The 72,089-nt window shown below is 48.1% G+C and overlaps 1 long non-coding RNA gene across 1 annotated transcript; it reads right to left on the bottom strand.

The window, feature by feature from the left end:
- Nucleotides 1-30,493: 30,493 nt before the first annotated feature.
- On the bottom strand, nucleotides 30,494-44,576 carry LOC119966838. Its single transcript, XR_005460852.1, has 3 exons — nucleotides 44,552-44,576; nucleotides 43,556-43,664; nucleotides 30,494-30,925 (listed from the first exon to the last, which is right to left on the bottom strand). It is a non-coding gene; the product is annotated as an uncharacterized LOC119966838 (long non-coding RNA).
- Between the last annotated feature and the right edge of the window lie 27,513 nt (nucleotides 44,577-72,089).

The raw sequence follows: 72,089 nt of genomic DNA, 5'->3' as shown, positions 1-72,089 counted from the left end.
GTCATCATTGAAACATAGAGCAGTTCAGGGCTCCCTTCCCTCCCTCTCCTCTCACTGCCTTCTCTCGGCCATTTATAGAGGAATATGTGTGAGAATGATTCAGCTGCTCAATATTCAGATCTTAACATCATGTAGATGATCAGAATGCATGTCATGTGTGTTCCCTGCCAAAAACACTTAATTCTAATCCTCTGCAGAATTTTAAACAGTTTAATAATACTTACTTCAGCCAATGCCTGTCAATCTTGCAGAATTCAAAAACTTCTTCTTGCTTTCAACTGCAGTAAATTGCAGGTGTGCTTGACACTGTCTGGTGAGCCTGCCCCTGGGCTTGACCAAGGTGGCCATTAACTGGCCCAAGCAACGGGTGATCAAGAGGGTCAACCAGCCCAACTGTCTGCCCTCTTTTGTGGATCCGTCTGCAGCCGGGTGTCCCTGGAGAGGGAGTACACGGTGTTCACTGGCACATTTGAGTCCTTCTATGACTAGTGGGCACTGCGGAGGCTGCAGTGGGCATCATCAGCCCTGGGAATTATATTTTAATTTAGATTTGCTAAGTTTTCTTTCAGTGTTTTGTCCTTTTTTAACAGAGTCCCTTTAAGAGGCTATTTACTTGCAGCTAGTTTTTTTTTAATGTATTGTTTTTTTAAAAAGAATTGCACTGTCCTGTGCCAGGTTCCCTTTTAAATTAATGGTGTGGCCTTCTTCTGGGTCACTGCTTTGGCTCTCCGATATTCTGCTCTCCACAATGGATTGCACACGTGGCTCAGAGCTAGCCTGGTCTAGTTAGCTAGAGTTAGTATACTTAGAATAGTAGAGTGTCAACCCACAGCAAGCTGTGTGCCTTGTTACAGAAGTTCAATAAATCTTGTTGAACCAACGTCTAAGTTTGGTTTCTGCTTTACAGTCTAACTGCATCTAGTTGCAGTCCGTGTTACTCCAGGGTTAATAACACGACAAGTGGGTCACTTGTGAGGGCATGGCTTTTGAAGATCTTGCCCACTCAGGCATCAAGGTACTTGGGGCTAAACTGTTGGCATGGAGAGCAATGGTTATCTGCTCCCATTGCCTCTTTACGGGTTGTCTGGAGCATCTTCTGGTCCCTGTGATTAGAGCATCTCTCTCCTCCTTTTCGCCTCTTACAGAGATGCCTTTGGTGCTGTATCTGAAATACTAGACTCTCTACCCCATTGTGTCATTTTCACTCTTAGGTGAGACACTCTTCCAGTATAAGGGTCGCACAGTGGTTAGCACTGCTGCCTCACAGAACCAGGGGCTTGGGTTCAGTTCCAACCTTGGGTGACTGTATGGAGTTTGTATGTTCTCCCCGTGTCTGCGTGGGCTTCCTCCGGGTGCTCCAGTTTCCTCCTACAGTCCAAAGATGTACAGGTGAGGTGGATTAGCCATCATAAATTGTCCCTTAGTGTCCAAAAGGTTAGGTGGGGTTACCAGGTTCAGGAGATAATGTTGGGTGATGGCCCAGGTAGGTGCTCTTTCAGAGGGTCGGTGCAGACTTGATGGGCTGAATGCCCTCCTTCTGCACTATAAGGAGTCTATGATTCTATCTGCTACAGCCAGAATGTACCTCCTTTTAAGAGGTGCACTTAGGTTTTAAGCAGTGCACACTGGCTTTAAGTGATGCTAACCCGACATGAACCAGGACCGCCTGGTGAGGCATTCAATTATTCAGTGGCTCGCTTCGTGCTGAACTGCAAACAATAATATTGAAGTTATCAGGCGACTCAAGGTTTGCACATCTGCAGAGCATGATCCCTGGGCACGATTGTCTGGTTTTATCCAATTTCTCCCCAAGTGCACTCTGACCAATGTACATACTGTGGCTCATTCTGAAAATAACTCCTGTAGAAATTAAAAGCATTTAATTGGGGTTAAAATAAGCAAATCCTTCAATGATTTCCCTAAGATGTAGTTCAAACGACCGGAACATTTTGAAACTTTAAAAAGTGTCATAATAAGGCAACAACAAACGATTGTGTGTTCTGAAAATCTGAATCAAACACAGGAATGTTGGAAGCATTCAGAAACTCAGGAGCACCTGTGGAGAAAAACAACAGAATTAACATTTTAAAATGACCTTCCTTCAGACTGTGTTCCGATTGATAGGTTATTTCAATTTGACAGTTTCAGAAAACAAGGGATCATGCACCTAAATGTACACAAGATTGGGCTAGATTAGAAATAAGCCTGTTTTTAATTTCCCTCAGAACCAAGTTACCAGTAAAATGTGTCCCAACTATTTTCATGCCATCAAAAGAGAGCTGCACCAGTTCACTGGCCTGTGCAAATATAATGGCTGAAATCTCTGAATGACCATAAACGGGCTGTAGGCTGGGAGTTGCATGTGAAAATGAAAATGAAAATCGCTTATTGTTACGAGTAGGCTTCAATGAAGTTACTGTGAAAAGCCCCTAGTCGCCACATTCCGGCGCCTGTCCGGGGAGGCTGGTACGGGCCATGTCAGGGCCTGATGCAGAGACATACATGGAAATTGCATGGGAAGTTTAAATTTCCAATGGGCTCATTCTTATTGTTTGTGAACTCTCCCCCCCCCCCCCCCCCACCTCCCCCCCAAAACCTATCTGACCCTGAGTTCAGAGCAGAGACTTGGGTGAGAAAAGTGGGACTTAACTGCAAACTTACTTACATTGGAAATGTTGAACAGTTTATACCCTGTCCAACTCTGAAATGAACCTGTGTAACTCAACTGAGTACCACAACTAAAGCCTCCTCATCCCCCCACCTGACCCATTCCTACCTGACCATCGCTTAACCTCCCGGCAAGCTCTCCCACCACCCAACTACTATCGACTCGACCCAACTACCCTCCTGACCACCTGACTATCCCCAACCAACCGTCTACTCCCCAACCTGACTACCGACTCGCCCACCTCCCCACACGTCTGTCCACCTCACAAACCTATCCAGCTACCCACCTTGTCCACTCACCCACTTCTCCCACCTACCAATTCACCCACACACCCATTCACACATTCACTAATCCACTCTCCTTCATTAAATGACTTGAGACCTTTAAAAACTGAACTGCATATGGCAGCTACAGATGTAAAAAGGTGGTGAGGCCTCTCCTTGCCCCTTACTCTCCTACCCGTGATTACCCTGAAGGGAGTGTGCTGCCCGTTTCTGCTTCAGCTATGGTCGGAAGGTATGGCTGAAAATGGGTAGGATTGGTGGGTCGGAGCCAAATCTGTGGGCAGCAGCATTGGGCCTGGCACTGCTGGTGACTTGGAAGATCGATGCCAATATCAAATAAAAGGTGGGTGAAATATCAGATAATATACACATATTCAATGGGATTTCCTGTGCAGGTTTTGATCGGCTAAGACAATCGGAAAAGAATTGTCCTTATTTTCTTTCCCCAATTGGTTGTGGGTTTGACTCCCCTTTTTTGCCTCTCCAGACGGAGAGTGGGTAGGGAATGTTTAATCATAGTGCTCCATGCATTATAACTTATGGGCAAGGTGGTATTTTCCTGGCTGTTATTGTTACTCATCTGTTTGGTTGTGAGCACATCCATTTTCTTGTACATTATCTGCTAACTTTCCTGGGCTAGGCACACAGCAATCTGATGAAACGGTATGGATACCTCACTTCTTATACCAGCTATAATCTGAACGCATGCATTATAGAGGGGTGCAGAAGAACAGCAAACTGCCTCCATTCCCTGATTATGGATTGAAAGGTATATCATGGGCTCAGAGGTATCAATGTACAACAATGCTTCAGAGAGACTTCACAGTCAGGATCAGAGTTTTAGGTTTGGCTTCATAAACACTCTCATTGTGTCTCCAATCTTTATTATTCCATTAGCATCAAATGAGGACATGATAAAAGCAAACACAATGCAGTCGACAATGCAAATCACTAATACTTAGGGATCTGTGCCAAAAATTAAGGGAGGTATTCCATAAACTAGTTAAGCAACAGCTTGACATAGTCATGCTCACTGAATTGCAGCCATCAGCTTTAAACTCCTCCTTCACCATCCCTGGGTATGTTCTGCCCCACCACTCCTTACAACACAGATCTCTTATTCTAACAGTCATCACCATAAATCTTTTCTGCACAATCGCCACCTCTTGAGTGTTTCCCTTAGCACATCACTTGTGCATGAAGCCACAGTAATGAAAACTATCGACTTACTACACCATCTTTTCAAATTAAAACTTGGGCCGGATTCTCCGTCGACGGGATCCTCTGCTTCACCAGCAGCGCACTCAGCCTGTGGATTTCCCGACAGCGTGGGGGTGGTCACAATGGGAAACCCCATTAGCTGGCTGCTGGGATGGAGGATCCCACGGCCGGTGGGGGTGCGCCCAGAAAACGGGTCTGGCAGGACAGAGAATTCCGCCCAAGGTTTTATAAACAATTTCTCATCAGGACAACACCCCTTTAATGATTTTCCTAATCGTCAAGTGATTACGTTCCTCAAATTAAAACCTCAATATAATGACCACTGATGGCATGAACAGGATTTAATCAAACACTTCATAACTAGAAATATTCTCCATGGTTTGCTCCCATGACCTAATAGTTTATATTGCAATCCGCCCGTGTTCACATGCAGAGAGAGAAGCTTGTTTAGAATCCCAACATTTCTCTTTATTATTTGGTACCTCGTAAAGGATGCCTTGTAAATAAGGGTCAAATCACACTTTTGAAATTGTGACAGGACTTCAGTCATTGAAATAAAGCAAAATAAATTCTGCATTGTCTGCCAGTAAAAAAAAGCTGATTTGCAAATAAGCTTTTATGAATGGCAGCTCCTCATTCCGAACCATTAGCATTTATTATCATAGCCACAGCAAGGTAAAGATTAATGTAAGAAGAGACATCTTTCTAAGTCTCCAAAGAGCTGTTGTGTATCTCTCCTTAATGATTTTTAGTTCAGTTATAAAATGCATTCATTTTTCTACTGACAGTGAAGATTTGCAAAGGCAGCCAATCTTTTCATTCAAGTCTGCAAAGAGGATTCTCTGTGTGCTAAAAATACTTTCAGCATTTAGCTGCCTCTGTTTTATTTTTAATTCTCCACAAATCCTGTATCAAGTCCCACAAATCAATGCATTTACTGGCAGAAGTGCTCTCTCTCTCCGGTGATGTAGTTGTTATTTAAGCCCTGCTGTCTCCACTAACAAAATGGAAAAAAAAGGAATTATAGAGTGCATGAGTCATTTGTGAAACAGCAAGGACTATTTACGTTCCCTGGGGTTGTGCTTGAATATCATTCTCAAACAGGATGCCACAGAATTTTTCTTATCTAATACAGAATACAGAACTAAAAACAAATTGGAGATTCACAGAGGTTATAGGTCGACTGCTGGTTCACCAAAAATAAGCTAACAGAAGTGGTGCAGCTGCACAGCTCATGAACAAATGTGTTGCGAGAAAATTCTTCCCCTTTTCTCTGCCCGAAGGCAGGTACTTGGGCAATTTATTCACTGAATCATGGAAAAGCGCTGTGACTTTTTTTAACGACGTTAGGGCAAGCCCAAATCTGCCTCAACCAAAATGGGGGATTGAATCCAGTGCTGGTGCCGTTAATCTGATCCACATGTTAGCTATCCAGCCAACTGAGCTAACCAGCGAGGGACGAGAAAGATTATAGGCTGAGATATGAAAATGCTCCCAAAAGTGGGTATGTGGGGCCATAGATTGCCCACGCAGTTGCTATCAATGAAGGCAGCACCTCCTAAAGGCGGCCAGGCTCCTTAAAAGAAAGCTGCTTTCTGGCTGAACCATCAAGAAATAGCTGAAGGATGGAGCATGTGACCACCAAGGTGCCATCTCTATCAATTCCTCCATTGTTGCGAAATTATCAGATAGTTTATCTAACACCCAATACTAACTGCAGCGCCGAGAAGCACCCAGCTATTTAAAGGCACATTGCCATTTTCTTTGGCCTCGGGGAGTTTCTCTCTGCCCAGACCGCACTTAGAGTCATTAAGGCTCCTCACAGATTGGGGCACCATTTTGTCTGGCTTTCTTGCTCTTTCCCTCCCTTTCAACTTCCCTCATTTTCATCTCCCCCCCCCCCAACTCAGGAACACCCCCACACCCCCTTCACCTGGAAAGTCTCCTTGGGTCCGATCCCTGGCAGTGCAAACCTGCAAAATTGGGCATCAGTGTGCCCGAGTGGCACTGCCAGGGTGCTAGACTGGCAGTGGCCAGGTACCCAGGTGCCAGAGGGAGTGCCAGGGCAGCAGCCTCCCCTCTCCCTTACGACCCGAGGTTTTCTAATAGCTTGAGAAACCCCCCAAGGTGCCATTACGACTGGGGCACGCTTGTGGAAACCAGTACTAAATGGCACCCTAGCGAGGTATCCCAGGCACGGTCGTTGGATCCCCGCCACCGGGAGAATCCTGTAAATGCATATTTAAATTAGCCTAATTGCTCATTTAAATATGCTGATATGGATCATGCCCAGTGAGGGCGAGATCCAGATCACACCGTCTCGTGAGACCCCTTTAATCTGGCGAGGCATTGCGAGCGTTGCAAACCTCATGAGAGGACCTCTTGCAAGATTCAACAGCCTTGTCCCGACACCAGGTTGGGTGCGATGGAGCCATTAAATCGCGCCCGACAGTTATGTAATCTAAGGAATTCTCCAATGTAGGGCTTTTCATCTGAATTAGCAATGACATGTGCCAACACAAAATTCCAGTTTCAAGTGAAAGTGCATGACGTGGATTATAATAACTAATATTTGGATTTTATTTTCAAATTCTTTCAGTATTAAGGCAGAAAATCCATGTTGTTGGCAGTGTTGTAACATTTTATGCTTCAAAGTTTAATCTCAATTTTAAATTACACTTGCTCAAGGGTGAATTTTCCATTAATTTTACAACTTTGCCTGTGATAATGTAAATACTACAATCAATCGCATCGACGTTGGTCTTATCCTCCTTTCATCTAAGTTCACGCCTGCAATTAAAACAAAATGCAATCGGCTGGATCGCTGGTAAAAGGGACAATGGCATGGAGGTGAGCGTGAAACTGACAGGAGCCTGAAACAGGACCGACCAATCAACCTTAATGACAGCGATGAATGGGGGCAAATATTTCAGTTGTAATGGATTGCTTTCCAAATCACATCACAGGTCTGCTGCATTGACGTCACTTTTGGTGACATCAGCACATTCTTCTGTGCTGTGTGAATGAAGGGGCAAATTGATCCCAGCGGGGCTGCACGCTCAGATGAGGAGTGTGAACCGAGGCTGGCTGCTCAGCCAGGCTGACAGCTTTGAAACAGTGCGGAGATGCCTGTCGACATGGAGCAGCTGCAACTTTCAGATTCTCGCCCCCTCTTGAACCTTTTCTTTGTGACTTGATGCGATTCAAACCCTCCATTTATATCACTGCAGCAACTCACAGGCAATGGAATTACATGACTTAAGGATCATAACCAGTCCATTAGTCTAGCATTAAAACAAGGAAGGCAGGAGTGCGGAGGTGATTCTTTATTACTGGTGGCTTCAGTGTGATCATAAATTGGATACATTTTTAGACTCTCTGGTGTATAATTTGCCTTTATATGATGTGCTTGGCCCAGAATCAGTGTGATAATGTGTTACAAGCCACAAAGAACTTAGTGATATGCCATAGAAAGAATTGATGTAGCACCCTGATCCCAAAGTGCTGCTTCACTGTTAACAGCATTATTGGTTGGAATACACTGCTATGCTGTGCTATTGAACACTCTGGCTCCACACAATCAAATGTGGATGTTAAAAAGGAATCTATTATGCAATAAGAGGACTGATATTTCTCAGGATTTGGATTGCAGAAATATTGTACTTTGTCGCTTTTTCTGTAATGTGATATCTGTGCGAATGAAATACTGCACCAGGCATAACAAACACCAGCGTTGGCTGCTGAACTGTCACACGGCAGATTCATTCATAAATCACCATGACTTCCACTTCTTTTTTTTACAAATTTAGAGTACCCAATTCAGTTTTCCAATTAAGGGGCAATTTAATGAGGCCATTCCACCTACCCAGCACATCTTTTGGATTGTGGGGGTGAAACCCACACAAACACGGGGAGAATGTGCAAACTCTACGCGGACAGTGACCCAGAGCCGGGATCGAAGTTGGGACCTCGGTGCCGTGAGGCAGCAGTGCTAGCTATTGTGCTGCCCCGTGACTTCCAGAAGGAGATGCAGATTTCCTTTATACAACCCCATTAACCGTAACCCAATTACTGGACGCGTGTGGAAAAATTACACCGTTCCTTCCCACATCAGACTCCCACCAGTTTTTTGCTAAAGTTAAACAGCAGGCCACCATGTACGGCCTGGATAAGAGAGAGCAGGTAAAGCTCATGGTTTTAAGCCACGACCTTTCAGTCGTAGCAGCCCTTCCCGACCCACAGAATGTAGGAGGAGGCACAGTCCAAGAGATGCAAACAGCGATCCTTGATGCGATCGGCTATGACAGAGGAGACCCGGTAGTAGGCCTAAACAAGTGTAGGCAAAAGAAGACAGAGCACCCCACAGCGTTTGCTGGACGCTTGGATTCACTTCACCGCAGTCTTTGGAGAGTTAGCCTGCGCCCATTTGTCCGCAGATAATATGGCCAAATGGACTTGAATCCTGGTCTCTCATGCAACAGAGGCAGGACAGAGAGCTTGCGCAAATTATGACCCTTCAGACGAGGCCCACAATGAAAAATGGGTTGTGAAAAGGTTGTCCCACGCCATTGATTGGAGCAATTAGTCCAAGGCATAACTGCATTTATAAAACCTGAGGAAGAGCAGGCAGATATGAATCCAGTTAAAGTGCACCACAATCTCGCATGGGTAAACGAGGGCAGGAACAGCCCACCCCAGCCCAAATCACAGGAGTGTTACAATTGTGGACAGCTAGGACACTTTGCACGAGAGTGCAACGAGCCACAAAAGCAGCAGAGTCCAACAGACAGGCGCCCTAAATAGGAATAGGCAAAGCCGATCCATAGCGTTAGCGCCCGTTTAGACAATGGAGAGTTGAATGGCACCGGCTGACGGTGTTCAGACTCCCCAACCTGGGTCTGCGACACCCTTTGGGACAAGTCCGGTCGACCAGTAGTAGCAGGCAAAGTCCGGGGACAGCTGGTAGAATTTCTTTGGGACACAAGAGGGTCCTGCACCACACTCAATTCCTCCACGATGTTTCAGAGAGACACGTGGCGCACAACAGACACCATCACACTCAGCGGCTTTACAGGTCATTTACAACAGGGACACATTACAGCCCCGATAGCGATACAAATAGGCAACATTACAACCAAGCACCCCGTAGTTTTGGTTGATCTGCCCCAGACAGCTGAACATATCCTAGGGATCAATTTTATGAGCTCCCACAACCTTTCTTTTCATCCGATGAACAAGTGTGTTTGGAAAATGGCAAAGGCAGCACGAGCCCCCGCCACGCTCACAGTTGGAGAGTATGAGAACAGGATTAGCTCAGTAGGAGACTTCTGGTTTGACCCTCGAGCCATTAGTCCAGACAAACAGGTTCGGGCAGTCCTGCAGGAACACAAAGCAGCATTTGCACAGCACAAGCACGACTGTGGCAAACTGGCTGGCTCTGTGCATATCACAGGTCCCGACCCCAGACCCCAGAAGCAGTACGGAATTCCCCAGGAGGCAGAGAGAGAAATCTCGAAAGTAATAGAGAGTTTACTTGACCAAGGCATACTGAGATCAGTAGCCTCCACAAACAATGCCCCAATTTGGCCCATCAGGAAACCGGATGGATCATGCCGACTGACCATTGATTACCGGGAACTGAACAAAGTAACCCCAGCATCAGTCCCCACCATAGCCACGAGTCCCGAGATCATGCTCAGACAGGGACTCCAGTCAAAATTCTTTTCGGTTTTGGACATATTCAACGGCTTTCGGTCCATTCCATTGGATAAAGCGTGCCAGTACAAATTTGCCTTCACATTCAAAGGACAGCAATCACACAAGGCTTCCACAACTCCCCCTCCATTTTCCACCGACAGCTGGCAAATGGATTAGCAAAATTTTCCGGCCCTCATTGTCTGGTCCAGTATGTAGATGCTACTACAGACATACACAAAGGAAGAGCACATTTTGCTTCTCGCCGAACTCTTAGGACTCCTGAAAGAAATTGGTTGTAAAGTCAACCCCAAGAAGGCCCAGATTTTGAAAGAAAAAGTGATTTACTTGGGTACAGTAATCACTCATGGTAAACGCGAGATCGAGCAAAAGAGAATTGACTTGATCATCAAATTGCCCCATTCCCCACAATGTCTCAGCCCTCCGGTCATTTCTAGGACTGGTTGGATACTGCCGAAATCACGTTGACAGTTTCGCCCCTAAAGCAGCGCCACTATCCGAACTTCTCAAGAAGCAGGCACCTTGAGAATGTCTTCCACAGCATACGGATGTCGTGGATGCTTTAAAAAGAGCACTCAGCACAGCCCCCGCACTACAGGTCCCAGATCCACTTTCCCCGTTCGTTATCGAAGTAGCAAGCACCGACCAAAACTTTCGGCCGTGCTCCTCCAGGAACGCCATGACCAATTACGACCCATAGCATACGCCTCACACATTTTAGATCCTGTCGAACAAGAATTTTCTGCCTGTGAAAGGCACCTGCTCGCAGTTTTTTGGGCAGTACAGTACTTCGCATACATTACAGGATTCAACCCCATCACCATTCTCACTGAACACACCCCAACACAGCTATTGTTAGACGGCCGACTTAAAGATCGCACAGTCAGTTAAATTCGCGTGGCCCGTTGGACCCTTCTTTTACAGGGACAGGACATTACAGTAAAAAGAACCAAGACCCACACCCTCCTTGCCGATAATTTGCAGTATGCAGGCACCCCTCATGAGTGTGAGATCATCACCACACAACACAACACAGGCCCATTCATACCTAAAACACCTCCCAAGAAAACATGTAGTACACCCCAGAGACCCCAGCCCACAGACACGTGCGCACACCTGAAGATTTATGTGGATGGCTCCTCAACAGTTTTAAATGGAAAGAGAATCACCGGTTGCGGCATTTATGTAGAGGTCGCGCAGAGACGCGCCCAAGATGAGATTTCACTAAAGTTGCCAGGACACTTAGGCTCGCAGGCAGCAGAACTGGCAGCGATCGCATATATTGTAGACCACCCCGACTTGATCCCGACCCCAGAAGACATCTATTCGGACAGCTTGTATGTCTGTAATGTCTTGTATGTCTGTAATAGTTTAACGGAATTCCTACCCCTTTGGGAACTGAGAGGATTTGTTTCCGCAGATGGAAAACCCCTACCCTCCGCCCCATTACTCCGACATATCTTAGAGACAGCCAAGGATAGAAAATATGGAATCATTAAGGTTCGCAGTCATCACCGTTCTTCCCCCCCGGTAACATTAAAGCAGACGCCCTAGCGAAGGCAGGCTCCAGGCATGGTTATTTTGGGAACCACCCCGAAAGCACCCCAGTACACGCAGTTCAGGTCTTACAGACCAATTCAGGATCCAGCTAAAGCACAGAAGGAAGATGAGAAACTCAGGGAAGTTTTAAAGGGAACCTTCCCAGCCCCGTATGATAAGTTTAAAAATGCAATAACCAGACATGACGGTGTGATTTTGAAGGAAGGCATTAATGTAGTTCCCAGGCAGGACAGGAACCAGATCATTTGTCAGTTCCATGACAATCAAAAGCATTGAACCCACCTTAGCCCATCTCAGACCGCTCTGCTGGTGGCCTAATTTAAAAGCCGATATTACCCACTATATAGAGAATTGCTTGATCTGTGCCCAGAACAATCCGGACAGATATGCAAAAAAGGCTCAACTTAGTCATACACGCCCCGTTAATGGCCCCTGGATGAATCTCCAGATAAATTACATAGGACCCCTACCCCCTTGCAGAAATTGATATAAGTATGTGTTGGTGGTCATCGACACCTTCACAAAATGGGTGGAAGCTTTTCCATCAAGAACGAATACGGCAAAAACAACAGCTAAAATCCTAACCCACCACATCTTCACAAGATGGGGACTCCCCCACAGTACAGAGTCCAATCAAGGCTTCTGTTTTACAGGACGCGTAACGAAAAACGTCCTCACAATTTTCAGGATAAGACAAAAGTTTCATATCGTATACCATTCCCAGTCAAGTGGTATTGTAGAGAGGATGAACAGGACATTAAAAGCCACCCTCAGGAAAATGGTACAGCAGAATAACAGCATCTGGGATTCAGTTCTCCCATTTGCTTGAATGTTTTTACGGAACACGGTATCCACGTCCACAGGATACACCACCCACACTCTCATGACCAAATGCCCCATGAATGGGACAGAGTATTTATTAGGACTGGATTTGGCCAGCCCCGCAGTGACAGCCCTCACACATGAAAACGCTGTACAGCAGCTAATTGAGAATATAAAGGGAGCCCAACTCACAGCAGCTGTGAGACTTGGGACACGGAGGAAAAAGAGCAAGGCTTGTTTCGACAAAACAGTACACACCAATGAGTTTGCAGTAGGGCAGCAAATGATGCTTTCCCTATACAACTCCAGTTCATTCCTTTCCCCAAACTTTTCCAGACCGTACTCCATTTCGGACAAAGTCAGCCCCTCGGTATACAAGATTACATATCCCACTGGCAAGTCTGCGTGGTTTCAGATAAACCAGCTCAAGGCTTATGGCTCGCAGAATAACCACATCTTGCTCGCAACAGCAGATGATCACGTCCCGCCCACAGATTACGCATTACTACCCTCCCCCAGACAACCCAGCCCATCCTCAGACACAACTTCAACTCCACGCTCAGAGGCACCACTCCGCCTCTCCCTTCCTTCAACCAGCAGCGACAGCGACAGTGATAGCGACAGCAATGACGACAGCCACAGCACACCACGTTACGACCATCCCCCTCTACCAGGCCCCACTCCCAGCGAATCCGAGCATGATTCCAGTGACCCCTTCGAGATTACGTACATCAAAGCCCCTGACCCAGACCCACCGCCCGACGATTACGGATTAAACCCCTGTAGCTCCAAACCCGACACACGATTCTGGCACCGAGACAATTTGTTCATCCACATTGCTCATCCGCAATGATGAGATGGACCCCAAGTCGGCCCACGCAGCTTTGGCAAAGTTACTCCAGTCGAGAGTATGGCAGCCGGGAGAAGATGATGACATAGAGTCTGACTCCCACCAAAGGAATCCCTTTGCGACTCTGTTCGCTATTGAACAGTGATGTGTCCAGATGATAGTAAAAAGGAACCGATGGAGAGATACGGTGTCCTTTCTGATGGAACCTGCACCATGTTTGTTGTATATCTGTTTGTTTGTGTTACTGTTAAGTGTTGATTGTGAAAATTTGCACGTTTCCACGACCCCACACCCCACTCCTTTAACGCCCCCTGGTGGTTAATGGAACAAGTTTGTCCACAGACAAACGTTGGAACAAGTTAGAGGTAAAAATTTGCCCAGACACCAGTTCGTAATTTCTCTTCTGCTTCGAGAGAGAAGAGGCATAACTGCAACCCCCATGATGACCACATTCTTACCCGTTCTTGCCGGTTGCTCAGGCAGTGGAGAAACAGCACAGGTCCCCACCCTGCCTGAGGACCCCCCCCCTCTGGTCAGCTACGCTCGGGTAGAGCACATACGGCACTGATCTCCCTCCTATCCGGGGATTCCATCCATTTCTTACCCGCCGCGGCCCATACGCACCCCATTGTGGCACTTTTCGTTCGAAATGTTTTTGTTTGTTTCACGGCGACCCTTAGGTTGCTCCCCATATGCTATTTACATCCCCAAATATTGGGATGGTAAATCGCACAGGCTGCGAGACGGCTCGCACTGTGTCAGTATTTTTCTCGAATGTCTTGTCCAAAGATTCCGTTTTTAAAAAAATGAGGGTGTCACAAATGGTGACCAATTATCCCCCTCATCCCTACCACACAAGCCGTCAATGATTCCCACCCCTGCAATACACAGAACCCCGAAGTTAACAATACCCCGATCTGGTGTGATAAGTTTATCACCTGGTATTCACTATCATATGTAGTGGAAACCCTCTTAGTACTGGCGATACTTTGCAGTGTTGTGCAGACAGTTGGAATCATAAAATGGCGAAGAAGAGCCTACCGCTCTCGCACCCCGGTATACACGTTTAGGTCCCCTATCTTCGAATTTCACCAGGCCCCCGAACCCCTTGACATGAATTAAAGTGCATCCGTATTTTTGTGTGTTTGTTCTTTCCAATAAAGAAATGTAAACTCTGTGCTTGACTTTCAAGCCAGAGAAATTTGTGTGCTGCTATTTGCACAGTTAAGATGTTATAGAATATTTTTGAATTGTTTGAGTGAGGATAGTTTATTGAGGATAGATGGGGGTTGCAGTTTTTTAATTTTGTAATGCATGCCTGAATGTCATAGCGCCTCAGAGTTTTATAATAATGTATGTATTTAAAATGATTTTAGGTAAAATTGTATTTCATAGCATAGGGCGGTGTAGAGTCTAGTTATGGGTGCCCCGCTTGGTCAGAGAACGAAGACAACGTGGTAATGTGATCCTTCATGCTTCGCGTTGAGGATCGTAAGGAGGGAGTGTAGCCACCTGGGGTGGCCATGTCCCGATTACAAAATGGACACTTTGCAAAGAATGCAGGGAAAATGAACAATGCTGAGAAAGCAAGCAGGTACAAGGTTTGTCTGTTGATTGGAGCTGTAGCTCCCAGACAAGACCGAAACTGCAAAGCCATTACCATACTAATGAACTATCTCCGGGGACAAAAGAGAAACATTTAGGTAAACGATACTAAAGCAGACACCCCGGCGCCAGAGGAGAATAGAACAAAGCAGGCCAACGGCCACCTAGGGCCTGCCCAGCAATCAGGGCAGCCACCCCTTTATTGGGAGGAAATCGATACCGATGATCAGGATACCGTCCAATTAATTGGGACCAAGTTCAAGGCCCGCCCAAAAGCATGCGAAGCCTCCTTCGGGTATAAAAAGAAGCCCCCAAGAGAGAATTGTTCTTCTTGGCTCTCAGCGACGCGAGGCCTGCCTAGCAGCTGCACCAGAACAAGTAAGTCCAAAGTCAACGCACGCTACGAGATAGACGCTCCTAGCTACCATTCCGTACCAGCTCGACCCCAGCAGCCTCAGAACTGGACAACAGCCATTGTTCCTCTGACTGAGTAGGTGCCCAAAGCTAAGTACAGGCTTTAGTAGTAGTGATAGTTTAGTTGGTAGAGTTTTGTGCATGAGTATATTTGACTATGTGTGTAAATAAATGAGCATTGATTTCAAACTTACTAACTGGTGTATTGGGTCTTTGATCAGTATTCGGTTTTGAACCTTGTGGCGGTATCGAAAGATACCTGGCAACTCATGAGCAAACGTAATTAGAATTAAGGAAGGCCGCCATAAACAGAGCCAATTAAAGAGAGAACACAACGAGCAACAGTAGGGCAAAGAGGTATTGAGGTTGTTAATCAAGCATGATCTGATTGAATGGCAGAGCAGGTTTGATGGGATGAATGGCCTATGTCTGGCCCTACATTCCTGTGTTTCAACATTCTGATGGGAAGTCTTATTAACTCACCCAAAGCGCATATGTGAACTCATTTGAGTCATCACACAATGATTTAAAATATTAGTTGGAAAATAGAGGGCTGCAATTTTTTAAACTTGTAACATGACTTCTCAGTGTGAGAAGCTCCCTGCCAGAAGTGTAAAGTTATGAATTATCCTTGTTGTGGTACCAATACCACAACTTAAGAGCAACATGATGAGGATAAAATCCGACTAAAATATCTTGTTAACCGAAATAATCTTAACTGTAGTATTGAGAATTGGGCTCCTACTAAAAGTGACAATCAATATGATTTTGTGCAATGAAAAATTGACTATTTATTTAATTCAATGCATATACTAAATGTGGAATTCACACAAAGCAATACTCATCCATTTGTCTCAACTACTGTATTATAGATTTGAATAATATATATTACATGGAAGAACTGGTTTGAAAACTTAGCTTGCCATGGGTATTGTTAAATAAGAGGCTTGTTTTCATTTTGATAGCTTTCAGATATTTCTGATGTATCTAAAATATTAATTGACACTTAATTCATATTTAAACATCATTGATGATGGGGTAGCTCTCACTAAGACAATTGGCAGCTAGTCAGTGGCACATATGTCTGCGCTGATAATCTGTGTGTAAAATTCATTTTTAGTTAGTACCATGGCAACAGAGAGGGGGTGGAAGTCACGTGTACAAGGAAGCAAGTGGACAGAATTACTGTTGTGTGGAGAGGGATAGCAATGAGGGATGCAGCCAATAGGATTCAGAGGGGCAAGCCTTGCTACATGCTGAAGCTAGTTAAAAGTTGTTTTAATTTCAATGCTTGCAGCTGACCAGAAAATTCTGGTCAGTTACTATGACTACAATTATTTTCAGGAAATGAATTCATACTTTGTTTTATGTAAGTTGAATGAAATCTGTCAGACACTCCCAGTGGAAGTCAAAAGTATGCTGTAGGCAATGAGCATGTCTCAATGCAAAACAAAGGAATAAAGGTAATTGGAACATTGTGTTAATGTTGACTTGATCGGTTATTAAAGTAATATGGTCATTCCATGCAGCACAATTCTGAACACAAAATACTGAAAAACATATTGCAAAGCCTAGTAATTAGAAATAAAATAATTTGAGTGCTATTTGTAAATGTGTTGAAAATATTTTAAACACTCTATTTGATATGATTCCTCATGTTTTTTTCATTTCTGGATCTTCACTGCCTGGTTATGTTACATGTAAACTCCTCCTCATATTATAAAACATGCATTACTCATTGGTCTAAATGTGTATTCTGCCTAAAATCTAATTATTGCTGCATTTTGCACAAGAAAGATTTTGCAAGCTGTACTAGGATAATATTGTAAGACAACATCAAATATGACTCAGCATCTCTATTTCTGTTTTTACAATTCCAAATGTGTGTTGTACAATTGGACTGTGGGTTTATGGACGGGACTCAGCTTGTGCCCTCCAAATCAAATCTTCTCAAAAAAATCTGGTCCACAAGAGTTTTCCAGAATGATCCATGGACCCCCGGAAATTTTCCTGAAATCAACATCATAATGCTTTGTGTAGCTTGTGGAATTTGCAGGTCCGGGGAATGGAATTTCATCATGTTAATATAAACCACATGGATTATAGAAATATAGGACTATCGTCACGATTATCTCCTGACTGAATCCACATATCCTCACACTGTGGTGTTCGTTCTTCTGTTTATTATCAACAAATGTGTCACACACTCTTCTCCTTCTCAATCATAATAGTTATCCCCTTATTACATAGTGGGTCTGTGGATTGTATCTCCACTATACTAATTATCGGTTTAAAAGTTGGAATCAGTAACTGCTCATAAATATTCTTCAACCCATTTTACCACAGTAGAAATTACAATGCATTTGGGCAAATTTCAATTTCCAATTAATTTAAGGGATGAATTTGCTGTCAATTCTTTCTCTATTATTGAAAAATATTGTGCTGGCTGATTTCCAACAGGCATCTGAATTCTTTCAATGATGCCTGCTTTAAATGCAAATAAAAACATTAATTCATGTGATTTGGATCAGAAATTATGATTTGTAAAATAAAGTTGCCTTCTAGATTTAAAAAGAAACCATTAATTTTACCCATAGATTATCATAGAATTTACAGTGCAGAAGGAGGCCATTCAGCCCATCGAGTCTGCACCGGCTCTTGGAAAGAGCACCCTACCCAAGGTCAACACCTCCACCCTATCCCCATAACCCAATAACCCCACCCAACACTGAGGGCAATTTTGGACACTAGGGGCAATTTATCATGGCCAATCGACCTAACCTGCACATCTTTGGACTGTGGGAGGAAACCGGAGCACCCGGAGGAAACTCACGCACACATGGGGAGGATGTGCAGACTCCACACAGACAGTGATCCAAGCCAGAATCGAACCTGGGACCCTGGAGCTGTGAAGCAATTGTTCGATCCACAATGCTACCGTGCTGTCATGTTTGAACACTTCAGAAATGTTGGCCACAATTTAATGGCCTCATTGTTCCCGATTTGGTGGCACAACAAGGTCTCTAGTGAGATTTATGGCACTCGTAACCTCTTGCGAGATTTAATGGAATTAGGCTTATTTAACTATATTTGCATCGAATTCTCCCAGAGGACAGGAACTAACTCTGCCACACCTGGGAGATGAAAAAATGAAAATAGCTTATTGTCACAAGTAGGCTTCAAATGAAGTTACTGTGAAAAGCCACATTCCGGCACCTTTTCGGGGAGGCTGGGATGGGAATTGAACCCGCGCTGCTGGCCTTGGTCTGCTGTACAAGCCAGCTATTTAGCCCACTATGCTAAACTGCCCTTAAATCTTGCCAGGGTGCCGTTTAGTACTAGTCCACACAAATATGGATCAGGTGGCACCTACGGGGGTCTCTCAAGCCATTAGAGACCTCTAGGTGGTTGGGCTCTGGGCAGGGTGGTTCCTTCGCACTCCTGCTGACACCTCAGAACCTTGGCACTGCCATGGCACCGGAGCATTGCAATTTGGCGTTCACCCGGAGCTCACCATGATTTTGGGCTCACGACTGAGTCTCCGCCCAATTGCCTTTCCCAATTTCGGTGTTAGCCAATGGAGAATCTTGCCCACAATGTTTTGGCCTCAATTACTTCCTGTGGTAATGAATTCCACAGGCTCACTGGGTAAAGACATTTCTCCTTACCTCTGTCCTAAATGGTCTATCCTGTATCCTCAAACTGTGACACCTGGTTCTGGACACACCCATCATCAGGAACATCCTCCCCGCATCTATCCTGCTAAAACAGAGAACAAACAGTGCAGAAGGAGGCCATTTGGCCCATTGAGTCTGCACCGACCCACTTATGCCCTCACTTCCACCCTATTCCCATAACCCTATAACCCCTCCTAACCTTTTTGGTCACTAAGGGTAATTTTATCATGGCCAATCCACCTAACATGCATGTCTTTGGACTGTGGGAGGAAACCGGCGCAAACCCACGCAGGCACGGGGAGAACGTACCTATAAACTTTGATAGTCAGTTTTTATGTCCCCTGCAATCTTCCTCTTGTACTCTATTTTCCCCTTCTTAATGAATCCTTTGGACCTTCTTTGCTGAATTCTAAACGACTCCCAATCTTCAGAACTGTTGTTTTTCTTGGCCAATTTGTATGCATCTTCCTCGGATCGAATAATATCTCTAATTTCCCTTATAAGCCATGGATTGGCCATCTTCCCCAGTTTACTTTTGTGCCAGACAGGAATAAGCAATTGTTGCAGTTCCCCCATGCGCTCCTTGAATGTTTGCACCTGCTATCCACTGTCATACCTTTAAGTAACATTCCCCAATTGATCAAAGCCCACTCACGCCTCATATCCTCATTGGTTCCTTTGTTAAAATTCAGGAGCCTCGACTCAGAATCAACTACTTCACTCTCCATCTTCATAGAATCATAGAATTTACAGTTCAGAAGGAGGCCACTGACCCATCACGTCCGCACCGGCCCTTGGAAAGAGCACTCCACCCCACTTAAGCCCACACCTACACCGTATGCCCGTAACCCAGTAAACTCACCTAATCTTTTTTGGACACTAAGGGCAATTTAGAATGGCCAATCCACCTAACCTGCACATCTTTGGACTGTGGGAGGAAACCGGAGCACCCGGAGGAAACCCACACAGACACAGGGGGGACATGCAGACTCCACACAGACAGTGACCCAAGCCGGGAATCGAACCTGGGATCCTGGAGCTGTGAAGCAACTGTCTAACCACTGTGCTACCGAGCTGCCCCCAAGTTTTCTTGATGAAAACTTCTACCATATTATGGTCCCTCAACCCCAAAGGGTTTTGTACAACTAGATTGACAATAATTCCATTCTCATTAGGCAGTACCTAGTCTAGGATTCTCTAATTAGTTCCTCAATTTATTAATCCAGAAAACTATCCCGTATACATTCCAGGAATTCCTCCTCTATGGTATTGAAGCTAATTTGATTTGCCCTATCTATGTGCAGATTTAAATCACCCATAATTACAAATGTTCCTTCATCACGTGTGTCTCTAATTTCCTGTTTAATGTCATTCCCAGCATCCCCACTGTTGTTTGGGAGTATATATATGACGCCCACTGATGGTTTTTGCCCCTTGGTGTTTCTCAGCTCCACCCAGACAGATTCCACATTGTCAGAGCTAATATCCTTTCTCACTATTGCATTAATTTCCTCTTTAACCAGCAATGCAGCCCCACAGCCTTTTCTTTTTTGTCTGTCCTTCCTAAATACTGAATACCCCTGGATATTCAGTTGCCATCCTTGTCCACTCTGCAGCCATGTCTCTGGAATCCCGATTATATCCTACTCATTTATGTCTATTTGCGCGATTAGTTCATCTGCTTTATGGCAAATGCTTTACATGTTAAGCCACATAAGCCTTTAAGCTTGTCTTTTTAACATTACTTATCTTGTGCCCAATATTTTTCACTGTGGCCCTGTTTGAATCTGGCCCTTGGTTTATCTGCCTATCACTTTGCCTATTCCCCTTTCTGTCTTTTGTTTTTGCCCTTATTTACTCCTCCGCTGACTCTTTGCAAAGGTTCCCATCCCCAATCACGGATGCTCCACAGTGTCCCCAGCTGCCTCTCCAGCTCTGAAACCCAAGCTTCCAGGGGCTCTAGCTGGAGACACTTCCTGCACATGTACTGGTCCCAGGCACTGAAATGCTCCCAACTTCCCACATGGAGTACGAGGAGCAAACCACGGCTTTGAACTCTCCTGCCATGACTTACCCCTTTAAATGAAATCTTTGGAAGACGCTTGATATTAGATTAAATCCAATTATCTATGGCCTTTCTTTCCTTGTCCTCGTTACTACCAATTATAGCCCTTCATTCCTCTTTGATACATAGAAATTGAATCAAATTGCTGTTCAGTTACTAATATAGTCAACTGGATGTTTGATAAGTAACTTAGCTGTTAATCTTCATTTTAAACAATGAGTCAGGAATGTTTTTCCCAGTAGATGGGCAATGATGAGTTCCTGAAATGGACACTATTGGGGCCGTACCTTCTGGTGTGATGCCTTTGAAAGGAATGATGTAACGGATGCACACTAGATGCAAGACTGAACAAATATTATAAAGATAGATGATTCAAAGTTGATAAATGGGAAATAGTTTAAAAGTAAAAGTAAACTATTTTATATTCATTAGTTAAGTTCTTGTGGTCAAGGGCCAACAACCTATTGGTCAATTTAAAAAATGTATAAATACTTATCTCTTTTCATTCCTCCAAATAACTGTGCAAACTGCTGGGTAAATATTCAAACTTATGTTTAATTCTAATAAACGCGTAATATTTGCATACTGGCACATTAACAATGGACCTGTGTGAAGTTGGATGTGCTCCAAACATCGTACTCCAAAGTCTATGGGGGCAACAGTAATAACGCTTCTGCTCAGCTCAGATGGCAGAGATCCGACATGCAATAATTGTGCATTTAGTACATGATTATCCAAATTGTGTCAGAGATGTATTGCTGCAAGAGATTAAAGGTTGGTCAGGTATCGAGTCACTGTTGAGCCCAACGGTGTTCACCTTTTACCCATTTAATAGACTGCCAAATTGTTTTGACAGGAGTTTGTGAATTTTGTGTTGAGTCTCGAGTATTTTTCAATTTTTTTGGCTGTGATTTCTGTAGAGGCTTGTTTGAGCATCTGCCTAAACTTCAGTGGGTTTACAGAAATTACTGCAGAATTGGTGAAAACAGCCATTTCTGCTTTTTCAACAGGGTCCCCGTTGTTCTCCTGCTGAAGTTAAGGTTAACTATTGGAGGAATCACTGTGGAAATTCTACTTGATTTTTATTAATGAAAACAATTCAGCAGCACACTGCTATCATTTCTTGCTTTATCCAGAAATAAAACTTATACTAATCTACAAATCCTGTTGGTGCATTATTCACAGGTATCCTGGCCGACTAAAACTTGCTGTGAGAACTTACCACTGTACATTATTGAAGAATTTCCTGATTTACTCTGCGAGTATTGACTGATTCACTATGTAGGAGATAATGAGAATGATGCATTGAGAAAGCAAAGATGATTAATCATTTATCATATTGGATGGCTAGTATGAGTTCAAACAAGCCTAAAGCTAGAATGGACCTCTTAAAAGGCATTGAAGCGACTTGGCCTGGAAAAACAGTGAAATAATACATCTAGCAGAGAGCACGTTCCAATTTTCTCAAACAGAGCATGAAGGTTTCTGTGCAGGAGGAGAGACGTTCTTCCATTCAGAGAGGGCCAGAGCATCAAACAAACTCTGAGAAGACAAAAATCTGAGGGTAAAAATCCTGGAACTCCTTCCCTAACAGCACTGTGGGTATTCCTACAACACATGGCCGGCAGCGATTCAGGGAAGCCAGCTCAGGACCACCTTCTCAAGGCAATTAGGGATGGGCAATACATGCTGTTTTAACCAGCAACAGCCACATCCCGTGTACGAATAAATAAAATAACGGGAGCAGATAGCTGTGCAGGTCATTGCCATCAGTGCTGCCCTGAGTATGTGGTGCTAGATGGAGTTCAATAATCTTATATGAGTATATGCATCTTCAAGTGCCATATCCCATTAGCCTCACTCACTGCTGAATGCATCATACTCCCATCTCTCACCTACCAACTATCTCCATCAACCACTACTCATTCATAGCTTCACTTTGTTCTCACACACACTACAGCAAGCCTGACACCTGCACCTCACAGCTTGCATAAACAAGCAAGCTATTCATTTACTGCCAACTATGACAGTCATATCATCCAAACACATTGCACCACACTCACTGAAACAGCTCCCACTCTTTTACAGGATAGGATTTTGCAAAACCAAAGGTGGAAGGAGCTAGCTGACCATGGACAAGCACAGCTGCATGCCCTCACTCCATTGGAGAAGACATTGCTTATCACTGATGTGTTGGGTAAGCTGGGTCTACGAGGACTGTGTTTACTGCAGCAGTGAGAGAGACAGGCTTCCAACACTTGAAGAAATGCAACTCGATTTTATTGAACACTTAACTATAATACATGCTTTAACTGTGGGTTGACACTATGCTGACTTGACTGGAGACCTGAGGCTAACCTGACCAGACTATCTTACTACCACATGGTGGATGTTCTAGTTGCTGCTCACGAGCTCTGACTGACTCAGAGGCTGGATCCCGAGAAAGTGGGAAAACTAGTGCCCTCTGGCTTTATAGTGGTCATGACCTGTCTGGTGATTGGCTGCTGTGTTCTGTGTGTTCACTGGTCATCGGGTGTGTCAATCACTGCCTGTCTGCTCACCATCATATACCTGGATGTATATTATGACAACCACCATTGTAGTGGCCATGGAAGTTGTTATCAGCAGTGGAATTGAAATGATTGGAGATGATGGTTCGCTCATAACTATTCCTACTTTTCACCTCCCACTTCTCTCCTCGGCCATAATATCTTCAGATTCTCATGCTGCACACGCCAATCACACTGTACTGGGTTAGCACCAGGTGGGAGCTGTATGCTCGGGAAAGGCACACAGAAGATAGGCACCAAGGCAATACACAAAGGTGACTAGTTGGATCTTGTAATCTGTGTTGCCTCTACTCAACCTCCATGTTATGCTGCAGGCCAGGGTGGATCATAATTACAGTACGCATGACTGAAGACACCCGGTTTGATCCGACTGCTTGAAGTGAGAACCAAGCTCTTCAAAGGGGAAAAAAAGTCACGTTAATGCTTACATCATGTGTGACTTAAATATGTAATGGATCTTTCACACAGACCACATAGCCTGCAGACTTCCAGATCAAAAAACTGTCACAAAGTTAGGAACAAAAAAGAAAAGGGTAAATTAAGTCAAATTCTCATTTTTCCAGTCTCCTTTCAACACCACACGCACCACTCCCTGCAAAGATGTTAGCCAAAGTTTTGGAATTGAAAATGGCACTGCTACAATTAAATCAGCATTGCACACTGAGTGAGATCACAATCTGCTGACTCTGCACATTTCCAGCGCTCCCTCAGCAAAATGGTGTCTGACACAGTCCATACAAGGACGGTAAGCCATGAAGCGGAAACCATTTTGCCAACAAAATGGCATCTGCAACATTGACAGATCAGGGACCATTGCACGCAAAAGGATTCATGTAGAAATGGAAAAACAAGAAGGTTAAAATCAAAAATGATATTTGAATGTTGTGGGAAGGATTTTTCAGCTGACACCGGCATCACGGATGGGATGGGAAAATTTGGAGAGCCACCATAGAGATATAGAGGTTGACAGCACAGAAAAGACCCTTCGATCCATTGCATCTGCGCCAGTCAAAAACAACCACCTAACTATTCTAAACCTATTTTTCAGAACTTGGCCCATAGCCTTGTATACCTTGGCATTGCAAGAGCACATCTAAATACTTCTTAAATGTTATGAGGGTCTCTGTTTCCACCACCCATTCAGGCAGTGAATTCCAGACTCACACCACCACCTGGGTGAAAAGGCTTTTCCTCACATCCCCTATAAACCTCCTTATCCTTATCTTAAATCTATGCCCCCGATCATTGATCCTCCACCAATGAGAAAAGTTTCTTCCTGCCTACACTGTCTATGCCCCTCATAATTTTAGACATCTCAATCATATCCCCCCCATCAGTCTCCTCAGTTCCAAGGAAAACAACCCCAGTCTACCCAATCTCTCTTCATAGCTAAAACTCTCCAGCCCAGGCAAAATTCTAGAAACTATTCTGCACTCTTTCCAGTGCCAACACATCCCTCCAAGAATGTGGATTCCAGAACTGCACACAATACTCTAGCTCGGGCCCAACCAATGTTTTATACATTTCCAGCATAATCTCCCTGTTCTTAAACTCAATGCCTCAGCTAATAAAGGCAAGTATACCATATGCCTTCTTAACCACTTTATCCACCTGCTGTGCTACCTTAAGGGGTGGGTGTACATGCACAGCAATGTCCTTCGGATCCTCAGTGCTTCCCAGTGTCCTGCCATTTGTCATGTATTCTCTTGTCTTGTTTGTCCTGTCCAAGTGCATCACCTCACACTTATCCGGGTTGAATTCCAGTTGCCACTGATCAGCCCATCTGACCGGCCCATCTATATCATTCTGTAACCGAAGGCTATCCTCCTCACTATTTACCACCCCATCAATTTGCCTATCATAGCATTTACAGTGCAGAAGGAGGCCATTCGGCCCATCGAGTCTGCACCGGCTCCTGGAAAGAGCACCTTACCCAAGATTAACACCTCCACCCTAGCCCCATAACTCAGTAACCCCACCAAACACTAAGGGCAATTTTGGACACTAAGGGCAATTTATCATGGCCAATCGACCTAACCTGCACATCTTTGGACTGTGGGAGGAAACCGGAGCACCCAGAGGAAACCCACGCACACACGGGGAGGTTGTGCAGACTCCGCACAGACAGTGACCCAAGTTGGAATCGAACCTGGGACCCTGGAGCTGTTAAGCGATTGTGATATCCACAATGCTACCGTGCTGCCCAAACTATCTGCTAACCTACTGATTAACCCTCCTACATACATATCTAGATCATTTATATAAACCATAAACAGCAAGGGCCCCCAAAACTGATCCCCAAAGGACACCACTGGACACAGGCTTCCAGTTGGAAAAACACCCTTTGACCGTCACCCTCTGCTTCCTGTCACTTAGCCAATTCTGGATCCAATTTGCCAAATTTCCTTGGATCCCGTGGGCTCTTACCTTCCCTATCAGTGTCCCATGTGGGACCTTATCAAATGTTTTGCTGAAGTCCAAGTAGACAACGTCAAATACATTGCCCTCATCTGCACAACTGGCCAACTCTTCGAAAAACTCAATCAAGTTGGTCAGACATGACCTCCCCGTAACAAAACCATACTGACTGTTCTTGATTAATCCCTGCCTTTCCAAATGCAGGTTAATTTTGTCTCTCAGAATTGCTTCCAATAGTTTCCCCACCACTGAGGTTAGACTGACTGGCCTGTAGTTTCCTGATTTATTCCTTCCTCCCTTCTTGAATAATGGTACCACTTTGGCTACCCTCCAGCCCCCAGCTCATCCCCAGTGCAGAGAGGAATTGAAAATTATTGTCAGCGCCCCTGTTATTTCCTCCCTTGCCTCACTTAACATCCTGAGATACATTTCAGCATTGGAGATTGTTTACTTTTAAGTATGTCAGACCACTCAGAACCTCCTCTCTGTCTATATTAATCTCTTTAATTTCATCACAGTCCTTCTCCCTGATTTCCATACACATACTGTCCCTCTCACAAGTGAACACTGACACAAAGCATTCATTTAGAACCTAACCTACATCCTCCGGCTACACACACAAATTACCACTGTAGTCCTTAATGGGCTCTACTTTTTCCCTAGTTGTCCTTTTACCCTTAATGTACTTGTAAAACAACTTAGGATTTTCCTTTATTTTACCTGACAGTATCCTTTCATGTCCTCTATTTGCTCTCCTAATTTCCTTTTTAAGTTCCCGTTTGCACATTCTATGCACCTCTAGGGTTTCTACTGTTTATAACCCTTGAAATCTGCCATAAGCCTTGCTTTTTCTCCTTATCCAATGCTGTATATCCCTCTATATCCAGGGTTCACTAGATTTGTTGATCCCACCCTTTTTCTTGATTGGAGCATGTTGGCCCTGCACTCTCCCTATTTCCTTCTTGAATGTGTCCCCATGTTCAGTCACAGATTAACATACAATTGTCTGCTCACAGTCCACTCTGGCCAAATCATATCTGATCTTATTAAAATTGGTCTTCCCCCAATTTAGAACTTTGATTTCAGGCCCATCCTTGTCCTTTTCTACAACAATCTTGAATATAACGGAGTTATGATCACTGTCTGTAGAATGCTCCCCCACAGATACCTCAACTACCTGCCTGGCTTTGTAACCTAAAATTAAGTCCAGGACCTCCCCTGCTCTTTTATCACTTTCGATATACTGGTTTAAAAAGTTCTCCTGGATGCATTTTAAGAATTCTGCTCCCTCTAGACCAGGGGTGGGCAAACTTTTCCGTGCAAGGGCCACATTCAGAAATTCACAATTTTAAAGGGCCGCATAGTATATTAAGTAAAATAATTACTTCACCCGGTTATGATTCTCGGCGCCTCATATAGAACATAGAACAGTACAGCACAGAACAGGCCCTTCGGCCCTCGACGTTGTGCCGAGCAATGATCACCCTACTCAAGTCAACGTATCCACCCTATGCCAGTAAGTAACCCAACAGCCCCCCCCCCCCCATTAACCTTAAAAAAAATAATTAAAAATTAAAAAAAAAATTTTTTTTTAAAAAATTATTTTTTTATTTTTTTTATGACTTGGTGGGCCGCATAAAGACCTTTGGCGGGCCGCATGCGGCCCGCGGGCCGTAGTTTGCCCACCCCTGCTCTAGACCTTTTACACTATGGCTACCTAAGTTAATGTTGGGCAAGTTGAAATCCCCCACTATCACTACTCTAGTACTTTTACATTTCTCTGAAATATGAAACATATCTGCTCCTCTATTTCTCTTCGACTGTTCGGGGGCCAATAGAACACTCCCAGAAATGCGATTGCTCCTTTTTGTTTTTTAAGTTATTTTATGACTCCCTTGGGGGCCAAGGACTGGGCTCCATTTGATTTCCCCCTTACACAGCTGAGTATAAACTCTCCCGGTAATTGGGGATTGGATTTGTTTATTGTCATGTGTACCGAGGTATAGTGAAAAGTATTTTTCTGCGAGCAGCTCAACAGATCATTAAGTACATGGGAAGAAAAGGGAATAAAAGAAAATAAATAATAGGGCAACACAAGGTATACAATGTAACAGTGTACATAAGCACCGGCATCGGATGAAGTATACAGGGTGTAGTGTTAATGAGGTCAGTCTATAAGAGGGTCATTTAGGAGTCTGGTAACAGCGGGGAAGAGTTAAAGAGTTTCTTCCCTTTATCAAGGGGAAACTACTCTGTATAAAAAAATTGACCTGGCTGCAGGTCAGGGAGAGTGCCCTTTCGGGGAGAGGAGTTGCAGTTTTTGTGATCATAGTAAACCAGTCGTTAATTTCTACTCTATTGTGCCTTCCTGTCGTCTCTCCCATCAGGTTCTACAAGTTCTACCCATATGGCTTCAGTTGAAGAGTCTTTTAAGATGTCGTCCGTCCTTACTGCTGCAGTTGATTCCCTGATCAACATTGTGACACACCCTCCTCTTTTACCTCTTTCCCTATCGGTAATGAATCCTCCAATTGACCCGTCTTAAATTTCATCGAATTCCATCGAATGCCTGCTGTGCAGAAGGAAGCCATTGGGCCCATCGAGTCTGCACCGACCCTCTGAAAGAGTACTTTACCTAGGCCCACTCCCCCACCCTCTCCTCGTAACCCCACCTAAAGAGCACATTTTTGGGCACTAAGGGGCAATTTAGCCTGGCCAATACACTAAAGGCCCACTGACTTGGACGGCACCAATAAATCTCGCTGGCGGGCAGGACCATAAGATCCTGCTGACAGGTTTTTTCAATAAATTTTAAAAATCAAAATTAAAGTTCACACAAGTATGGCATGTTAGAAATAGTTCCTCTCCACTGATATTGTAACAACTGGTGACTGCTTCCTAAAGATCATTCTGGTTACTGAATTGCTTTTTAACCAAATAGTGTTATCAGAAATCCAGAATGCCTGATTGCTTTTCTTCTTCAGTGCTAGGTTCTGGATGTTCTTTTCTGCCACTACCTGTTACAAATAACCACAAAATTTCTCACAGAAAATAAAATTCAAAACCACGTTTAAAAATAAAGACTGCTCCTATGGTAAGAAACAAAATGAATCCCCAAGATATCCCCAAACATCAAGCAGCACCCCAACCCCACACTCATTTCCTGAAACTAAAGTAATTTCTAATAGCTGCAGCATTAGAAGTGGATACAAGCTTTTATTTCTAACTATAGCTGTGACTGGTCTTTCATCTGAGACAGTTAAAACAGTGTGGTACTGTCCTCAAGCCAATGATCGTTTCAAAGAGAACCTTTCTGCTGTTTTAATTAAATGGATATTAAAATAGCCCTTTTATTAGAAGACTAGAATGTACAGACTACATGAGTAGGCTGGTATTCCTCCTACAGGGTAAATTCATGAACAGTAAGAACGTGAGCTGAGAAATTCTTGTCAGTAAAATTGCATAAATTCAGTGGGTATGATGAGTGTGGAACTTTCCCCCTTTCACTTTACTCCAGACTTCGTGATAGTTTCTTGATCTGATTGTCTTCAGACTATGGACGCAGCCGAATGGCCTCGTTGACTCGGTGACGCAACAATGCCGTTGCCTCTTGCGAGATTTGCAACGTTCGGAACGCCCCGCGAGACATCGTGAGCTGGATCTCGCCCTCGCTGGGTGAGATTCAGATTTATATACTGAAGTCAGCAGTTAGGCTCACTTAAATATGCCTGTGCCTGATTCACCTGAAGCCCGGGACCGAACGCCTCTGACTGGCAGACCTCACTATTGCACCGTTTGGCACTGGTCCACACAAATGTGGACCAGGCTTAATGGCATCTGGGGGGTCTCCCAGGCCATCGGTACCATGGCACTCCTGCTGCCAACTTGGCACCTTGCCACTGCCACACTGGCACTGTCAGGGTGCCAGGCTGGCAGTGCCAAGCTGGCTGAGTTCTAGGTTGCCTGTCCCAAGGATTGGACTCGGGAGTGCCTTGCCCTGATGAGGTGGTTGGGGGGGGCAGGTTGAGGACCCCTAACAGGTAAGTTGGGGCATTAAGGGGTTCCGGAGGCTGTGGTGGGTTTGCCAAGGTGTGAGGGGGCGAGAGATCAGGGTGAGACATTTAACATTAACCCTGGCAGCAGGGTAGCATGGTGGTTAGCATAAATGCTTCACAGCTCCAGGGTCCCAGGTTCGATTCCCGGCTGGGTCACTGTCTGTGTGGAGTCTGCACGTCCTCCCCCTGTGTGCGTGGGTTTCCTCCGGGTGCTCCGGTTTCCTCCCACAGTCCAAAGATGTGCGGGTTAGGTGGATTGGCCATGCTAAATTGCCCGTAGTGTCCTAATAAAAAGTAAGGTTAAGGGGGGGGGGGTTGTTGGGTTACGGGTATAGGGTGTATACGTGGGTTTGAGTAGGGTGATCATGGCTCGGCACAACATTGAGGGCCAAAGGGCCTGTTCTGTGCTGTACTGTTCTATGTTAATGGCACCCCGATCTCTTCCTGCACTGACAAGCTCAGCTTGGACTGAGTCAAAAAAAACCCACAAGAGTCCTGTTTGATAGTGGGGTCATTCTCGGTGCTGCTGGCACTGAGAAACACCCTGATAAATATGCCCAAAATGGGACTGGTTTTTAGCCGTTAAATTGTGCTTCATGTGCTCTGAGTGAAAAATCCATTAAATGTTTGAGTCCCTCATGAAGGTGGTGCTAATGTAATTTTTCCCCTCTAAGTTCTTGCACCACAGTACAATGGACTGAATTTGCCCTATTCAGAAAAGGCATTGACACCATTAACTTCCTTGGTGTCTTCACTATTCTTCAGCAGAAGGTCAATGGATGTTCCGAACAAATGATGTAACTGCTATTTGGGAAAATTCAACTCCTGAAGGTCAATCGCAGTGTGATCAGTTGGAAATGGACCCTCCAATGGGGAATTTCTCCTTTTCATTCAGCTGCCTTTCCTTTGCTCACCTTGTAAGAAATGGTACTTTTCAGAGTGTTATCGAATTCTGACAGAATTAGCAGGCCACTTGGAAGAAGGTTGTTTCTCTCCTCCCTCTGCGAAAACACATTAAGGTAAAATAAAGATAGTGGCCAAGGAGTATGGTGCTCTCAAGGAATTTTATGGCACCTCACATATCCTCTAACATATATACGTGTCTGGCAGGAATTAATAAATTATCCTCAGCACGGGATAAGCTAAACAATTACCTCAGCCACAGCGATGGATGGGAGGGAGGTGACGCCTTGCGGACCTGTCCTACACTCACTGGCCTGAGCCACTTAAACAAGTGATTGATACAGTATAGGGTAAACTGTATGTTTACTGTAATGACTGTGTTTCATGGAAGAAAATGAAGAGCAAATACATGGGCTGCCAGGAATATCAGATAACACCCGAGGTGAATAGGCTTCGTTCCACCAACAATAAAAGCCCGTGCACAGCTCTCCAGCCAGAGTGTAAGAAAACTAACTGTCCTCATGGACTCAAGTTGAGTGAAAACCCAGTTACAGAGGTGACTGTCAGACATCCTCCCTCGTTACCGGTGACAATCAGTGTCAGTATCACCTTCAGTTATTATATTTCTGGTTTCTTTCAGGCTACTTTTGGGGGATATCATGTCAGTAACAGTCAATCTTCGGGCACATCAAAGATGAGCCTGCTGCATTTCTCAGTAGAGGCAGCACCTTCCCATGTCGGTAGCATAGGAGGGCAGCACGGTAGCATAGGGGTTAGCACAGTTGCTTCACAGCTCCAGGGTCCCAGGTTCGAATCCCGGCTTGAGTCACTGTCTGTGTAATTTCTCCCCATGTCTGCGTGGGTTCCCTCTGGGTGTTCACCTCCCACAGTCCAAAGATGTGCAGGTTAGGTGGATTGGCCATGATAAATTGCCCTTAGTGTCCAAGAAGATCAGGTGGGGTTACTGGATTATGGGGTTAGGGAGGAGGTGTGGGCTTAAGTAGTTTGCTCTTTCCAAGGGCCGGTGCAGACTCGATGGGCTGAATGGCCTCCTTTTGCACTGTAAATTCTATGCTTCTATGTCCTTTTCTCACTCAGAGGGAGCAGTAGCAGGACGAGGGTGTCCAATCTCACTGCACAACAGCATTCACTGATAACATGCATGCACCATCTAAATTCTTAGCTACGTCATGCCCTACATTAACAGAAAGGGGACCTATTGCATTAATGTGCTGCTGGTCAGCAACATGAAAGTAATAGAAGCCAATGCTTACAAAGGCTGTAGCAATTCTTTCATTTTAACACAATTGTCTGTGCCCTCTATATTTAACGTACGGGCAGAAGAAAATAATGATCCCACAGAGGCTGAGGCTTTCTCCTCAAACCTTGCATACCGTATCCTGATGGCAACCATGGATAGAATCAAAATTCACGAAGGCCAGTGCAGATATTGACTAGATCCTGTCAAAGCCTCCAAGAATCATTACAGCGTTAATGTAAGCCTACTTGTGACACTGATAAAGATTATTATTATTATGTGATATTCGCAAGAATATAAGAACACAAGAAGTAGGAGCAGGAGTAGATTACATGACTTTTGAGCTCGATTCACCGTTCATTACAATCTCTGAAGTCCTTGGCCCTCAACTCTACTTGCTCGTCCAGTCCCCGTATTACTTAATTCCCTGAGAGAATTTAACTCGGTCTATCTCAGCCTTAAATGTAACCAGCAATGGAACATCTACAACCCTCTGGGGTAGCAAATTCTGAAGATTCACAACACTGGGTGAAATAATTTCTCCTTATCTCAGTCCTAACTGTTCCACCCCTTCTCCTAAGACTGTGCTGCCTCGACAGTAATGGTTCTCAAACTGGGTCCGCAGAGGCATTCCAGGGTGTCTGTGATGCAGGGCTGACCCACTGTTAGGGTGGTGTGGCTGACTGCCGAGGGCAGCTGGAGACATGTTCTCGCTCTCCTCCACCCCCCCCCCCCCCCCCCCCCCCCCAGTACTCTGCAATCCCCATGCTGCTGTGCTCCCCCTACTCCTATTGTACACTCTCCCTATTCTTTGTTTCCTGGGCTCCTGGACTTACCTGGCTCTGTTGGCAGGTTTGAAAGCTGGGGTACCGTAAAATTGAGCATGTGCCTTGCCTGCCACCTACCCTGGCCTGTTTCAAATTTTCCAGAGGTGGGGAAGTGCTGAAGGAGGCCGGAAGCTCGCCTGTCCTTAAATGTATTGAGGGGTTTAACTAATGGCCACTTAAGGGCCTCATCCTGCTGCCCTGCCATTATTTTACCTGTGGCAGGGGAGGTCCAGGACAAGTTGAGAGCCCCTTGTGTTAGGCGAGGGGCTGGCACTTATTTTGCCTTGTGCACATTGGAGGCAACCGCCCTTCCCAAATTCCTACTTGCCCTATTACTGTCCTATTGAGTCTCCCTTACGCCCACAGCCCCCCCCCCCCCCCCCCCCCACCCCCCATCCACCTCTGCTCACCCTGGCTTGCCAGCTTGCCCTGGCAACACACCAGTCCTAAGTTGGAGTCCATGTTCCTCTTCATTGGTGCCACCTGCAGTCACAGCAGTGGCCACCACACTTGCCTGGTGCTGTTTGGACCACGGAGTTACCAGCCATCCAATTCACTGGCATGGCTGGCAGCTCCTTGAGGAGGAACGATATCCAGAGATAGGGCCAGAAATCTTGCCTGAATGGAATTAATGCTGCTCCCAGTGTTAAGTTGCTAAATTTAAGCTGGTAGTATCGTGGGTGGCTTCCCCCCTCCCCCATCAACATTTTAGCCAAGGGGGTGGGGACCATAATGTTCCAGAAAATCCAGCCCCAAGCCTTTGGCCTCTCCAGGTTCATGCTCTCCCTGTGCTCCTGCTCCCCAGTGTCCTGCTTTATTTGTGCCAGGCCCTGTCCATGCCCTTGCTCTCTCTGTATTCACACTCCCTCTGAGCTCCCACTCGCTGAGCTCCTTCACTTTCTGCGTTCCTGCTCCCTCCGGGTTCCTGCTCTCCCCGGGTTCCTGCTCTCTCCGGGTCCCTGCTCTCTCCGGGTTCCTGCTCTCCCCGGGTTCCTGCTCTCTCCAGAATCCTGCTCTCCCCGGGTTCCTGCTCTCTCCGGGTCCCTGCTCTCTCCGGGTTCCTGCTCTCTCCGGGTTCCTGCTCTCTCCGGGTTCCTGCTCTCTCCGGGATCCTGCTCTCTCCGGGTTCCTGCTCTCTCCGGGTTCCTGCTCTCTCCGGGTTCCTGCTCCCTCGGTTCCTGCTCTATCCAGGTCCCTGCTAACTCCGGGATCCTGCTCTCTCTGGGTTCCTGCTCTCTCCGGGTCCCTGCTCTCTCCGGGTCCCTGCTCTCTCCGGGATTCTGCTCTGTCCGGGATCCTGCTCTCTCTGGGTTCCTGCTCTCTCCGGGATTCTACTCTCTCCCGGATCCTGCTCTCTCCGGGTTCCTGCTCTCTCCGGGTTCCTGCTCTCTCCGGGTTCCTGCTCCCTCGGTTCCTGCTCTATCCAGGTCCCTGCTAACTCCGGGATCCTGCTCTCTCTGGGTTCCTGCTCTCTCCGGGATCCTGCTCTCTCCGGGTTCCTGCTCTCTCCGGGATTCTACTCTCCCGGATCCTGCTCTCTCCGGGTTCCTGCTCTCTCCGGGTTCCTGCTCTCTCCGGGATCCTGCTCTCTCCGGGTCCCTGCTCTCTCCCGGATCCTGCTCTCTCCGGGTTCCTGCTCTCTCTGGGTTCCTGCTCTCTCCGGGATCCTGCTCCCTCCGGGTTCCTGCTCTCTCCGGGATCCTGCTCTCTCTGGGTTCCTGCTCGCTCCGAGTTCCTGTTACCTGGCTTCCTGCCCTTTTCCCGGTTCCTGATCTTTCCGGGATGCTGCTCTCTCCGGGTCACTGCTCTCTCCGGGATCCTGCTCTCTCCAGGTTCCTGCTCTGTTTGGGTTCCTGATCTCTCTGGGTTCCTGCTCTCTCCGGGTCTCAGCTCTCTCCGGGTCCCTGCTCTCTCCGGGTTCCTGCTCCCTGGGTTCCTGCTCCCCGGGTTCCTGCTCTCTCCGGGTTCCTGCTCCCTGGGTTCCTGCTCCCCGGGTTCCTGCTCTCTCCGGGTTCCTGCTCTCCCCGGGTTCCTGCTCTCTCCGGGTTCCTGCTCTCTCCGGGTTCCTGCTCTCTCCGGGTTCCTGCTCTCTCCGGGTTCCTGCTCCCTCGGTTCCTGCTCTATCCAGGTCCCTGCTAACTCCGGGATCCTGCTCTCTCTGGGTTCCTGCTCTCTCCGGGATCCTGCTCTCTCCGGGTTCCTGCTGTCTCCGGGATTCTACTCTCTCCCGGATCCTGCTCTCTCCGGGTTCCTGCTCTCTCCGGGTTCCTGCTCTCTCCGGGATCCTGCTCTCTCCGGGTCCCTGCTCTCTCCCGGATCCTGCTCTCTCCGGGTTCCTGCTCTCTCCGGGTTCCTGCTCTCTCCGGGATCCTGCTCCCTCCGGGTTCCTGCTCTCTCCGGGATCCTGCTCTCTCTGGGTTCCTGCTCCCTCTGGGTTCCTGCTCGCTCCGAGTTCTTGTTACCTGGCTTCCTGCCCTTTTCCCGGTTCCTGATCTTTCCGGGATGCTGCTCTCTCCGGGTCACTGCTCTCTCCGGGATCCTGCTCTCTCCAGGTTCCTGCTCTGTTTGGGTTCCTGATCTCTCTGGGTTCCTGCTCTCTCCGGGTCTCTGCTCTCTCCGGGTCCCTGCTCTCTCCGGGTTCCTGCTCCCTGGGTTCCTGCTCCCCGGGTTCCTGCTCTCTCCGGGTTCCTGCTCCCTGGGTTCCTGCTCCCCGGGTTCCTGCTCTCTCCGGGTTCCTGCTCTCCCCGGGTTCCTGCTCTCTCCGGGTTCCTGCTCTCTCCGGGTTCATGCAACCTGGGTTCCTGCTCTCTTTGGGTTCCTGCTCTCTCTGGGTTCCTGCTCTCTCCGGGTCCCTGCTCGCTCTGTGATGCTGCTCTCTCCGGGTTCCTGCTCCCGCCGGGTTCCTGCTCCCTCCGGGTTCCTGCTCTCTCCGGGTTCCTGCTCCCTCCGGGTTCCTGCTCTCTCCGGGTTCCTGCTCTCTTTGGGTTCCTGCTCTCTCTGGGTTCCTGCTCTCTCCGGGTTCCTGCTCTCTCCGGGTTCCTGCTCTCTCCGGGATCCTGCTCTCTCCGTGTTCCTGCTCTCTTTGGGTTGCTGCTCTCTCTGGGTTCCTGCTCTCTCCTGGTTCCTGCTCTCTCTGGGTTCCTGCTCTCTCCGGGTTCCTGCTCTCTCCGGGTTCATGCTCTCTCCGGAATCCTGCTCTCTCCGTGTTCCTGCTCTCTTTGGGTTGCTGCTCTCTCTGGGTTCCTGCTCTCTCCGGGTTCCTGCTCTCTCCTGGTTCCTGCTCTGTTTGGGTTTGTGCTCTCTCTGGGTTCCTGCTCTCTCAGGATTCCTGCTCCCTCCGGGTTCCTGCTCTCTCCGGGTTCCTGCTCTCTCCGGGTTCCTGCTCTCTCCGGGTTCCTGCTCCCTCCGGCTTCCTGCTCTCTCCGGGTTCCTGTTCCCTTCGGGTTCCTGCTCTCTCTGATTCATAATATACAACAGTATATGTGCTCCTGCTCTCTCTCTCTCTGTGCTCCTGCTCTCTCTCTCTGTGCTCCTGCTTTCTCTGTGTGATGCGACCATCAATTCACTCGAGACATGAGTAGAAGTAAACCGTGGTTTTAATCAACTTAGAACAGTGCCTGCCTGCGACTGAACCAATAATGAGAACCGCCTGCAGGTCAACTGCTCAGGTTCCTGCTCTCTCCGTGTTCCTGCTCTCTTTGGGTTGCTGCTCTCTCTGGGTTCCTGCTCTCTCCTGGTTCCTGCTCTGTTTGGGTTCCTGCTCCCTCCGGGTTCCTGCTCTCTCCGGGTTCCTGCTCTCTCCGGGTTCCAGCTCTCTTTGGGTTCCTGCTCTCTCTGGGTTCCTGCTCTCTCCGGGTTCCTGCTCTCTCCGGGTTCCTGCTCTCTCCGGGATCCTGCTCTCTCCGTGTTCCTGCTCTCTTTGGGTTGCTGCTCTCTCTGGGTTCCTGCTCTCTTTGGGTTCCTGCTCTCTCTGGGTTCCTGCTCTCTCCGGGTCCCTGCTCGCTCCGTGATCCTGCTCTCTCCAGGTTCCTGCTCCCTCCGGGTTCCTGCTCTCTCCGGGTTCCTGCTCTCTTTGGGTTCCTGCTCTCTCTGGGTTCCTGCTCTCTCCGGGTTCCTGCTCTCTCCGGGTTCCTGCTCTCTCCGGGATCCTGCTCTCTTTGGGTTGCTGCTCTCTCTGGGTTCCTGCTCTCTCCTGGTTCCTGCTCTGTTTGGGTTCCTGCTCCCTCCGGGTTCCTTCTCTCTCCGGTTTCCTGCTCTCTCCGGGTTCCAGCTCTCTTTGGGTTCCTGCTCTCTCTGGGTTCCTGCTCTCTCCGGGTCCCTGCTCGCTCCGTGATGCTGCTCTCTCCGGGTTCCTGCTCCCTCCGGGTTCCTGCTCTCTCCGGGTTCCTGCTCTCTTTGGGTTCCTGTTCTCTCTGGGTTCCTGCTCTCTCTGGGTTCCTGCTCTCTCCGGGTTCCTGCTCTCTCCGGGATCCTGCTCTCTCCGTGTTCCTGCTCTCTTTGGGTTGCTGCTCTCTCTGGGTTCCTGCTCTCTCCGGGTTCCTGCTCTCTCCGGGTTCCTGCTCTCTCCTGGTTCCTGCTCTGTTTGGGTTTGTGCTCTCTGCGTTCCTGCTCTCTCCGTGTTCCTGCTCTCTTTGGGTTGCTGCTCTCTCTGGGTTCCTGCTCTCTTTGGGTTCCTGCTCTCTCCGGGTTCCTGCTCTCTCCGGGTTCCTGCTCTCTCCGGGTTCCTGCTCCCTCGGTTCCTGCTCTATCCAGGTCCCTGCTAACTCCGGGATCCTGCTCTCTCTGGGTTCCTGCTCTCTCCGGGATCCTGCTCTCTCCGGGTTCCTGCTGTCTCCGGGATTCTACTCTCTCCCGGATCCTGCTCTCTCCGGGTTCCTGCTCTCTCCGGGTTCCTGCTCTCTCCGGGATCCTGCTCTCTCCGGGTCCCTGCTCTCTCCCGGATCCTGCTCTCTCCGGGTTCCTGCTCTCTCCGGGTTCCTGCTCTCTCCGGGATCCTGCTCCCTCCGGGTTCCTGCTCTCTCCGGGATCCTGCTCTCTCTGGGTTCCTGCTCCCTCTGGGTTCCTGCTCGCTCCGAGTTCTTGTTACCTGGCTTCCTGCCCTTTTCCCGGTTCCTGATCTTTCCGGGATGCTGCTCTCTCCGGGTCACTGCTCTCTCCGGGATCCTGCTCTCTCCAGGTTCCTGCTCTGTTTGGGTTCCTGATCTCTCTGGGTTCCTGCTCTCTCCGGGTCTCTGCTCTCTCCGGGTCCCTGCTCTCTCCGGGTTCCTGCTCCCTGGGTTCCTGCTCCCCGGGTTCCTGCTCTCTCCGGGTTCCTGCTCCCTGGGTTCCTGCTCCCCGGGTTCCTGCTCTCTCCGGGTTCCTGCTCTCCCCGGGTTCCTGCTCTCTCCGGGTTCCTGCTCTCTCCGGGTTCATGCAACCTGGGTTCCTGCTCTCTTTGGGTTCCTGCTCTCTCTGGGTTCCTGCTCTCTCCGGGTCCCTGCTCGCTCTGTGATGCTGCTCTCTCCGGGTTCCTGCTCCCGCCGGGTTCCTGCTCCCTCCGGGTTCCTGCTCTCTCCGGGTTCCTGCTCCCTCCGGGTTCCTGCTCTCTCCGGGTTCCTGCTCTCTTTGGGTTCCTGCTCTCTCTGGGTTCCTGCTCTCTCCGGGTTCCTGCTCTCTCCGGGTTCCTGCTCTCTCCGGGATCCTGCTCTCTCCGTGTTCCTGCTCTCTTTGGGTTGCTGCTCTCTCTGGGTTCCTGCTCTCTCCTGGTTCCTGCTCTCTCTGGGTTCCTGCTCTCTCCGGGTTCCTGCTCTCTCCGGGTTCATGCTCTCTCCGGAATCCTGCTCTCTCCGTGTTCCTGCTCTCTTTGGGTTGCTGCTCTCTCTGGGTTCCTGCTCTCTCCGAGTTCCTGCTCTCTCCTGGTTCCTGCTCTGTTTGGGTTTGTGCTCTCTCTGGGTTCCTGCTCTCTCAGGATTCCTGCTCCCTCCGGGTTCCAGCTCTCTCCGGGTTCCTGCTCTCTCCGGGTTCCTGCTCTCTCCGGGTTCCTGCTCCCTCCGGCTTCCTGCTCTCTCCGGGTTCCTGTTCCCTTCGGGTTCCTGCTCTCTCTGATTCATAATATACACCAGTATATGTGCTCCTGCTCTCTCTCTCTCTGTGCTCCTGCTCTCTCTCTCTGTGCTCCTGCTTTCTCTGTGTGATGCGACCATCAATTCACTCGAGACATGAGTAGAAGTAAACCGTGGTTTTAATCAACTTAGAACAGTGCCTGCCTGCGACTGAACCAATAATGAGAACCGCCTGCAGGTCAACTGCTCGGGTTCCTGCTCTCTCCGTGTTCCTGCTCTCTTTGGGTTGCTGCTCTCTCTGGGTTCCTGCTCTCTCCTGGTTCCTGCTCTGTTTGGGTTCCTGCTCCCTCCGGGTTCCTGCTCTCTCCGGGTTCCTGCTCTCTCCGGGTTCCAGCTCTCTTTGGGTTCCGGCTCTCTCTGGGTTCCTGCTCTCTCCGGGTTCCTGCTCTCTCCGGGTTCCTGCTCTCTCCGGGATCCTGCTCTCTCCGTGTTCCTGCTCTCTTTGGGTTGCTGCTCTCTCTGGGTTCCTGCTCTCTTTGGGTTCCTGCTCTCTCTGGGTTCCTGCTCTCTCCGGGTCCCTGCTCGCTCCGTGATCCTGCTCTCTCCGGGTTCCTGCTCCCTCCGGGTTCCTGCTCTCTCCGGGTTCCTGCTCTCTTTGGGTTCCTGCTCTCTCTGGGTTCCTGCTCTCTCCGGGTTCCTGCTCTCTCCGGGTTCCTGCTCTCTCCGGGATCCTGCTCTCTTTGGGTTGCTGCTCTCTCTGGGTTCCTGCTCTCTCCTGGTTCCTGCTCTGTTTGGGTTCCTGCTCCCTCCGGGTTCCTTCTCTCTCCGGTTTCCTGCTCTCTCCGGGTTCCAGCTCTCTTTGGGTTCCTGCTCTCTCTGGGTTCCTGCTCTCTCCGGGTCCCTGCTCGCTCCGTGATGCTGCTCTCTCCGGGTTCCTGCTCTCTCCGGGTTCCTGCTCTCTCCGGGTTCCTGCTCTCTTTGGGTTCCTGTTCTCTCTGGGTTCCTGCTCTCTCTGGGTTCCTGCTCTCTCCGGGTTCCTGCTCTCTCCGGGATCCTGCTCTCTCCGTGTTCCTGCTCTCTTTGGGTTGCTGCTCTCTCTGGGTTCCTGCTCTCTCCGGGTTCCTGCTCTCTCCGGGTTCCTGCTCTCTCCTGGTTCCTGCTCTGTTTGGGTTGTGCTCTCTGCGTTCCTGCTCTCTCCGTGTTCCTGCTCTCTTTGGGTTGCTGCTCTCTCTGGGTTCCTGCTCTCTTTGGGTTCCTGCTCTCTCTGGGTTCCTGCTCTCTCCGGGTCCCTGCTCGCTCCGTGATCCTGCTCTCTCCGGGTTCCTGCTCCCTCCGGGTTCCTGCTCTCTCCGGGTTCCTGCTCTCTTTGGGTTCCTGCTCTCTCTGGGTTCCTGCTCTCTCCGGGTTCCTGCTCTCTCCGGGTTCCTGCTCTCTCCGGGATCCTGCACTCTTTGGGTTGCTGCTCTCTCTGGGTTCCTGCTCTCTCCTGGTTCCTGCTCTGTTTGGGTTCCTGCTCCCTCCGGGTTCCTTCTCTCTCCGGGTTCCTGCTCTCTCCGGGTTCCAGCTCTCTTTGGGTTCCTGCTCTCTCTGGGTTCCTGCTCTCTCCGGGTCCCTGCTCGCTCCGTGATGCTGCTCTCTCCGGGTTCCTGCTCCCTCCGGGTTCCTGCTCTCTCCGGGTTCCTGCTCTCTTTGGGTTCCTGCTCTCTCTGGGTTCCTGCTCTCTCCGGGTTCCTGCTCTCTCCGGGTTCCTGCTCTCTCCGGGATCCTGCTCTCTCCGTGTTCCTGCTCTCTTTGGGTTGCTGCTCTCTCTGGGTTCCTGCTCTCTCCGGGTTCCTGCTCTCTCCGGGTTCCTGCTCTCTCCTGGTTCCTGCTCTGTTTGGGTTTGTGCTCTCTCTGCTTTCCTGCTCTCTCAGGGTTCCTGCTCTCTCCGGGTTCCTGCTCTCTCCGGGTTCCTGCTCCCTCCGGCTTCCTGCTCTCTCCGGGTTCCTGTTCCCTTCGGGTTCCTGCTCTCTGTGATTCATAATATACACCAGTATATGTGCTCCTGCTCTCTCTCTCTCTGTGCTCCTGCTCTCTCTCTCTGTGCTCCTGCTCTCTCTCTCTGTGCTCCTGCTTTCTCTGTGTGATGCGCCCATCAATTCACTCGAGACATGAGTAGAAGTAAACCGTGGTTTTAATCAACTTAGAACAGTGCCTGCCTGCAACTGAACCAATACTGAGAACCGCCTGCAGGTCGACTGCTCTTCATACCTCCCTTCAAGGGGAGGAGCCATGGACAGAGCCCATACATGCCCCAACATGTTCCCCTATGGATAATGCGATACAATGGCCCATAGGAGAAGCCACAAGGGCAACAGCACAGCACATATACAAATACACTGGTGGATATTTGGTATAATACATTCACCACACTGTGCTCCTGCTCTCTCTCTCTCTGTGCCCCTGCTCTCTCTATCTCTCTCTCTCTGCCCCTGCTCTCTCTCTCTGTGCCCCTGCTCTCTCTATCTCTCTTTCTGTGCTCCTGCTCTCTCTCTCTCTCTCTCTCTCTCTGCCCCTGCTCTCTCTCTCTGTGCCCCTGCTCTCTCTCTCTTTGCTCTAGTTGCTGCTCACAAGCTCTGACTGTCTCAGAGGCTGGACCACGAGAGAGTGGGAAAAATAGTGCCCTCTGGCTTTATAGTGGTCGTGTCCTGTCTGGTGATTGGCTGCTGTGTTCTGTGTGTTCACTGGTGATCCTGTGTGTCAATCACTGCCTGTCTGCACACCATCATATACCTGGATGTATATTATGACAGGGAGCACACAGCCCACTCTACAGGTGTGGTACAGCAGAAATGGAAAGTATTTTTAAAGCAAAACAATGTTTATTCTACAAACTCAAGTTAACCTTTTTAAAACATACAGTGAACATCTTAGCAACCATTAATTCAAATACAACCCCCAAAGATTACAACACTAAGTAATCCTTTAAGCTTTCCTGTTAACATCCATAAGACGTAAAACACCTTTTACCAGAAGCACATCAGGTTAAAGTCACTACTGTTATTAGTTTTAAATCACCAGGATCGATTTACAGTCTTTAGATTACAGAGAGAGAGACTAATACACCTTCTGGCTGTGACTGCGCCTATCCAGCTCTGAAAACTAAACTAAAACACACCCTGCAGCAAACAGCCTAAAATGAAAGTAAAAAAACTGACAGACAGCCCAGCTCCACCCCCACTCTGACATCACTGCAATAATAAACACCCATTTCTTAAAGGTACTCTCACTACAGATATTTATATACACACCCATTTATAAACACCCATTTCTTAAAGGTACACCCACTACAGATACGTATATACCCACCCATTTATAAAAACCCATTTCTTAAAGGTACTCTCACATAACATTATACATTTTCAGTGTTCTGCTGTCCCTGGGCTCCTACTCTGTCCAGGCTATGCTCTCTCAATCCTCCTTCCAAGGATAGACAGGCAGTAAGAAACAGGTACACTCCTCATATTGATAACAATAAGGAAGTATTTATTTTTTATAAGCAATATTAAAACATGTTTTACATGCAGCATTTTCATGTTGTAGATATTGATTATCCGGTCCTCCAGCCATGTGTTTCTTGGCGGCATGGCGTTCACTGGCAGAGGGATTCTCTAATCCCTTTGCTTGCCAATGATATTTCCCATTGAAGCCAGTTCATGCTGCTGGGAAACCCATGGGCGGGGGTGGGCTGCCAGTGGGAACAACGAATCCCAATGACCATTATATGATATTATATTTTAGTTGGAAGTCTATGATTGCTGATCCTTTGAAAAGGAGTTCTTTAATTAAAAATGTTTGAGAGCCATTTAACTCTACAGTTTTGAAAAACAAGAGGCCTAACTCTTAGAAAGTTGAAGGTCATCCACAAGAACAGTAGAGGATACAAAAAGGAGATTATATCTGAGAAATACCAGTGCATCTGCGAAGATTACTCTGCTCATCCAAAAATGTGGAGGAAGAGGAAAACGATGACCGAAATAAGCACAAAAATTCTGAGACGTTAAACTTCCAAGACATTCCAAAGCACTTAACAGTTAATTTTGAAGCGTGGGCACTATGTTTTGCATGCAAATTTATAAATGGCAAGGTCCCACACACACATAACATGAGATTATACAATCACAGAGCTATTACACCACAGATGGAGACCATTTGGCCCAGCAACATAACCAATTTGCTTTGGTGCTGTTGCTTGATAGGCCACCAGAACTCGCTGCTCTTTTAGTGACTGCCACATAAAGCAGGGGTTTTCAAACTCAGGGTCACGACCTGCGGGTGAGTCGCGGACAGGTTTTGGGAGGGTCGCTGCGCTCGGTTGCTGCATTCCCGATCGGGGGTAGGAATGCCCGACTGCCACGACCGACCTTTAAAAATGCAGACAACAACCTTTGAGATTGCCGGCCATCCCGTGCATGTGTGCCGGATCAAACAGTGCACAGGCTCAGAGCCCAGTGGGGTGGTCCACCTCCTCCTTATGTCAGTGCGCTGTCCAGGGCCAGTTTTCTTCAGAAAACGACCGCGTCCTCCCACCAAGAGCATTGGCAGAGAGTAGGTCATACACACCGTGCATTGACGTCACTTGTTCTGGGCGTGAGAGAGTTTCTTCCATTTCACAGCTGCAAGCAGTGCTGGTGTGAGCTTCAGGACCTCTGGTGAACAACCCATGAAGATGCTGAAAACAGGAACAAAGCAGAATAAAGATGATTACTTGAGGTATGAGTTTATTAATTGTTCCACTGCAAATCAGGATTCAAAGTTTGTGGGCGGGATTTTCCAATCCCGCAGCAGAGTGTCCACGCCGTCAACGCCGTCGCGTTTTACGACGGGGTGAACGGGTCACTCCCACGACTAATTCTGGTCCCTACAGGGGGCCAGCTCAGCGCTGGAGCAGTTTGCGCCGCTCCAGCTGCGGATCCCGATGCGAACTGTGCGCCGTGGGATCCGCACATGCACAGTTGCGCCGGCGCCAACAAGGACATGTGCAGTGGCGCCAGCACCAATGCACACATGCGCAGTGGTCTCCTTCAACACTCCAGCCCCGACACAACATGGAGCAGGACTACAGGGGCCGGCGCGTAGGAAAGGAGGCCCCCAGCCACAGAGGCCGGCCCACCGATCGGTGGCCCCAGATCGCGGGCCAGGCCACACCGGAGGCCCCCCCCGGGGTTGGACCACCCCTCCGCCCCCAAAGGCCGCCACCCGACCCTTACACACTGAGGTCCCGCCGGCCGAGAGCAGGTTAGAATGGCGCAAGTGGGACTCAGCTCTTTTCTGACGGCCGCTCGGCCCATCCCGGGCCGAGAATCGGCGGGCCGGCCGCGTAGAGCGGCCCGCGACCGGCGCCGCGCCAACCACGCTGGCGCCAATGGCGCTGATTCTCCGCTGTGCTGTCGTCGGGGTGGCGTGGCCCGTTCGCGGGGATTCTCCGGCCTGGCGCAGGGCTGGGAGAATCCCGCCCCATGTGTGTTACATGCAGGGATTCACAGACAAATAAAAGTTTAAAAGTCTCAAAACTTCAACGGTATTTGTAGACTAAACATGGTGAATTTGAGGACAAACCTCTTGATTTTTTTCAACGGATGCAGTGAGACCTTAAATCATTAGTGGAAGTCATTATCAGAAATATAACATTGAATAACAAAGCAAGTGAGATTGGGAGGATCAAGCAGGCTCACCTGTCACATTAAAGGTTAGTGAAAATAGTGGGTCACAAAGGCCGGCCGGCGTGGGTCACAAAGGTCGGCTGGCGAGGGTCACAAAGGTCAGCCAGTATGGGTCACAAAGGTTGGCCAGCTTGGGTCACATAGGATGGCTGGTTGGCAAAAACAGATCCCGGCACAAAACCACTGCCATACAGGGCTTGATTCTCCGTTTGTGAGACAATGCTCTCCCACCGGAGCTGGGGTGGGATTCTCCGACAACCCACCGGATCGGCGTGAATCCCACCCCCGCCAAATTTTCCCGCCCCAAAATAATCGGCCCGGCGTGAGTCGTGCCGCCCGCCTCGGAGAATGATAGGGACCGGCGCGACTCAATGGGCCTTGGGGCTCCCCGAATTCTCAGGCCCGCGATGGGCCGAAGTCCTGCCCATTCTTTGCCAGTCCCGCCGGCGTAAATTGGAGTAGGTCCTTTACCGGGGGGGACCTGGCGGCGCGGGCGGCCCCTGGGGTTCTTGGGGGGAGTGGGGGGATCTGGCCCCGGGAGGTGCTCCCACGGTGGCTTGGCCCGTGATCAGGGCCCACCGATCCGCGGGTGGGCTTGTGCCGTGGGGGGAGCTCTATCCTTCCGCACCGGAGGCTGTACCGGCCCGCCATTCCCGGTGCGGAAGCAAACTCCTCTGCGCATGTGTGGGGATGATGGCAGCACACGCTGGCGTCCCGCGCATGTGCCAACTTGCGCCAGCCGGCGGAGGCCCTTCGGCGCCATTTGGCGTGGCGCCAAGCCCCTTTCCCGCCGGCTGACGGAGCGCAAACCACTCCGGGGCGGGCCTAGCCCCTGAAGGTGCAGAGGATTATGCACCTTTGGAGCTGCCCGACGCCGGAGTGGCTCATGCCAATCTGTCCCGCCGGTACCCCCCGCCCCGCCGGGTAGGGGAGAATCCCGCCCTTGAATTGGGTAGCACTGTGGCTTCACAGCATCAGGGTCCCAGGTTCGATTCTCGGCTGTCTGTGTGGAGTCCGCGTTCTCCCCATGTCTGTGTAGGTTTCCTCCGGGTGCCCCGGTTTCCTCCCACAAGTCCTGAAAGACGTGCTGTTAGGTGAATTGGACATTCTGAATTCTCCCTCTGTGTACTCGAACAGGCTCCGGAATGTGGCAACTAGGGGCTTTTCACAGTAACTTCATTGTAGTGTTAATGTAAGCCTATTTGTGACAATAATAAAGATTATTAATAACGATTATTCTTGGACCATAAGACCATAAGAGATAGAGGCAGAATAAGGCCATTCGGCCCATCGAGTCTACTCCGCCATTCAATCATGGCTGATATGTTTCTCATCCTCGTTCTCCTACTTTCTCCCCATAACCTCTGATCCCCTTATTAATCAAGGACCTATCTATCTCTATCTTAAAGACACTCAGTGACTTGGTCTCCACAGCCTTCGGCGGAAAAGGGTTCCACAGATTCACCACCCTCTGGCTGAAGAAATCCCTCCTTATCTCAGCTTTAAAGGATCGTCCCTTCAGTCTGAGATGCAAATGGGTCATTCCGACTTATTTGCATTTATTTCCATGCTCCGCTGGTGTGCGGTGTGGAACTCGATCATGCCGCCAGCAAGGGGTCAGAGAATGGCTTGGGCACCGACCTGATTTTGCCCCAACGCTTGATTCTCTGTCCCATCGGGGAAATAATTCTGGGCATCCCGGGGGCAGAGAATCCCAGCCAAGATCTTTGGCATCCACATAAACAGCTGTCCTACCCAAATGATGACAACTCTGGACTGAACTCTTTTCAGTTCACAGCTGATCAAATTATCTGAGGTAATAGTGGAATGATATGAAAGAAAAGTGTTTATTGTGTTATTATGCAGGACATGACCGATATGCGTATAAATGACGTTATAGGCAAATGAAAGAAAAGAATAGGTTCTATTGCTGTAAATGAAGCAGGAGTGAACCACATAGTGTAATTTCAAAACAATGTCAATGACCATACAAATTAATGCTGATAGAATCTGTATTTGTTCTGCACAGCATATTTGCACAGGTGAATACTTCATCTAGCAAATGTTTTCAGCAGTGACAGGTGCAAGAGATTGTCTTGCTGTCAGGCACACAGTGCCTGATTGAGAGACCCAGCATTGGGAAGGTGGCCACTGAAAGCTTCCCCTGCCCTTGATGCCAATGGGTCCCCACGACCCGCATCCCACCCTAATACATTTGTGGCTGGATCCTTCACTGATCCTGGGCCTCTGGTGGATGCAGTGCCAGGAACTGTTACCACTGGCGCTGTCTGCAATGGACAGTTTCCAGATTCTGTTTGGTTGACAGCTCTCATAGGGCGTGACTTCTGACCTTGGGGTCCTTGACCCTAGGGAAGATCCGGCACTGCCTTCCTCAAAGGAGGTAATGCAGGGCTCTCTCCGGATCTCCAACTGTCAAACAAAATATCCATTGGCTTGATTAAATTCTGCCCAATGGTTCTACTGCACACTGCTGTAAATTATCGAAGAAAAACTTATTGCCATCCCGAGGAAGTCCCAAAACTTCACAGTCAATAAATTATTTTGAAATGTAGCCACTGTTTTTACAAGCATGACAATGAATTTACACACACAAACTTCATAAAATAGTATTTTAGACAAATGGACGATAAATCTGTTTTATTTCGACTGATGTCAGTTGAGGGTTGAATGTTGGCCGGGCTACCAGGAGATTACTCAAAACCATAATTGCCTGCTCCTCCCACCTTACCACAAGGCGGACCAGTTACAGAACATTACATGACAAACAATTGTGTATCTGAGTGCCTATGGATGCACTCTGCATAAGTGGCATGGTATCTCATCACAAAAAAATGTATGCCCATTGCCTCTTTCTGCCTGAAGACAGCAAGCTAGACATTTTATTATACTACTGTCAGTTGCCGTTGTGGAGTAGCTGCTGTTTATTGATCTAATTGGTACAGAGTTATGGATATATGAGTGTGTGCTCTCATACCTGACACTGGAGGCAACACTTTTCATCTGTCACCCGCAAGTCTCAGAATTTCTTCAGCAGCTGCATGATCAACATATTGCTTCTACCATTTTGAAAGGACCAATAAAGAGGAGCTTGTGTTCTGCCAGACAGCTTCATTTCCTGGGTCTCCAAGTTGAATGATACAGACAAGCCTTACTTAACATCAACTGTTTCATCAATGGCTTTGTGTGGGAATGTCAGCGAATAGGTATACTCAGAATAAAGCAGATTACCTTTGCAGAATACAAAACGTGACGGGTCAATGTGAGCCAGGGTTCTTCCACCCTCCTAACAGACCCCCTGGCAATAATAAAGATTATTATCGTTATTACTATTTCCACCACAGACACGTTTTGTGCCTTGCTCCTGGATCTCACATATAAATTGGAGGAAGCTCTTTGAATCTATGCCGAGAGTTCGTCGGCGGGATTATCCGTTCTTGCGACTAAGTGTTGACGCCGGGGCAGGATTCGTGGACATCCACGACAGCAAAACCGCCGCCACACCTCAACCGATTCAGCTACTGTGGAGGGGCTAGCACCAGCATCACATGGAACACAATCGATTCCAATGAGAAATGGTGCCGAATTTGCCAGATACGCGATTAACACTCAGAAGGCCGACAATCTGCAGCCGTAACTGCACACTTCACTCCCCACACACATCATCCCAGCCAAGAAGATGGCACTGGTTGTGCTGGGGCACGCCCATACGGCTGATGGGTTGGCTGGGGCCAGAGGCAACCTTGGGGGGGAGGCCTGGGGGGACACCCACGTGACCCATGTCCTTACGTTCACAGTGGGTTGTCAGTGGTGTGCTGGCTGCATTGTTGCCTTGCAGGCCATGGCACTGGTGTTTCGTGCCCGTTCCCCCCAACCTCACAGCCCACCTCCTGACCACCCCACCGCTACTCCCCTCGGCTCTGGCAGAAGCCTCTCAGTCAGCGACATGACTGTCAGCAAACCATGCTGAAGTTGGATACTTTCCATACATCCTCTAACACCGCAAGCAGCCACAGTGCCTGTTTCACGGTTTTTAAAAGCACAAGTGAACCTCGCCGTCGGGAATTCGGCCCATCAGATGCGGAGAATCGCAGAGGCTCCAGAGATTACCAGGTCGGGCCCGCTAATGATATGCCATCTGTGTTTACTGTACGTGTGTTCTGGAACACATTAGCGGCACTGTCGAGGCGACGGAAAATTGTGATTTGGCGTGAAATCGGTGCTCGCCGCGATTTTGCCGTCGGAACCGATTCTCCCGATACCGGCTTCAGCCGATGGAGAATCCTGCCCCTGAACTTTGACTAAGAACTGTTTGGACACAGGTGCCCAGTGCCAGAAATTTCATCTGCAGTCATTGAGAAATGGCAAGAAAGCCAAAAGTGCCATTTGCATGGCTCTTCTCAGTAAAATCCCAAAGAGTCATGTATTTGACTGTGCTGGACTGATAGTTACAACGATTTTCTCCACAATTCCTATCCAATAAGTGAATAACTATTCCATTAAAATATCTTCCCTACTTACGTTCCTTTGTCTAATAGTAATTATTTGACATGTATCTGCTGAGCACTACGTCAGACAGTTTCTAAAGGAATGATTCTAAAACTGTCGTTATAATTACACATTCTTCCTTTAATTTCAACATTTTACAAACTCAAGGCTTTATTGATAGGGTTAGGTTAAATTTGGGTTCTCCAAAGATTTCACATGAGGTGCCACATTTCAACTTTTTTCTCACTCACAGGCCCGGTAAAACTTTTGGAAAGATACGGCATTTGTAATTTACCTTGCGATTAATCAGAACAAAAAATGTTCATTTGATAAAGAAGCTACAACTGAGACGGGGAATTTATTATTAGCTTACTTTCTTGTCAATGTATCGAACACTGAGTGAGTCAGATATCTGGCTCTGACCACTTGTGCAAGCAAAAGCAAAGTTTGTTTGCACACTTGATGCAGTGATGCAGGGCGCAATCAAACAGCCACACTGCACCTGAAAAACAGCTCGCCGTGGCACAGCATGGCAGATAAAAGCCGGGAGACCCTGCTCCCGGGATGTTCCCAGCTCGCAATGCTCACGAGATCTAAATCTTGTGAGATGTTGCGATGTAAATCCCGCCCATTGTGGGTGGGATTACTTTTTAGCAAATCTGCATACCAGAGTGAGACAATTAGTGAGACAATTAGTCTCACTCTAATGTGCAGGTACCTGAGGTACCCTTCACCTCAGAGAACTTGAGTGAGAGCAGTTCAACACTGTTTTCTGCAAATGGGGACCTGAAGGCTCAGCATCGTTGCACACTGCCCTCAAAGTGACTGTGGGGGAAATGAGACGGTCACCCACCTCCTTGTGGAATGTGCCTTTGCAAAGAAGGTGTGGAGAGAGATGCAGTGGTATTTGGCAAGGTTCATCCCGAGCAGCTCTGTGACACAGGATTCTGTGCTCTAGGGGCTGTTTCCAGGGACACACACCGAGCCAAACATCAACTGCTGCTGGAAGGTCATCAACTCGGTGAAAGACGCTCTTTGGTCTGCCCGAAACTTGCTGATCTTCCAGTGCAAAGAATTGTCCTCGACCGAGTGTTGCAGACTGGCACATTCCAAGGTCCAGGACTATGTGCTGAGGGACGCACTCAAGCTTGGGGCAGCTGCCGCCAAGGCGCAATGGGGAAAGACCACTGTGTAAGGTCTTACCAACAAATGTACACCGAGGGGCTGGTAACAGTGTAAAACCCCTCGGTCTGGGTCTTCAACACTCCAATGTATAAAAGAAACATGACAATGTAAATATTTAAGAAAGAATTGTAACGCAAAGAGGGACATGTGTGTAATGTCATCCCAACTGAATGGAAGAAAGTCAAGGGAATGTGTAACTTTGATGGAAATGTACAGTCAAGACAATCCGAAATGTAATGTTTATTATAGATTTTATCAATAAAGTATATTTTTTGTAAAAAAAAAACTCATGGGGTTACCCAGGGAATCGGCGGCCCCATTTGCATGCTCTTTGTGCAGGGTGGTTCCCTGGCATGCTGGCAGTGCTAGTCTGACACCTTGACAGTGCCACCTGGGTGCCAGCCTGGCATTGCCAAGGTGCCCAGGTGGCATTGCCAGCTGGCAGGGGCACTGCCAGGGTGTGAGGTTGGTACTGTGAAGGTGCTGAGCTGACATTTTGTGTGTGCGAACGGGCTGGGGTGCCCTGCCTGGGTGTTGGGAGAGTGCAGGGGACTCTCCCATCGTGGGTCTGAATAGTGGGGGAGGTTGGAGGTCACTTCAGGGCGTCGGAGATCGGGACGCCAGTTAAAAAGATCTCCGAGGCGCAGCGAGCTCCAGGAAACATGCAGCTAAATGTGCTCACTATGGAACTTTGTTCCCATTTAGTTGAATCAAGACCATAATGTGTGCTGCCAAGCAGCGCAATGAATTGAAGAGCATGTTTTGATAGATATGGAGACGACTCTGAGGAAACAAATTGCCCATATGTTGGACAATCTTGTCATAAACTGCTTGTGTTATCTTCCAGTTTTGTCAAAGGGCTTTTGTTTGAAACATCAACATGATTTGTTGAATATTTGAAGCATTTTTCGTTGTACTTTTATGTCTTTTTATACATTCCTGAACAATATACGCATGCCGAAGGTATTCAGAAGACCCAAATATATTTAATACTGGAGTTTAATCGGTTAGTGCACACTTGGTGACAGTGATGTCCTGGCAGAGTTCCATCAAGGCTGCTGGGTCGATTGCAGGGAGATACTGCGAGGTTAAAATCCAGGTTTCTATAAACTGTTGACGGGCATTGAGGTTTCTGGAAACAGCTGAAGGAGTATTGGGGATTCTGGAAAGAGCCGAAGGGCATCGGGGTTTCAAGAAGCAACCAAAGGGCATTGTTGTTTCTGGGAATAACCAAAGAACATTGGGGCTCCTAGAAATGGCCAATGGGCATCAGGGGTTTCTGGAAACAGCAGAAGGGACATAGCAGTTTCTCGAGACACCCAAAGGGTGTTCGGAGTTCTGGAAACAGCCAAAGTGTGTCAGGGTTTAGGGAAATAGTAGACGGAGTGTCGGGGTTTCTGGAAACAGTGGAGGGAGCATCACAGTTTCTGGAAACAGTAGAAAGAGTGTCAGGATTTCTGGAAACAGCAGAGGGAGCATTGGGATTTCTGGAAACAGCAAAGCGAGTGTCATGGTTTCCAGAAATAGCGGAGTGTGTGTTGGGCTTTCTAGAAACAGCAGAGGGACTGTTGGAGTTTCTGGAAACAAAAGAGGGGACATGCACTATTATATACAACTGTGTTCCCTAAGACACCCAATATACCAATATGGATTAACAAATTGTTTGTTATTCTTGTTCGTAAATGCACATGTATGTACATACAATTGTTAAATTATACAGGTCTCTTTATGGTACACATTCTCATTGTCTGTTCATCTGGATGATGTTCCTCTTGGGTCAGTCCTGTGGCACTTGTTCCCATGGTAACTGTTGCTGTTTTCTATTTCCATTGTTGGAAATTGTTGGTGGACCTCTGAGATTGATGGTCGTTCCATACTCTCTACAGTCGGTGAGAACCAATCTTCCTGATTAACCGCCTGCAGTGAAGGAGCAGTTTCACTGGTTGTGATTGCACTGGTGTATTTGGTGGCACAAGGTGGGATAGCAGAATATGTTTTTGGGAGCAACTCAACAGCCAGGGGCTGGTGGCCAAGATGGGGCAGGCAAGGGAGCTGAAAACAACAGATAACAAGCTACAAAAAGGGAGGGGGGGGGGGGGGGTAGTTTAAGATGGAGGGGAAATTTGCTGACTGAAGTTGTTGAACTCACTATTAAGCCCAGAAGGTTGTATAACATGCTTAATCGGAGGAGGAGGTGCTGTTCTTCCGGTTTGCACTGGGCTTCACTGGAGCATTGCAGCAGGTCAAAGATGGACATGTGAGCATAAAAGCAGGAAAGTGAGTTGAAATGGCAAGCGACTGGTAGGTCTGGGTCCTGCTTGTGAATGGAGAAAATTTGTTCTGCAAAGTGTATTCGTTTAGCCTCCCCACTGTAGAGGAAACTGCACTGGGAGCTTTGAACACTATAGACCAAGTTGAAGGAGGTGCAGGTGAAATGCTGCTTCACCTGAAAGGAATATTTGGGACCTTGGCCAGGGAGGAGGGGGGGTTAAAGGGGCAAGTGTTTGCTGTGGGAAGATGCCGTGGGAAGGGGGGTAAAGATTTGGGTCCAGAATACAAGAGCAGGGATGTACTTCTAAGGTTATATATGGCTCTGGTCAGACTCCATTTGGAGTATTGTGAGCAGTTTTGGGCCCCATATCTAAGGAAGGATGTGCTGGCCTTGGAAAGGGTGCAGAGGAGGTTCACAAGAATGATCCCTGGAATGAAGAGCTTGTCATATCAGGAATGGTTGAGGACTCTGAGTCTGTACTCGTTGGCATTTAGAAGGATGGCCCCCCCCATCCTTCTATTGTATTGTATTGAAATGTGATCGTATTGAAACTTACAGGATACTTCAAGGCCTGGATAGAGTGGCTGTGGGGAGGATGTTTCCACGTAGGAAAAACTAGAACCAGAGCACACAATCTCAGACTAAAGGGGCGATTCTTTAAAACAGTGATGAGGAGAATTTTTTCAGCCAGAGGGTGGTGAATCTGTGCAACTCTTTGCACAGAAGGCTATGGAGGAAAAATCACTGAGTGTCTTTAAGACAGAGATAGATAGGTTCTTGATTAATAAAGGGATCAGGGGTTATGGGGAAAAAAGGAAGGAGAACGGGGATGAGAAAAATGTCAGCCATGATTGAATGGCGGTGCAGATTCAAGTGGCCTAATTCTGTTTCTATGTCTTATGGGTCACTGGAGGAATGGACCTGGATGTAATGGAGCACGTCCTCCCTGCCAAATGCTGATGCAGAGGTGGGAAAGGGAAGATGTGTTTAGTGGTGGCATCATGCTGAAGTTGGTGGAAATGATTGAGGATGATCCTTTGAATGCAGAGGCTGGTGGGGTGAAAAGTGAGAGCAAGTGGGAGCATATCATGGTTCTGGGAGGGAGGGGAAGGGGTGAAGGCAGAGGTGCGGGAGATGGGTTGGACACAGTTAAGAGCCCCGTTCACCACAGTGGGTCGGGGAGGTGGTGGGAAGAGAGTGCGGGGGGGGGGGGGGGGGGGGGGGAGTGCGGTGGTGCTCCTCGGTTGAGGAAAAGGGCAGACATATCCAAATACTGTTTTCAAAGGTGGCATCATTGGAACAGATATGGCGGGGCCGGAGAAACTGGGAGAATGGGATGGAATCCTCGCAGGGAGTGTGGTGTGAGGAGCTGTAGTCAAGGTAGCTGTGGGAGACGGTGGGTTTGTAATAAATATAATGAGTAGAATTGGACTTAAGATAAATATATAGGCTATGAAAATAACTGTGAGATAGGAAGTATGGAGAGAGATTTAACGCCTGAGAAACTTGGAAGTACAGATATCTGAGAGTTTGTGTCTGAGCAGGACCCGACAATGGAATATTCTGTTTCCTGGCTCCAGCGAGTCACATTGTTGGGATCAGCCAGCTCCAGGCTGCAGCAAGGGACTAATATATATTAAAGGCTGAGGTAGACAAAAGTATAGTCCCTTGGGAATCAAAGGAAATAAGGAGCAGGAAGGAAAGTGGAATTGAGGCCAAAGGTCAACTTTGGTTAAATTGACTTGCAGAGCAGGCTCAAGGAACAGAAGGGTCTCTGCCTGTTCCTGTTTCACCTGCTCTAAACATCGGGGTGGCGTGGTGGTGGGCGGGTCAATTGCTGAGATGACAAAGGGAGGCAAGCTAATATCTGGAGAGGACCTGACACTGGGAGGATCATTGAAACCTTAAGTGGAGCTGACATAAGAACATAGGAACTAGGAGCAGGAGTAGGCCATCTGGCCCCTCAAGCCTGCTCCCCCATTCAATGAGATCATGGCTGATCTTTTGTGGACTCAGCTCCACTTTCAGGCCCGAACACCATAACCCTTAATGCCTTTATTCTTGAAAAAACTATCTATCTTTACCTTAAAAACATTTAATGAAGGAGCCTCAACTGCTTCACTGGGCAAGGAATTCCATAGATTCACAACCCTTTGGGTGAAGAAGTTCCTCCTAAACTCAGTCCTAAATCTACTTCCCCTTATTTTGAGGCTATGTCCCCTAGTTCTGCTTTCACCCGCCAGTGGAAACAACCTGCCCGCATCTATCCTATCTATTCCCTTCATAATTTTAAATGTTTCTATAAGATCCCCCCTCATCCTTCTAAATTCCAATGAGTACAGTCCCAGTCTACTCAACCTCTCCTCATAATCCAACCCCTTCAGCTCTGGGATTAACCTAGTGAATCTCATCTGCACACCCTCCAGTGCCAATATGTCCTTTCTCAAGTAAGGAGACCAAAACTGAACACAATACTCCAGGTGTGGCCTCACTAACGCATTATACAATTGCAACATAACCTCCCTAGTCTTAAACTCCATCCCTCTAGCAATGAAGGACAAAATTCCATTTGCCTACTTAATCACCTGTTGCACCTGTAAACCAACTTTCTGTGACTCATGCACTAGCACACCGAGGTCTCTCTGCACAGCGGCATGCTTTAATATTTTATCGTTTAAATAATAATCCCGTTTGCTGTTATTCCTACCAAAATGGATAACCTCACATTTGTCAACATTGTATTCCATCTGCCAGACCCTAGCCCATTCACTTACCCTATCCAAATCCCTCTGCAGACTTCCAGTATCCTCTGCACTTTTCGCTTTACCACTCATCTTAGTGTCATCTGCAAACTTGGACACATTGCCCTTGGTCCCCAACTCCAAATCATCTATGTAAATTGTGAACAATTGTGGGCCCAACACGGATCCCTGAGGGACACCACTAGCTACTGATTGCCAACCAGAGAAACACCCATTAATCCACACTCTTTGCTTTCTATTAATTAACCAATCCTCTATCCATGCTACTACTTTACTCTTAATGCCATGCATCTTTATCTTATATAGATATAGATATAGAGAAATACAGCACAGAACAGGCCCTTCGGCCCACGATGTTGCGCCGAACTTTTGTCCTAGGTTAATCATAGAATTATGGACAATTTGTCATGGCCAATCCACCCAACCTGCACATCTTTGGACTGTGGGAGGAAACCGGAGTACCCGGAGGAAACCCACGCAGTCACGGGGAGGATGTGCAGACTCCACACAGACAGTGACCCAAGTCGAAATCGAACTTGGGACCCTGGAGCTGTGAAGCAATTGTGCTATCCACAATGCTACCGTGCTGCCCTTAAGAAGTTAACCTACACTCCCTTATTCTACCCTAATCCAAGTACCTATCCAATAGCCGCTTGAAGGTCCATAAATTTCCGACTCAACTACTACCACAGGCAGTGCATTCCATGCCCCCACTACTCTCTGGGTAAAGAACCTACCTCTGACATCCCCTCTATATCTTCCACCATTTATCTTAAATTTATGTCCCCTTGTAATGGTGTGTTCCACCCGGGGAAAAAGTCTCTGACTGTCTACTCTATCTATTCCCCTGATCATCTTATAAACCTCTATCAAGTCGCCCCTCATCCTTCTCCGTTCTAATGAGAAAAGGCCTAGCACCCTCAATCTTTCCTCGTATGACCTACTCTCCATTCCAGGCAACATCCTGGTAAATCTCCTTTGCACCTTTTCCAAAGCTTCCACATCCTTCCTAAAATGAGGTGACCAGAACTGCACACAGTACTCCAAATGTGGCCTGACCAAGGTTTTGTACAGCTGCATCATCACCTCACGGCTCTTAAATTCAATCCCTCTGCTAATGAACGCTAGCACACCATAGGCCTTCTTCACAGCTCTATCCACTTGAGTGGCAACTTTCAAAGAACAATGAACATAGACCCCAAGATCTCTCTGCTCCTCCACATTGCCAAGAACCCTACCATTAACCCTGTATTCCGCATTCAGATTTGTCCTTCCAAAATGGACAACCTCACACTTGTCAGGGTTAAACTCCATCTGCCACTTCTCAGCCCAGCTCTGCATTCTATCTATGTCTCTTTGAAGCCGACAACAGCCCTCCTCACTATCCACAACTCCACCAATCTTCGTATCATCTGCAAATTTACTGACCCACCCTTCAACTCCCTCATCCAAGTCGTTAATGAAAATCACAAACAGCAGAGGACCCAGAACTGATCCCTGCGGTACGCCACTGATAACTGGGCTCCAGGCTGAATATTTGCCATCCACCACAACTCTCTGTCTTCTATCGGTTAGCCAGTTTGTTATCCAACTGGCCAAATTTCCCACTATCCCATGCCTCCTTACTTTCTGCATAAGCCTACCATGGGGAACCTTATCAAATGCCTTACTAAAATCCATGTACACTACATCCACTGCTTTACCTTCATCCACATGCTTGGTCACCTCCTCAAAGAATTCAATAAGACTTGTAAGGCAAGACCTACCCCTCACAAATCCGTGCTGACTATCCCTAATCAAGCAATGCCTTTCCAGATGCTCAGAAATCCTATCCCTCAGTACCCTTTCCATTACTTTGCCTACCACCGAAGTAAGACTAACTGGCCTGTAATTCCCAGGGTTATCCCTATTCCCTTTTTTGAACAGGGGCACGACATTCGCCACTCTCCAATCCTCTGGTACCACCCTGTTGACAGCGAGGACGAAAAGATCATTGCCAACGGCTCTGCAATTTCATTTCTTGCTTCCCATAGAATCCTTGGATATATCCCGTCAGGCCCGGGGGACTTGTCTATCCTCAAGTTTTTCAAAACGCGCAACACATCTTCCTTCCTGACAAGTATCTCCTCAAGCTTATCAGTCTGCTTCACGCTGTCCTCTCCAACAATATGGCCCCTCTCATTTGTAAATACTGAAGAAAAATACTTGTTCAAGACCTCTCCTATCTCTTCAGACTCAATACACAATCTCCCGCTACTGTCCTTAATCGGACCTACTCTCACTCTAGTCATTCTCATATTTCTCACGTATGTGTAAAAGGCCTTGGGGTTTTCCTTGATCCTACCCGCCAAAGATTTTTCATGCCCTCTCTTAGCTCTCCTAATCCCTTTCTTCAGTTCCCTCCTGGCTATCTTGTATCCCTCCAGCGCCCTGTCTGAACCTTGTTTCTTCAGCCTTACATAAGTCTCCTTCTTCCTCTTAACAAGACATTCAACCTCTCTTGTCAACCATGGTTCCCTCACTCGACCATCTCTTCCCTGCCTGACAGGGACATACATATCAAAGACACGCAGTACCTGATCCTTGAACAAGTTCCACATTTCACTTGTGTCCTTCCCTGACAGCCTATGTTCCCAACTTCTGCACTTCAATTCTTGTCTGACAGCATTGTATTTACCCTTCCCCCAATTATAAACCTTGCCCTGTTGCTCGCACCTATCCCTCTCCATTACTAAAGTGAAAGTCACAGAATTGTGGTCACTACCTCCAAAATGCTCCCCCACTAACAAATCTATCACCTGCCCTGGTTCATTACCAAGTACTAAATCCAATATGGCCTCCCCTCTGGTCGGACAATCTACATACTGTGTTAGAAAAGCTTCCTGGACACACTGCACAAACACTACCCCATCCAAACTATTTGATCTAAAGAGTTTCCACTCAATGTTTGGGAAGTTGAAGTCGCCCATGACTACTACCCTGTGACTTCTGCACCTTTCCAGAATCTGTTTCCCAATCTGTTCCTCCACATCTCTGCTGCTATTGGGGGGCCTATAGAACACTCCCAACAAGGTGACTGCTCCTTTCCTATTTCTAACTTCAACCCATATTACCTCAGTAGGCAGATCCCCCTCGAACTGCCTTTCTGCAGCTGTTATACTATCTTTAATTAACAATGCCACCCCCCCACCTCTTTTACCACCCTCCCTAATCTTGTTGACACATCTATAACCAGGGACCTCCAACAACCATTTCTGGCCCTCTTCTATCCAAGTTTCCGTGATGGCCACCACATCGTAGTCCCAAGTACCGATCCATGCCTTAAGTTCACCCACCTTATTCCTGATGCTTCTTGCATTAAAGTATACACACTTCAACCCATCTCCTTGCCTGCAAGTACTCTCCTTTGTCATTGTTACCTTCCCCACTGCATCACTACGTGCTTTGGCGTCCTGACTATCGTCTACCTTAGTTGCTGGACTACAGATCCGGTTCCCATTCCCCTGCCAAATTAGTTTAAACCCTCCCGAAGAGTACTAGAAAACCTCCCCCCCAGGATATTGGTGCCCCTCTGGTTCAGATGCAACCCGTCCTGCTTGTACAGGTCCCACCTTCCCCAGAATGCGCTCCAATTATCCAAATACCTGAAGCCCTCCCTCCTACACCATTCCTGCAGCCACGTGTTCAACTGCACTCTCTCCCTATTCCTAGCCTCGTTATCACGTGGCACCGGCAACAAACCAGAGATGACAACTCTGTCTGTCCTGGCCCTTAACTTCCAGCCTAACTCCCTAAACTTGTTTATTACCTCCACACCCTTTTTCCTACCTACATCGTTGGTACCAATGTGCACCACGACTTCTGGCTGCTCACCCTCCCCCTTCAGGATCCTGAAGACACGATCAGAGACATCCCTGGCCCTGGCACCCGGGAGGCAACATACCTTTCGGGAGTCTCGCTCGCGACCACAGAATCTCCTATCTATTCCCCTAACCATTGAATCTCCTATTACTATTGCTTTTCTATGCAGCAACCTTTTGTGTGGCACCTTGTCAAAGGCTTTCTGGAAATGCAGATATACCACATCCATTGGCTCCCCGTTATCTACTGCACTGGTAATGTCTTCAAAAAATTCCACTAAATTAGTTAGGCATGACCTGCCCTTTATGAACCCATGCGGCGTCTGCCCAATGGGACAATTTCTATCCAGATGCCTCGCTATTTCTTCCTTGATGATAGATTCCAGCATCTTCCCTACTACCGAAGTTAAGCTCACTGGCCTATAATCCTGCTCTCTGCCTACCTCCCTTTTTAAACAGTGGTGTCACGTTTGCTAATTTCCAATCCACCGGGACCACCCCAGAGTCTAGTGAATTTTGGTAAATCATCATTAGTGCATCTGCAATTTCCCTAGCCATCTCTTTTAGCACTCTGGGATGCATTCCATCAGGGCCAGGAGACTTGTCTACCTTTAGCCCCATTAGCTTTCACATCACTACCTCCTTAGTGATAACAATCCTCTCAAGTTCCTCACCTGTCATAGCCTCATTTCTGTCAGTTGCTGGCATGTTATTTGTGTCTTCCACTGTGAAAATCGACCCAAAAAACCTGTTCAGTTCCTCAGCCATTTCCTCATCTCCCATTATTAAAACTCCCTTCTCATCCTCTAAAGGACCAATATTTACCTTAGCCACTGTTTTTGTTTTATATATTTATAAAAACTTTTACTGTCTGTTTTTATATTCTAAGCAAGTTTACTCTCATACTCTATCTTACTCTTCTTTATAGCTTTTTTAGTAGCTTTCTGTTGCCCCCCTAAAGATTTCCCAGTCCTCTAGTCTCCCACCAATCTTTGCCACTTTATATGCTTTTTCCTTCAATTTGATACTCTCCCTTATTTCCTTAGATATCCACGGTCGATCTTCCCTCTTTCTACCGTCCTTCCTTTTTGTTGGTATCAGCCTTTGCTGAGCACTGTGAAAAATCGCTTGGAAGGTTCTCCACTGTTCCTCAACTGTTCCACCATAAAGTCTTTGCTCCCAGTCTACCTTAGCTAGTTCTTCTCTCATCCCATTGTAATCTCCTTTGTTTAAACACAAAACACTAGTATTTGATTTTACTTTCTCACCCTCCATCTGTATTTTAAATTCCACCATATTGTGATTGCTCCTTCCGAGAGGATCCCTAACTATGAGAACATGAATCAATCCTATCTCATTACACAGGACAAGATCTAGGACCGCTTGTTCCCTCGTAGGTTCCATTACATACTGTTCTAGGAAACTATCGAGGATACATTCTATAAACTTCTCCTCAAGGTTGCCTTGACCGACCTGGTTAAACCAATCGACAATTGACACCAGGAGTGGAGCAGACACCAGGAATGGAGTTGACACCTGGAGTGGAGCTGACACCAGGACTGGAGCAGACACCAGGGGCACGAATTAACAAGAAAGAAAACATGCTGTGGGCGAGTTTGGTGGGGTGTTCCCTGGAGCTTATAGCACCAGGAACGCCCGCCACTGAACAGAACTCTGTTATTTTTTCAGGCCTCAGTGAGGAAGTCCAGTGTGTAGCCCTCAGTCTTGCTGAAAAGCACTGTAGTGCAAGAAATAATGTGAATCAAATTCCACCAGATAAACCCATAAAAGTGATCCTTACTGCATGTACAGTCTGACCAGCTGTTGCATACATATTCATTACAGTTAGCAATCAAGTGGAATATTTAATTTAAATCTGACAATTATACTCCCCAAGGGGAACATTTAAACTTTGTGCAATGGCAGATTTTCTGCCATTACCACCTGAGGTAAATCCACTATTGCTCACTCTGGGGAAAATCCTGACTTTGATTCCTCATTTATTGATTGTAATCTGAGCTCTCACTACCTCTGTCTATATAATCCAAACTGAGTAAAAAGCAGTATATTTTATGATAGGAAGCCTGACTGCCTAAGGCCAACCATAAAAATAGATAAAATGTACAGCTAAAAAAAAAGGCTTCTTGGGAAGTGTAAATTGTGAAAGAGATGAATTTAAATGCTATAGGTGGAGGTTGGGGTAGAGATACTTTCAGCTAATTGCTGAGATGAGCAGTAAATAATGGTGGGTGATAAGATACACACATTTATAGTAAAAGTCAAGAGAAAATGGTGCAATAATTAAGCAAAGGCCAATTGCATCGCTTTGCATTGTCCGTTGACACTTTACCTGCTACTACTGGGCATGCATGCCTTTGAAATTACTGCCACATATAATTCAAATTGCTTTTTATATAGGAATTCCCAATTCTGTTTAAAAATGCAATTGGGGAAACTCACTTCTTGACCATTGGTCTATTTCTGTGAAGGACGGTCAAAATCATGTGTCAATAAAGTTTTTCCTGTATGTGGGGAGGGAGGGGCGAGAGGGAGAAGGTGAAAGGTGCAAGGGGGACAAGTGAAGAATGGGAGCAAAAAAGGGGGAGGGAGGAGAGTGAAGGCAGAATGCGGGATAGATATCACAGTAAATTAATATTGTAACAAATCCATAGGAACTGTTGTTGCATTTTCAAATGGAAGAGTGTCAGATTAATATTGTTTATAATATATCAGTATTGTGAGATTATTGGATTTCAATCAATTGGGCCTAGATCTCCTGGTGCTAACGTTAAATCAAGGTTGTTAAATCTTAAAATCAGAAATGCTAGTTGGTTGTTCTGGGTTTTAATTGCTCTCCATTTCCTCCTGTTTAACAGTTCACAACCATTCTTTTCTGTTCAGTCCTGAGGGTGGGGCGGTGTAGCTTGTCAGCCTGCTCACAGACACTGCCAATTCTATAGCTCGGCTAAATAATGATCGACCTTGAATTTATTGCCTTATCAGAATTGCTTTGAAGCGACTCTTATCATAGAGAAGTTAAAACGAGATGGAAACACCAGAAACAGTAAAAGGATACGAGTTGAAAATTACAAATCACTTAACAATGATATGACGAAACAATGTTAAGAGCTTTCGTTATCAAGCATCCTACTGCCACGTTAGGAAGATAACATTCATTGATAATGCTAATTTAATATTGATATTGCCGTGTTTGTCAAACTGCTACTATATTTCATATGGCCATCCAATCCAGCACTATAAACAAACAGGATAGCTGGGTGAGTCAGTAATACCAAGGCACAGATAAATGTCAAGGCAAACCAGGCAGCTTTGCTGATCACCAGGTATCAGGTTGAGTGCATCCTGTGTTTGTTCAATGCCGAGGCTGCTCATATTGTTCTGCAAGCGACAACGAAAAGGTAAAACAGTACAGGGTGGGATGTTTACTGTGAGCCTGCAGGCAATGTGGACTGTGGCAGACACGTAAAGCAGCATTCAAAAACACACGGCTGAGTCATCTCTTCCTCAGAGCACTTCAAAACAGCAGCATAATGAAACGGTTTTGGAAAAAAAAAAGCAAAAGACTTAATGGAGGTCAGGTTTCAACTCTAACCTTTATACATTCAGTGTAATTTGTTTGGTCTTCACTGAGCTAAACTCGCCTTCAAAAATATGTTGTGGTGAAAACAAATTGGGTTGTGGAGACAATCAAATACAATAGTCACAGCAACCATTGAGTCTGCTGCATCTTCATTAAAATAGAAGATGACAAAAGAACATTAGTTTACAGTTACTCTGAGCTGATGATGAAATGAATGAAGCTCTTGCTGTGCTGATTTGATAACTGGTTCATGCGCCATGGATTTATGATAATCTAATGAGCCAGCTTTTGTGCCCAAGAAGCGACAAGTTGAATGCTGAATCGAGACAAAAATTAAATATATCCAAAGTAGGCATTTCAAAGGCGCCTGATTATCCAATTCAGTTCATTTTCAGACCATGGCGTACATGAGAGATTTTATTTTATTTGCAATATTGTATGGTGGTGAGGAAGGGCTGTTTGGGAGTGGAGGATGGGAAGAGGAATTTTAACAGGGGTTTAACGGAAAGACAACATTAAAATTCATGTTCCTTGGGTTTTCACAGCTCTTCTGCCAAAGTTACTTTCGCGGAACTGGAGAATCCCCAGGCCAAAACAACATAACGGGCTACAAGGCAAAGCTGAGCAGTATCTCCAGCAGCAGCGCACCCCTCCCGATGAACTCAATGCATTCAATGCTCGGTTCGAGCAGGAAACCAACAATCCGCAGCACAGTAGCATTGTGGATAGCACAATTGCTTCACAGCTCCGGGGTCCCAGGTTCGATTCCGGCTTGAGTGCTCCGGTTTCCTCCCACAGCCCAAAGATGTGCAGGTTAGGTGGATTGGCCATGATAAATTGCCCTTAGTGTCCAAAATTGCCCTTAGTGTTGGGTGGGGTTACTGGGTTATGGGGATAGGGTGGAGGTGTTGACCTTGGGTAGGGTGCTCTTTCCAAGAGCCGGTGCAGACTCGATGGGTCGAATGGCCTCCTTCTGCACTGTAAATTCTATAATTCTATGAGTGCGCCAGCAGCGTATAACACACCCATACCCACCGTCACAGCTTCCAAAGTCAGATCGGCCTTCCTCAAAGTGAACCCTCAGAAGGCAACGGATCCAGACGGGATCCCTGGTCGTGCACTCAGAGCCTGCGTGGACCAGCTGGTAGAGGTGTTCGCTGACATCTTTAACCTGTCCCTACACCACTCTCACCTGCTTCAAGAAGACCACCATCATACCGGTGCCAAAGAAGAACCAGTCAATGTGCCTCAATGACTACCGGTGGACCTCGGATGTCCGGTGGCCTTGACTTCAGTTGTAATGAAGTGCTTCGAGAGGTTGGTCATGAAGCGCTTCACCTCCATACTCCCAGAACGCCTTGACCCACTGCAATTCGCATACCGTCGCAACCGGTCCACATCAGACGCCATTTCCCTGGCCCTACACTCATCCCTAGAGCATCTTATCAACAGGGACTCCTATATCAGACTCCTATTTATTGACTACAGCTCCGCCTTCAATACCATAATCCCTGCCAAGTCATATCAAAGCTCCAAAAACTAGGACTTGGTCCCCACTCTGCAACTGGATCCTCGATTTTTTGACCAACAGACCACAATCAGTAAGAATGAACAACAACACCTCCTCCACGCTAGTCCTCAATACCGGGGGCCCGCAAGGCTGCGTACCTAGCCCCCTACTCTACTCCCTGTACACACACGACTGTGTGGCAAAATGTGGTTCCAACTCCATCTACAAGTTTGCTGACGATACGACCATAGTGGGCCGGATCGTGAATAACGATGTGTCAGAATACAGGCGAAACTGGCGTTGTTGCTGCTGCGGGAGAGAGAGAAGGTAGGACACGGAGAGGCACAATGGTGGGTTGCCAGGTTGGACACTGGCCAGGATGGCTAGGATGGGACGAAGGGCACTGCCAGGGCCGGAGAGTGTGTGTGGGTGACAGGGGAAATGGGCCATGTGGCCAGGTTGACCCCTCCCACGGAACTGGAATGGTGCCCAGGCACGGATCGCCATTACCCTGCCCTGCAAAGCAGCCATCTTGCTGCAAACCCCACTGCTCTTTGCCTCTGGTTCTGCAGAGTGACAGCGGTGGGGGAATCAAGCAGCCCACTCAAGGGTAATGCCCACTGTAGCCACCACAGAGGCACTAGGTGGGGGCCATGGAGCATATTGCTACCAAGGGCAGTGCCATCCAATGGTACCCCTAGCAACATCGATGGGCGCCAGAGCCAGAGGTCCCCATGGTACCGGGCAATGACGGTGCCAGGGGTGTGGAGATGGGGGAGCGGACATGCGGCAGCAGAGCAGTAGTGCCAACTGGGGCCACCGTGCAGCCTGGTGGACCTGGTTGGGCACGGGGGCACACACCATGCTAACATGTCGGCCATTCACTTCAGGCACACAATGAATATTACAATTCAACCAGCCATGGTATCCTTCCTCCTAGTTGCTGCAGCCCCGGTGGATGCCCTGCAGCTGTACCAGCTGGAGCTGCTAGAGGAGGAGGGGGAAGCTGCAGCAGCAGAGCCTGCCCCAGAGGAACAGGAGGCAGCCTGCCAGGATGAAGAGCCGGCTGCCCAACAGGCTGAGGAGGAGGAGGTGCCAAGGAGGCACCATATCAGGCCTCATGTGTACCGACAGCGCCTGTCATTCGAGGACCTCCCGGAGCAGACATGCTGGTGAAGACACCGGCTGAGTAGGGTGACATGTCTGCCAGATCATGGTGCACCTGGCACCGTGGGGGAATGAGGGAGGATACCCGCTTCCAGTGGCTGTCAAGGTGGCGTTCACCCTTAACTATTACTCCAAAGGGTCCTTCTAAGTGGGACCGGTCTGGGATCTCACAGACCTTGGTGCACAGGTGCAACCGTGCCATCACGGAAGCTCAGGTGGCTCAATACATAGATTTTAATGTGGACTGAGCCCATCAGAATGCCCCGGCAGCGGGGCCTGCTGCCGACGTCGACATGCCCGGGTCCAGGGGGCGCTCGATGGGATGTATGTTCCCCTACGAGCAGCTGCAGATGACAAGCACTCTGCACCAACCGAAAGGGGTTCCACTCGATGAACGTGGCCATCAGCTGCGCATCGTGCATGTTTGCGACCGATACCTAGGCAGTGTGCAGAACAGCTTCAACCTGGCACACTTGACAGTATCACCGGGTCTTGTCCACAGGATGGAGGATGATGACAGCCCGCTCCATGATGAGCTCTGGTGCTCCACATCGTATGACAGCGTCTGACTCCTGCCCATGGTAGCACTTTCCACTGTCCACCTGGGTGATCCATGCATGTGAGCTAGCCATTCCATCACACAGTCCCATTGAAGCCCTGGGATGGTGGTGTGGGCACGGTCCGGGGGTGAGGTGTGGGGGAGAGAGAGAGAGAGAGAGGGAGAGAGAGATAGAGTGAGAGAGGGTGCAGATGCGGGGGGAGCGGGTGGGAAACACACGCCATCCACAACATCGTCCATTGCCCGCTCCTCCCGCACCCACTCTCTGGCCAGCCCAGACCAGCCCACCCCTGGTCACAGAGCACCGAGGCAGGTTATAACTGTGTGAACAGGTGTTTAATGTGACAACGTAGATACAGATTTGTGCTCTACGCCCTAAACTGTGCCCTGCACCCATGTCAACTTAACTTTCTGGCCTTACGGACCCTAATGCTACGTCTTGGTGATCCTCAGATGGTCCATCAGGGGTGGAAGTGGCCTCTGCTGTGATTCTTGCCCTGTGCCAAGGGTCCCCGTTGGCGGCTGTCTTTTGGGGTGACCTGGCCTGGATGGGCCTAGCTGTTTCCCGGGTGTCCCAGTTGACGTGGTACCACCCTGTTCTGCCTACTGCCCGTAAGATGCACCAGGGACAGGGGAGGAATCCGAGGCGCTACGTTGTTCTGGTACTTCCCCTGTGTCATCAGCACAGGCCCAATCACCTCCTCCCTTGTGGTGCCCGAAGGCTTCTGGGCTATTCTATGTGGACGGAACTTTCTCCTGAGGCTCCCCCGCCACAGGGAGTGGACCATGTCTGCCTGGGACTGCACCACATCACCCATTGACTGTGCCACCACCTTCTGGGTCTGTTTCACATCAACCAGTGACTGCGCCATCTCCCTCTGTGACTGGGCCACCTCCCTCTGTCTCTGTGCCACGTCAGCCAGCGCCTGGGCAATGCCGCTAACATTTCCAGCCGTGGCCTGCTGTGGCTGGGCAACGCTGAGAAGCATCACTTTGGACAGTGCCTGCACAGAATGCCTCAGGCCTTGGACATGCTGACCCATAGCCAAAACCCTCGCCCCAATACCTCCACTGCGGACACCCCCGTGCAGTGTTGGCCTGGGTGGCCCACATGGTCGGCACCACCTCCTGCTGCAGCACGCAGATGGACTCCTCCAACTGCACCTACAGGTGCTGGATGCTCGCCAACAACCCCTCATATAGTCCCTGGCTCTGTGACTGCGTCTCCACGATCGATGGGAATGTCTGTTCCAGAAGCCCGAAACCCGTCTGGGCGGCAGCGAGTCCCTGGGGTCAGCCTGGCCTCCGACCGTCCGGCCCCTCGGGAGTTCCTACCTCTACCTGATGTACCGGATCAGCTGTGTCGTGTTCACCAGATAGTATTCCAGGAGCATCTTCATTAAAGTGCCCAACCGAGGTGAGTGTCTCTGGGATGGTGGAGGGTGTTGGAGACAGCTGTGACGGGAAATCCGTGTCAATCCCCGGCTCGAGCTCCAGGGTCTCCTGAGTATCGGGCAGAGCGCTGGTGTCCGAGCCGCTCTCCCCGTCAGTGCTCGGCTCATGAGGAGGGCGGGGACACCCATCTCATTAGCAGCAGGTCACAAGACAAGACACATGATTAGACACCCGTGGGTGGTGAGGGTGAGGGTGGTGTGGGGTAGGGGTTTAGGGTGAGTGTGGAGTGAGGGTGAGGTGGGGGGGGTTGTGTGGGGGTGAGGGTGACGTTGGGGGTGAGGGTGGTGTGGAGGTGAGAATGAGGGTGAGGGTGAAGATGGGGGGGTGGGGGTGTGGAGGTGGTGATGGGGGAATGGCAACTCAGCAAGGTCTCACTTCTTTGCCTATGGCCGACCTCCACCCGGGCGTCTTCCCTTTCCTCCAGGCCACTGACCATGTCCCGGGCCCTCTGCTCTGCCATGGTGAGGCGGTCCCCCTTTTCTCCTGCTTGGTGGTTATGAGCTGCCTTCTCCTGCGGCAGGGGGAAGCAGAAAATGAGAGTCAGTGTTAGACAGTCCCACGCATGCAGCCCAGGCGTTGGGTAGCTGGTGGCCTCAGTGGCTCGGGCAAGCAGCCGTGGCGACCAGTCTGGGTGCCGGCATGTGGTGCAGGGTGGGGGTTCGGCCAACCTCCAGCTTGGGGGGGTGGTTACGGATATGCTTTCAGGGGCACAGTGCTGCCTACTCACCCTGGCTGCCCTGAGGAGGTTGTGCAGTTTTTTCCAGCACTGTGGTCTTTCCGGACAGTGTTGCTGGTGGCGCTGATCGCCTCTACCACCTGCGCCCTGGCACAGTGGATGGCTGTGAATGGCAGCCTCCTTCCTGGGCTGGGTTACAGGGTCAACCGCCTCTCCGTCACCGCACCAGGAGGGTCTCCAGCTCGGCCTCTCTCCATGCTGCCATCTTGTTGGCTGGGATGGTGTGTGTGTGGGGAGTGAGTGTGTATATACGGCTGCAGCTGGTCAGCCTCCAGAGTGTCAATCTTGCGCCCGGCAAATCGGGCACCGTTTCTCATTGTAATCGATTGTGTTCCACGTGGTGCCGGTGCTAGATGCTTAACAGTCACTGAATCTGTCTAGGTGCGGCACCAGTTTTGCTGTCGTGGAACTCCACGAATCCTGCGGTGGGGTTAGCACTGGCTCAGGAACGGAGAATCCCAACCTTCTTTCCAGGAAGAACAAAGAAACAACAGGTTGCATTATCCCTAGCCTGACACCGAAATCGTGTTCGGTGATCGGGCAGAGAATGGATTTCCACAGCGAAATTGGGGCCGGCCTGGTTTTTTTGTCGGTCCGCCATGCTTTGTCCCCCCGATGGGTGGAGTTCCCAACAGCGCGGGCCATATGTGGTTCCAACCGTGTGGGAACCCGGCGTGCCAGCTGCAGACTGTCCCCAGCGGCGCTACACTCGGCCGGAATCCATGCCGCTAACCGGGGGAGGGCTTCTGCTAGGACTGGGGGGACTGGTGGGGGGTGGCCAGGGGGTTGGGCTGTGGATCACGGTTGGCAGGTTGGGGTCACGCACGGTCGCGCCATGTTGTACGGTGCGACTGCTGCAGCTCGTCAGCCATGCACATGCGCGACCCGGCCATTCTCAGTGCGGTCTGCGGGTGTTTCAGTCGCTGCCAGAATCGGTGAGGGTTTCACTCTGACTTTTTAAATCGTGACATCAGCACTTAGTCTCCAAAACGGAGAATCCAGCCCAACCTCTTTAAAAATCTGCAGTTAGAAACACCTACTCAAAAGAGGGAGATCTTCAGAGTTAATGGATCCTGAGAAGCAATAAAAACAAACAAAGCCATACCCTCCTTTGAAATAGCCTGAACCTATTAATCAAGAGGCTTGTAAAAGGTGATGGACCATGAAATTGAATGTAAACAATGCAGTTCAAAGCCTTTATGCTCCTCAGCATAAAAAGTTAAAGAGAAATGAAATTGACTGTGAAAACAGTTATTTAAAAGTTTTCCACACATCAAATGCAAGACTGGCACTTTCATAGAATCATAGAATCCCTGTGCAGAAGGAGGCAATTTGGCCCATCGAGTCTGCACCAACCCTCTGAAAGAACACCCTACCTCAGCCCATCACCCAGCAATTCCATAACCCCACCTAATCTTTGCACACTAAGGGGCAATTTAGTGAGGTAATTTAAGCTAACCTGCACATCTTTGGATTGCAGAAGGAAACTGCACCCATTGGAACCCCACGCAGATAAGGGGAAAAAAGAGCACCCAAGGCCGGAATTCAACCCAAGACCCTGGAGTTGTGAGGCAGCACTGTGCCACCGTTCCGCCCTTCAAACATCTGACTGATGTTTGAACTTAACATTCTGGGAGCGACATCAAAGGATTTCAAGGTTACACATTGAAGACTTTCACCTTCATCTGACAGATCTTTGATATTGAATTGCTGGGAGAGACATTAAAGTGTTCCAACACATCAGAGGGAAGACTTTTAACTATAACTTGACATGTTGAAAGACATTTTAATGACTTTTAAAGCGACACAGAGGGAAGACCTTCCACAAGACCCCACCCCAGAAATGACCATGAGCCTGAGTCTCTCCAGCCCAGCCTGAGCCTCACCCCCTCAGATCCCACCTCCCTGAAGGAACCCCCTCGGCACCCTGGAGGTAAGTGAAGAAGAGAGAGTACTCACCCCCTTGTCCCCCATGCTGACACTGTCAAGAGCAGAGTCTGAAGGGAGCAACTGAGGGGTGGCCTGAAGGGAGGGAAATGTGGGGTAGGAAGCGGGGACTATAGGGAGAGGGGCCTGAAGGCAGGGAACTGTAGAGGGGCATTTGGCGAGCACATAACAGGATGTTGTTTATTGAGGGGAGGCAGGGAGGGGAGACGGGGAGGCCTTTCCAGAGACTAGGGGGCGGGGGAGAGTGGTGGACTGTCATGTTATTCTGAGATCAGGGCACCCTTTAAAAACGGTCCCCTGATCTCTGAGGAGTGGGACTCTAGGCCAGCGCTAAACCATTCCTCTCCAAAAATGTTTCAAGGTGCCCTTGAATCACACCTCAGCATCGCTCCCAGCACGAGCGGGAAACACTCTGGTTTTCTGCTGACAGCGGCACTTAAATTTGATTGGGGAGAATGGCGGCCGTAATTCTTTTTCCCATTTATTGCGAGTGTTGATGAGACCTTAGAAATTACATTATGTGGTACGTGTGTATTCATTCTTTATGTGCCCGTAAACAATTATTATGTCCACTATCCGAGTGCTAATAACTGATTTAAAATAAACAGGTTAGCACTTTCATTAATGCAGCATACAAGTTAATTACATACAAATGCATTGTGTTTGCATGCTGATACCAAGGAGTCATTTTGGTCCTAAGGTTAAATGCTATTACATATATTTCCATTAATTTAGTTCGTATTTAGGCTGTCTTTAAGGTGGGCTTGGGAATTTAAAAAAAATGTTTCGCTCAGTTTCAGATTTCAGTGGTTGAAATCATGCAGAACTGAACCAGTGTCCTGTGAAAAATATCATATGCGCCGCAAATAATCGCCTGCTAAAAATACTTCTGGCTATAAATCTGCTATGAACGTATTAGCAAGTGCATTGTGTTCTCTGTCATATAATGGCAAATGATCATTCAAATAAGTGCAATTTCCAATATGGTCTAATAACTAGGTGCAGCATCAGATTTCTGTGAAAAGAATTACACTTTTAAAATTATTTTAGTTGTTTAATATAAACAGGTGGTGCTGCCAGCTATGTGGGTTGTGACCCAGATAAAGCAAGGTCAAGTGAAAGATATGAAAATTCCGATGGTGGGATCAAAGACAATAGGCCACAAGAGGGAGTAAGGTTTCATCAAAAATTGAACTACAACTTATTTGGTCCCCATTTTAAATGTTCTACTGTTAGGATTCCCCGAATTTAACACCATTCCCAGAAACAATCCCTCCCATTCTTTTTCAGTTACAATGGGTCATTTGTTCTCCCCTTCGATACATTTTAAAATTGAGGTTCATTGCAGTTTTCGACTCTTAACTAATCTTCACCTGAATCATAAACCCGCTGATGACCTTATTTGCCTCAACCTGATCTTCCTCCCTACAATTTGCAACAGGCAGGGTTCGTACCCAGGGACTGTCTGCTGACCCACTCCATCTTCTCTTCTACTTTTTACAACCTTGATGTTGATGTTGTTCTGCACTGTGGCCAAAGATTCTGACCAAAAAGGAGATGCCTTCTGGCTGCAGCAGTTGCCTGTGTGGTGAACGTACTGTACTAACCATTCACCACTGTGCTACATTGTATCACGCTGTTGCCCATGTGGGCTCCACCTATGGACCATTGTACTGTACTACACTGATTGTATCATGTTGGTGCCCTTGTAGGCTCCGCCCCCTCGAGGGGAGGTATAAAGAGCAGCTGCCCTGTAGGCGGCTCTCATTGCAGAGCAGTCGCAGGCAGGCACTGTTCTAGTCGATAAAAGCCACTGTTCACTTCAACTCTCTGTCTCGTGTGAATTGATGGTCGGATCAATTTAACCAACTACA

Source organism: Scyliorhinus canicula, chromosome 6, assembly GCF_902713615.1.
Source record: "Scyliorhinus canicula chromosome 6, sScyCan1.1, whole genome shotgun sequence".
NCBI lineage: Eukaryota > Metazoa > Chordata > Chondrichthyes > Carcharhiniformes > Scyliorhinidae > Scyliorhinus > Scyliorhinus canicula.
The sequence above is the reverse complement of the archived record's forward strand: the minus strand, read 5'-3'. Positions and strand labels throughout refer to the sequence as shown.